We start from the raw sequence: 54,590 nt of genomic DNA on the forward strand, positions 1-54,590 counted from the left end.
TCTCTCTCCTCTTTTTTTTTTTTTTTTTTGGTTTTAGCCATTCTAATGTGTGTATAGTGGTATCTCATTGTGGTTTTAATTTGCCTTTTCCTGATGACTAATGACATAGCATCTTTCCATATGCTTTTTTGCCATCTGATATTTTCTTTGGTGAAAGATCTAAGTCTTTTGCCCATTTATCACGTTGTTTGGTTGTTTTTTTCTTTTTTTTTCTTTTTTTTTTTGTGGTACGCAGGCCTCTCACTGTTGTGGCCTCTCCCGTTGCGGAGCACAGGCTCCGGACGCGCAGGCTCAGCGGCCATGGCTCACAGGCCCAGCCGCTCCGCGGAACGTGGAATCTTCCCGGACTGGGGCACGAACCCGTGTCCCCTGCATCGGCAGGCGGACTCAACCACTGCGCCACCAGGGAAGCCCTGTTTTTTTCTTAATATTCAGTTTTGAGACTTTTAAATATATGCTGGATATAAGTTCATTATCAGATACGTAATTTGCAAATGTTTTCTACCTATTTGTGGTGTATCTTTTCATTCTCTTTATAGTGTCTTTTGAAGAACAGAGGTTCTTAATTTTGATGAAATCCACCCTATTAATTTTTCTTTTATGGATTGTGCTTTTGACATTATATGTAAAAATTTTTTGCCTAATCCAAGATCACAAAGGTTTGCTCTTATTTTTTTTTTTCCTAGAAGCTTTATAGTTTCTGATTTTGGATTTCAGTCTATGATCCATTTTGAGTTGCTTTTAAAATAGGGCACAAGTTATGAATTCACATTAATTTTTATTTTTTGCATATGGATACCTAATTGTCCTGGTGCCATTTGTTGAAAACATTATCCTTTTTACATTGCGTTGCCTTTACAACATTGTGGAAAATTAATTCACCATATATTTGTGGGTCTATTTCTGGACTCTTTATTCCATTGAAGTATGTGTCAGTGCTTTCTCTGATACCACACTGTCTTAATTACTGTCTATTTATAATAAGCCTTTGCCTTAATCTGCTCAGGCTGCCATAACAAAATGCCATAGACTGGGTGGCTTAAACAAGAAATTTATATTCTCATAGTTCTGGAGGCTAGAAGTTTGAGATCAGGATGCTAGCATGATCAGGTCCTGGTGAGAGTTTTCTACCTGGCGTGCAATCAGCCATGTTCTTACTGCACCCTCACATGGCCTTTGTGCTTACACAGAAAGAGATATTTCTCTTTTTTCCTCATTTTGTAAGACCACTAATCCCATCATGAAGACAGCACTCTCATGACCTAATCTAACCCTAACTACTTCACCAAGGCCCCATTTCCAAATACCATCATATTGGAGCTTATGGTTTCAACATATGAATTTTGGAGGGACACAGTCAGTCCATAACAACCTTGAAAACAAGTACTATGAATCTTCCCATCTTGTTGTTCTTTTTCAAAATTGTGTTGACTATGCTAGTTCCTTTGACTCGCCATATAACTTTTAAAATCAGTTTGTCAATTTTTATTTAAATTATTTGGGAAGAATTGACATTTTAACAGTATTGAGTCTTTTAATTCATGAACATGGAATATGTCTCCAATTATTTGTTTTCTTTGATTTCGTTCACCAGGGTTTTATAGTTTTCAGCTTACAGGATGGGGGTGGGGGTGGGAGGGAGGTCCACGAGGGAGGGGATATAGATATACATATAGCTGATTCACTTCATTGTACAGCAGAAACTAACACAACATTGTAAAGCAATTTTACTCCAATAAAAATATAAATAAATAAAGTAAAATAAAATAAAATAAACCTAAGTATTTCATGTTTTTTGGTGCTCTTGTAAATGGTACTCTTTTTAAAATTCAGTTTCCAATTGTTCATTGCTGGAATGTAGAAATACAGTAGATTTTATTTATTGATCTTGTATCGTATAGCCTAATTAAACTCGCTTATAAGTTCTGCTTGTTTTTGTTTTGTTTGTAGATATTTTGAGATTTTCTATGTAGAAAAGCATATTGTCTGTGAATAGAGATAATTTTCTTTCTTCTTTCCAATCCATATGTCTTTTAGGTCTTTTCTTGTCTTATTGTACTCTCTAGACCTCCTTGTTAAATGGGAGTGGTGAGAACATTCTTGTTCCTGATCTTAGGGAGAAAACGTTTATTTTGTTTTTTATGATCAAAAATGATGCTAGTTGTAGGGTTTTTTGTTTACCTTCTTTATCAGATTGAAAAAGTTGCCTCTATTCCTAGTTTGCTATAAGTTTTTTTTTTTTTTTTTTTCTTTTTTTTGCGGTATGTGGGCCTCTCACTGTTGTGGCCTCTCCCGTTGCGGAGCACAGGCTCCGGATGCGCAGGCCCAACGGCCATGGCTCACGGGCCCAGCCGCTCCGCGGCATATGGGATCCTCCCAGACCGGGGCACGAACCCGTATCCCCTGCATCGGCAGGCGGACTCTTAACCACTGCGCCACCAGGGAGGCCCTGCTATAAGTTTTTATAAACAAATATAGAACTTTGTTAAATCCTTTTTCTGCCTCTACAGGGGTAATAATGTGGCTTTTCATTTTTAGTCTGTTGATGTGGTAAATTAGATAGATTTTCAAATGTTGAATAGCCTTTCATTCCTGGGATAAATTCCACTTTGTTATTATACATTATTCTTTTTATGTATTGCTGGATTTGATTTACTAGTGTTTTGTTGAGGATTTTTTTCATGTTAGGTTCATGTGGAATGTTGATCTGTAGGTTTTTTTTATGTTACCATCTGGTTTTTGTATCAGGGTATTGCTGGCCTCCTAAATGAGTCATCAGTGTTCCCTCCTCTTTTACAGTCTGGAAGAGTTTATGAAAACTGGTATTATTTCTTCCTTATGTCCTCTGAAAAAAAATGCACAACCTAAAAGTTGAGAGTTATGTTTTATTCGATGGACATTCTTAGGACTTCAAGCCTAGGAGGGAGGATCTCAATTAACTCTGAGAAACTGCTCAGAGGGTGAGGGGGGAGCTAGGATATGTAGGAGTTTTGCAACAAAGGGCAGGTAGTCGGAAGTCAATAGATTATTGTTAATTAAAGAAAACCAGATATCTCAAGTTAAGGAATTTAGTGCTTTTCTATGGGAATATGCAAGAGTCCTGGCTCTCTGAAATCATTCCTTTGATATGCACCTCAGCTATCTGGGGCCAGTATCCTGTATGTTCTCATCCTGAGTTCCCTCAGGGCTTACCAGCTCAACATTGGAGGTGGCTGCAATCGCTGATGACTGTGCATTCCTTTGTTTACAGATATGGCAGGCAATATTTTATTTCTCACTTAGATATTTGGTAGAATTTTAATATTTGAAGACATCTGGGCCTAAGTTTTCTGTGTTGGAAGGTTTTTAAGTGTACATTCTTTAATAGATATAAGACTATGCTGATAATCTATTTCTTCTGAAGTGAGCTTTGGCAGTTTTGAGTCTCATGGAATTTATTTCATTTAAATTTTTGAATTTGTGAGCATAGAGTTGTTTTTATTATTCCCTTATTATCTTTTTAATGTATGTAGGAACTATAGTGGTGTCCCCTCTTACTCCTGATATTTGTAACTTGTTTCTTCTCTTTTTTTCCTTCACCATTCTAGCTAGATGCTTATCAATTTAATTGATCTTTTCAAAGAATCAAGCTTTTCATTTCATTGATCTTCTTTATATATTTTTTCTCCTGGTCTCACTTTCCTTGTTTTCTGCTCTTAATTATTTCCTTCAGTCTGTGTTGGGTTTGATTTACTCTTCTATTTCCAGTTTCTTAAGGTGATGTTTTAGATAATTGATTTTAGACCTTGTTATGGGTTTGTTTTCTAATATAAGTACTGCTTCAGTTGCATCCCATAGATTTTGATTTAATATTTTTTTTGATGTGGACTATTTTTAAAGTGTTTATTGAATTTGTTACAATATTGCTTCTCTTTTATGTTTTGGTTTTTTGGCTGTGAGGCATGTGGGATCCTAGCTCCCTGACAAGGGATCAAACCTGCACCCCCTGCATTGGAAGGCGAAGTCTTAATCACTGGACTGCCAGGGAAGTCCCCCCCATAGATTTTTATTTATTTATTTATTTGTTTGTTTTTTAAATTATTTATTTATATATTTGGTTGTGCTGGGTCTTAGTTGCGGCAAGTGGGCTCCTTAGTTGTGCCATGAGCATTCCTTAGTTTCATCATGTGAACTCTTAGTTGTGGCATGAATGTGGGATCTCGTTCTCTGACTAGGGATCGAACCGAGGCCCCCTGCATCAGGAGCACGGAGTCTTAATCACTGCCCCACCAGGGAAGTCCTGGATTTTGATATTTTAAAATTTTGATCAATTAAAATGTTTCTAATTTTCCTTGTGACTTCTTCTTTGAGTCATGGGTTATTTACAACTATCTTATCTAATTTCCAAATATTTGGGGACTTTCAAGGTATCTTTTTGTTAAACATTCCTAGTTTAACTCCTTAATTGCCTTAGAACATATTTTATATGATTTCAATTATTTTAAATATTCCAAGTTTTTTTTTTTCCCCCTAGAATATGGTCTGCCTTGGAGAATATTCTGTATACTCCTAAAGTCAATGTATATTCTGCACTTGTCAGGTGAAATGTTTAAATATGTCAGGTCAAGTAAATTGATGATGTTGTTTAGATCTTCTGTTTTCTCATATTTTTTTCTATTTATGCTATCAATTATTGAGAGAAGAGTATTAAATCTCCAGCCATAGTTTTGTACTTGTCTATTTCTCCTTTCAGTTTTATCCATTTTTGCCTTGTATCCTTTGAAGCTACATTGTTTAGTCCATATGAAACAGGAGGGAAGGGGGCAGGGCACAACCTTTAAAAGAATGACATAGCTGTTGAAGATGTGACATAAACTGGTTAGAACCAACTAGGTCCAAGATGGTGGAAGATTCAACTTCCAGTGGACCTTGAGCCTCATTATACACTCATTGTAATATATTAACATGCTAAATGACATACCCACCAGCACCATGACAGTTCCAAGGCTGACCATAAAAGGCTGAAAAGTGGGTGGTGGCTCAATTCCTGGAAATATCCGCCCCTTCCCCAAAATAGTTGGAATAATCCTCCCACTCATTTGCCTATGAAATTACCCGGCCCGTAAAACCTAACCACCCCATATTTTGGGGCCTCTTGCCTTCTGAGATGACCCACACTCTGTCTGTGGAGTGTGTTCCTCCTAAAGCCATTCTTGCCTTTTGAGAGGGACTGTATTCTGTCTATGGAATGTGTATCTCTCTAAATAAATCCACTTCTTACCTACCACTTTGTCTCTCACTGAATTCTTTCTGTGATGAGACATAAAGAACCTGAGCTTCGTTAAGTCCTGAGACCAGGTGTGTGACCTCAATTAAAAGACAGTGTGTTCAAGCCCCAATCTGAGTTGTGTGGTTTCACATACACATTTAGGATTGTGATATAGTCTTGGTGAACTGACTGCTTTCCATTAATGTAATGTTCCTCTTTATCTCTGGCAATATTCTTTGTTCTGAAGTCTACCTTTCTAATATTAATATAGACACTCCAACCTTTTTTTTTTTGATGTTAACATGATATGTCTTTTCCCATCCTTTTACTTTTATTCTGTGTTTTTATATTTAAAATGGGTTCCTATAGACAGCATATGGTTGAGTCTTGCTTTTTTTTTAAAAATCCTATCTGACAATCTCTGTATTTTTTGGTATGTTTAAACTATTTATATAAGTAGTGGCATGTGTTGACTGAAAAAAAAATGCACAACCCAAAAGTTGAAAATTATGTTTATTCGGTAGACTTACTGAGGATATAAGCCCAGGATAATACAGCTTCTCAGATAGCTTTGAGGGATTGCTCCGAAGAGATAAGGGAAGAGTCAGGATGTATAGGAGTTTTTGAAAAAGAAAAAACAGGTAGTCAGAACATCAAAAGATTACTGCTAATTAAAGAAAGCCAGACTTTGAATATAGCGCTTTTCTATGTATGGGAAGATGCAAGGGTCTGGGCTTATTGAAATTATTCCTTTGATATGCACGTCAACTATCTAGAGTCAGTATCCTGTTCTTTCCCATCCTGAATCCCCTCAGGGTGCACCACTGGGGTGGCTGCAGAGGCTGTCTTTTTTTTTTTTTTTTTTTTTTTTTTTTTTTTTTGCGGTACGCGGGCCTCTCACTGTTGTGGCCTCTCCCGTTGCGGAGCACAGGCTCCGGATGTGCAGACTCAGCGGCCATGGCTCACGGGCCCAGCCGCTCTGCGGCATGTGGGATCTTCCCAGACCGGGGCACAAACCCGTGTCCCCTGCATCGGCAGGCAGACTCTCAACCACTGCGCCACCAGGGAAGCCCGAGGCTGATGTCTTGATGGCCTCAACGTCCTTTGTTTACTGAAATGGCAAGCTGAAAGGACTCTGGAGTGAAACCTAGAGGAGTTAAGCTCACAAACAGTACGTTCGCCCACAGCAGGATCTTCACTGGTGATTTTTTCTCAACAGACCAACTTTGGAATGGGGAACAAAGCTTTCAAACCAAAAGAAAAAGGAGCGACAGATTGTCAGCCTCCAACTAACATCCCAACCAGGTTTATGTATGTACAAAACTTATACTTACAAGTACTTACTTAATTGGGAATTAAGGAAATCTCACCCTGAAAATGACTAAGATGGAGCTCTTTATTTTGTTTGCAGTTAAGTTAGAGAAAGCCGGCTTGATAAAACAACTCTTCAGAAACATTTGGCAGTCGGTTGAATAGACTGGGATTCTAAACAGGGAATTCCCAGAACTCTTTTTTTTTTTTTTTTTTTTTTTTTTTTTGCGGTATGCGGGCCTCTCACTGTTGTGGCCTCCCCCGTTGCGGAGCACAGGCTCCGGACGCGCAGGCTCCGGACGCGCAGGCTCAGCCGCTCCGCGGCATATGGGATCCTCCCAGACCGGGGCACGAACCCGTATCCCCTGCATCGGCAGGCGGACTCTCAACCACTTGCGCCACCAGGGAGGCCCTCCCAGAACTCTTAATTTTCAGTTTAGTTGGAGATCATCTCACTGATACAAAAAGGCAAATTAAAGAAAATATAGCTGGGCAAGTCAATCTTTTAATATCATTTAGGTGGCAGACCAGTTTTTTTGAGAATTAAAAGTAACTGTTTTTGTCTTGCAAATCTCTACAAATCAGAAATGTAAATACAGTCCACAGTGACTGAGACTGAGCCTAATTCACTCAATCAGGTAGAACCTGAAACCAAGGGAGAACAAAAAAGGGAAATAAGGGCTTTTTAAACTCAAACCACTGGAAAGGCTCCCTCAGCCCAAATCTGATTCATAGCCTCCTTAATGGTTTATCAAGGACAAATACAAATCTTAAAAGTCTTTTCCACAAATAGTTAAAGCCTTAGTCATCTGAGTAAACAAATTTAACTTATTCCAACTGTTACTTACAAACTAGTAAGTTTATATTGTAATACCTGATTCATAACTAAGTGTTAAAGCGAAGCTATGAGATCTCTAGTTTTGACTGTTTGTATGTCTGTATGTACATTATACATATGAGATGTCTCTACCTCCAGAAAATATTATCAAAACTAAATTTATAAAAGAGTTCTATCTAACTGACATAAAAGTAAGTGCTTACAAGTTAAATGTTTCTAAATATAAAGGAAGCAGGCCAGAATAACTTTCAGGTTCATGTAATCCAGGAAATATTAATATTAAATTAATATCTGGTATTAAAGCTAGCTTAAGCTTGTTGATTTAATCAACATAGACATGTCTTACTTTTATTGTACCTAGGTATACTGAAGGTCAGTAAGTTCATGTTATTTCTATTGCAGAGTTTATCAGCAAAAAAAAGAAAAGAAAAAAGAAAAAAATTAACTTGGTATGATGATATTTTCATAAGTTATAAAATAAAGATAAATGAGGTAAGAATTTTCATGTGCACTCTAGGAATAATTATGTTTTGGGTGTGTCCACCTAAAATAGTTTCTGCACATTTTTTTTTTTTTTTGGCTATGTTGGGTCTTCATTGCTGCACGCGGGCTTTCTCTAGTTGCAGCAAGTGGGGGCTACTCTTCATTGCAGTGAGCAGGCTTCTCATGGTGCCTTCTCTTGTTGCGGAGCATGGGGCTCTAGACGCGTGGGCTTCAGTTGTTCCAGCACATGGGCTCAGTAGTTGCGACACGCAGGCCCTGGAGCATGAGGGCTTCAGTAGTTGTGGTGCGCAGGTTCAGTAGTTGTGGCGCACGGGCTTAGTAGGCTCAGTAGTTGTGACGCACGGGCTTAGTTGCTCCGCGGCATGTGAGATCTTCGAACCTGTATCCCCTGCATTGGCAGGCGGATTCTTAACCACTGCGCCACCAGGGAAGTCCCTCTGATAACTTTTAGATCATACTGTTACTCAAAAAACTGTGTTTGCCTCTTGAGCCAAAAGATACAACCAAGCCAAAGACTGGGAGAAGGAAGGATTTATTACTTGCAGCAAGTTGAGAGAACGCCAGGGATCTTTCCCAAAGCACTGTCTCCCCAAACAGCAAAATTGGGGAAGTTTTAAGCTAAGGGTACATGCCTTGGGTGGGGCTTGGATGGTGTATGCATATTCATGAAGGGGCTTGAGCAGAGGAGAATTCAGCATAGAACTGGGGCAAAGGTCAACAGAGTCCAAGCTTCAGTTGATTGAAGTCAGAAAAGGTCAACATCATCATTCCATCCTCTACCTGGGTGGGGTCCTTAGTTCCTGCAGAACTCAAAGATATGTATCAGATTGTTATGTACATCCCTTGAGAAGGGACCAGGATCTATTTTATCCCTGAACTATTGTTTCTTGACTGTTTTTCCTTTGTTCCTGTATTCTCTCATTTCCCTTAAGATCATTAATTACTGAGACATGTTTAAGGGCAAGCACTGTGGCCAGGTTTAGACCACAAATTGACTTAGGCCCACAATGGCTTCTCTTATGTCAGGAAAGCCATACCTGGTTCTCTTTCTCCGGGGACCCTCTCTCCTATCTGCTTACAATACCACTGAACTAGGTAGGTAATTACAAAACTCTAATGAAAAACATGATGACTTCATCCAGATCAATAGGAAGTAATTACTTGGGGCTGAATGAACTGATAAATATGGTTTATAATGTTATGACTTTTTTCTGAAATATACTGGCTAAACATCTTGAGGCAGTTGATCATATATTTATCTCTACATAGAATAATTATAATAGAGCAACTCTAGATATGGGAAGAAGCAACAAGGGAAAATACTTCCTGGATTATAAGAGACTAGTAAGAAAAGAGAGCCAGAGAATTTCAGATTATCAACAGGGCCTAATCCAAAAAAAACCCCAGCACATTGAGTGGCCTATCAACAGAATCCTCACCTGATCCAGCAATGAGCCTTCCTAGGGTAGTGGGGCAAAATTGGTCATGAAATGCCTACCAATTGTTGGTCAAATTTATGTCCAAGAGGGGGTGCTGTGGACAAAGAATGTCACCAGCCATTTTATTATAGTAAATAAAGGATGTTGAGGCCATCAAGCCATCAACCACTGCAGCTGCTCCTGATGGCTCACCTGGAGGGAATTCAGGATGTAGAAAAAAACAGGTTACTGACCCTAGATTGTTAAGGTTCATATCAAAGGAATAATTTCAATAAACCCAGACTCTTGTCTCTTCCTATTCACAGAAAAAGGCTAAATTCATTAACTTGCAATGCCTGTTTTTCTCTAATTAGCACTAATCTTTTGATGTTCTGACTACCTCTTTGTTTATGTTTGTTTTTTTGCAAAAACTCCTCTATATCCTGGCACCTCCCTTACCTCTTTGCAACAGTCCCTCAGAGTTATCTGAGAGGATGTATCCTGGATTTAAGTCCTCAGTAGGCCCACCAAATAAAACATAATTTTCAACTTTTAGGTTGTGTATTTTTTTTTTTTAGTCAACTTGTCTTTCCTTAGATTTGGGGATAATTGGTTGCCTTGCAACCTCAGGTCACTGATGGGTTAAAGAAAATTGTAAATTTTCAGATTATCTGAATTTTTAAAATTGTTGTTATTAAGATGGGAGCAAGACTTTTCCAGCTTTCTACATCCTAAATGGAAGATAGAAGTTTTTTTCTGCTTTTTTCCCCTAAATTTTTCTCTCTGTGCTGTTCAGATATTTTCTGTTGACCACTCTTTGAGTTCACTCACCCTGTCTTCTGTTTTATCCAGTTCGTTAAACCATTTTAGTTAGTTCTTTTTATTTTATTTTATTTTTTATTTTTGGCTGTGTTTGGTCTTCATTGCTGCATGTGGGCTGTCTCTAGTTGCAGTGAGCGGGGGCTACTCTTCGTTGCGGTGCCCGGGCTTCTCATTGAGCTGGCTTCTCTTTGTTGGGGAGCACAGCCTCTAAGCTCACAGGCTTCAGTAGTTGTGGCACGTGGGCTCAGTAGTTGTGGCTTGTGGGCTCTAGAGCGCAGGCTCAGTAGTGGTGGCACATGGGCTTAGCTGCTCCACGGCATGTGGGATCTTCCCTGACCAGGGCTCAAACTCGTGTCCCCTGCATTGGCAGGCAGATTCTTAACCACTGTGCCACCAGGGAAGTCCATCTGCTCAGATCTTTAAGCACTCCAAATACTGTTTTTCACTGAGTTTCTTGGTGTCTTGTTTTGAACATCTTAAATTTTTGAGTTGGCCAATGACTTTGAAATTTGGTTGCAGGTTTTTAGGCTCCTTCTTCATTATTCTTTTCTTTTTATGATTTTTTTCCTTCAAAAAGACTGCTTGAGCATTATTTCTCTGCATTGTGATTTGAAAAATAAAATGCCTTTAGAAAAAGAGCTAGGATGAATGTGGAACTCAACTGGTATGCTTCCCTTCTCTCAAGAATCAAAAACCTTCAAGTCCTGCTTCCATTGATTGCTCTGCAGTGCTTTCACCTGTTGACTTATATATTTGTCTAGCCTTTTTAGTTGTTCTCAGCAGGAGGGTTAGTTAAGTGTAAGTTACTTCATTAAGACCAAAATTGGAAGTTTCTATATGCTCTCTAGTTCCCCTTGCTTGTACTAGTAATCAAGGAGAGGTCAAAGCAGGAAGGATAAAATCATTTATTATTTATACCCTACTTATTTCCCAGATGGGTTTGTGGCAGACCACCTGGTTTTCCAGGAGCAACCCCTAGACTTTAGGAGAGCTCTAAGGCCAAGCTTCCATGGAAATGACCATAGCTAGCCTCCAGTCCTGACTCTGCCCTAACCAGCTGTATGACTTTAGACAAATTGCTCGTTTTCTTTGAATATAATTTTCTCTGTACCTAAAATAGGATTAGTAGTTGACTTGCTTACAGGAATATTATGAGGATGAGCAGCGAAAGTACAGGAAAATCTTTTGAAAAACTGTAAAAGGCTGCAGAGACAGAAGCACCTCTTATGTTTCACCCTACAGCCCAGAAATAGAACAGAACCAGGAGTGAGGATCCCAGGATATTGGTTTGGCTTAGCCACTAACTAGCTGTTGACTCTGGGTAAATCATTTCATTCTTCCTGATTTGTACTTTGAGAGTTTATCAAACTGTAAATGATAAGAGAAAAAGAAAACATTTAAACAATGAAGCCCAAGCCTGTGAGCCAGCAGTTACTCAAGGGGAGGTATCAGCCGGATTAATTCTCTTCCTCTCCGCAGTTGGGTGTTATCAATTGTACCTGCATTTAAAGGAAACTTGGATCTGCTGGAAAAGTGAGATGAGTGCTGTAGCCTGCATTTAGAAGATGAACATGGATTTTTCGCACCTTCTAGAGGAAAAAGAAAGAGGGAAGAGGAAGGGCAAGAGAAGACAGATGTGATCACTGGCATCATTTCACCTGGACTGAATGCTAGGCTCTGTGCCTATAACTATACCTGGGCTTGACCCCAGAACTGGCGATTTTCTAAGGTGAAAATGAAAACAGAGATAAAGTGTGAGCTAGGATGAGTCAGAGAGACTTCACAGTCATACTGAGATGAGATTGTAATCAGATGTCAGCTTGAAAATATCTTTAATTTTCCTGAGTTTCTATAAGAATGTACAATAGTAGTCTACAACTGCAAGTTTATCTACTGTTTTTCAAACTCTTTTTCTGTATTAAATTACTTAATTTTCCTAATCATCTTGTCAAATGGCGTTGGGCAGTTAGGCAGGGCAGGAATAACAGAAGGGGCCCAGAGAGGCAAAATGAGTTGCTCTAGGTTGCAGAATATAACAGACATTTACTCTGGTAGGGCTTTTATGTTTGTGTGTGTGTGCGTGTGTGTGTGTGTGTGTGTGTGCGTGCGTGCGTGCATGGAGCTAGGGAAATAGAGATATGTTTTCCTATGTTGGTGATTGTTATCATCATCTACATACCCAATAATCTAAGCCAGAAATCTGTGTTTGCTCGTTTCACTTATTTTACAAATCTTTATTGATTGCCTAATATTGTGGCAGGCCTTGAGCCTGGGGATACAGTGGTGAACAAGATAAAGAGCCTGTGCTTGATGAGATCATGGTCTACTGGGAGACAAGTAAACATTTAGAGCACTAAATGCTCTCTAGTCTTCTGCAAGAGCATGTTGCAGTAGGGGTGTGGGGAAAGGGGATCTTAAGTCTCATCTGGAGGGAATCATGGAAAGCTTCATTGAAGAGAGTAGCCTTGCAACAGAGACTTGAAGGTGGTGTAGGAATTTGCCAGGTAAGTAAATAGGAGCAGGGTGTTGGAGGCAGAAGGAACAGCATCCACAAACAGTCACACAGGCACAAGGGAACAGCAAGTGTTTAGGGAACAACATACAGCTCAGTATTACTGGCAGGTAGGAGCAGGAAGAAAATAGATCATTTTGAACAATTTTCAAGAATTAACTTCCCCCTTTCATTTACTCCCTTATGCCCGATTAGTCACCACATCTGTAGATTTGTTTCCTTCTCTCCATCTACTGCTTTGGTTAGAGCCTCACCATGTCTGACCTGGACTGTTGCTTTTGTCTCCTGACTGGTCTCCCTGTCCCCGGTGTGCATCCTTCCAAACCATTCTCCTCTTGCCTCTGCAGTTGGTTCCAAATAAGCCCAAACTTTTAGTCTGGCTTACAGAGCCCATCTCCATCTGGCACTTGACTGCATCTCCAGACTTATTTCTTAATAAACTACCACCGTCTCATTCACATTTTCCCCCTCCATTCCTTAACTAATTTCTTACTTTATTTTGTCCCTCCTTCATTAGTTTCTCAAAAATTTGCCTCTGTTCTTTAGCTATTTTTTAAACATCTTTATTGGAGTATAATTGCTTTACAATGATGTGTTAATTTCTGCTTTATAACAAAGTGAATCAGCTATACATATACATATATCCCCATATCTTTCCCCTCTTGCGTCTCCCTCCCGCCCTCCCTATCCCACCCCTCTAGGTGGTCACAAAGCACCGAGCTGATCTCCCTGTGCTATGCGGCTGCTTCCCACTAGCTATCTATTTTACATTTGGTGGTGTATACATGTACATGCCACTCTCTTACTTTGTCCCAGCTTGCCCTTCCCCCTCCCCATGTCCTCAAGTCCATTCTCTAGTAGGTCTGCATCTTTAGCTATTTTTTACAGCCTCCTTAGTGTGTCAGGGAAGTCTTCACCTCTGTGCCTTTGTTTCACTTTCTCCCTCTGGTGGTATATCTTTCCCCTTCTCCATCAGTGATTCCCTACTTACCTTTCAAAACTTTCCAGACTCAGGGCCAATGTTACCAACTCTGTAAAGCCTTTCTTGACATATGTCTTTCCTCACTGATTTGTAATTCCTTCATGGCAGGGGCAATATCCCATTCATCTTTGTGTCCTCAGCACCCAAAACTGTGCCTGGGTGATGGTGAATACTTAACAAATATTTGTTAAATGGATTAGTAAAAGACTTCCTAGCGGTCATTTAGAATTGAATCATGTACAGTCCTTCATTCTGTTGTTTTCTAGCAAGTGTCTTTCCTGTACAAAATGATGCTAAGTTTTCTGAGTACAGAGATCCTTCTCTTATTTTTCTTCTCCATACTACCCCGTGCCTAGTTCTGTGCTGGGCAATGCTCCTGCTGATGTGCCTGTTAGGAATTCCTGCAGAATTCTTAGACCTGACCCTGCAAAATAGTCTTTAGAACATATAAATATTTAACTTGAGAGTTGCACTCCTCCTCTACAGAGAAGGGCAGGAACAGCAAAGGAGGGCCCAGGGCAAAATGGGCCAATCAGGAAATCCTTCTCTCTCATTTCCAGCCCATCCCTTTAGAGTCAAGGTCTCGTGGAGCTGAATTTTTCTTTCTGTCCTTCACTGAGGCACCAGAAGGAATCCTATAAACTGGAGTAAGTAATGGTCTTGTAGGAGGGCAGGAAGCTGATTTGCCAGATTTCTTAATTGATCATATTTAGACCAAATTCAAGTAGTTCTGTGCCTATACAGGAAAGTCCTGATTTAAAAAACAAAAGTTGTTTGTTTATGTATGTTCAATAAAATTATATTTAAATGGTTGAAGAGATCACAGTAAAAAACAAAAAACAATTCCATAAAATTGAAGGAAAATTTCTACAAAGTAAAAAAAATCTCAGATGAACCTATATTATAACTTTGAATGTTTGTCTATTAAGGTTGCTTATAGTGAGGCTCAAGTGTTTGTTTCTTTATTCTCTCATTTTGTTTTAAAACTTTCTTTCCTGGGGATAATTAACATTCATACTGATTATTCTACGTGTAGGTTTCTTTTATTTATCTCATGAGGTACTCTGTTAGATGCTCCAAAAACAATTCTCATGCTACATTATAGTCAGGAACTGGAAAGTCTGTTAATCTTGGTTTCTCAGTAATATGTTGGGGGCTGTGGTCTTCCCAGCCCTCTGCCTCCTTGTTTTCTTCTTACTCAGCACAGCTCAGTGGGGCCACCTGGAGGCTAACAGGAGTAGTTGCCCTCTAACCCTTTCTTAAGGGGACTGAGGAGGGTCCTTTTTAGTCCGGGTCCTGGAGCCCTGGGTGAGCCACTGATTCATTTCAGTTCCCTTGCCCTTCATTTCTCTTTTCCTATCTTATTTCCCCTTCCTTTGCTATTCACAATAGGAAGTAGAAGTCTATATTTCATTGTTTATTATTTTAGAACTATGTTTCCAATTTCTCAATTCTCAGTTCTTAAAGAAATCAACTAAATCTCTAAATATTTTTAGTTTTGTTTTCCTGTGGGTAACTGGCCCTAAAAGTTCTATCCGGCCCCATATTATAGAACAACTAATCTTTCAGCCTTGGCTCTGAATTTGTTTTTCAGGAGAACAGAAGATGGAGAAAACAAATGGAAGAGAGGGCATTGCTCTGTCCACAGTGGAGACTGGCATAGAGAACCCAGGGCTGGAGCTCACGGTAACTCACCAGTTTAGTTTCTGCACATCTCTGTGGGCTGATACATGGCCTCATGTAGGGTCTTTGGTTGCTTGCAATCCCTATCACCCCTGGCAGGGCCTTATGACTGACCTCAACTCTACCTGTGCTTACAGGAAGAAGGAATAAATCCTGAGGGAACCAGGAAGACTGAAGAGCAAGGACACAGCCTTGGGGATGGATTGGAACCCCCCACTCAACAGAGGTACAGGTGTTCTGGCATTGATTCAGTTAAGGCCTAGGGTTGGCTAGTATGGTTGGTGGACTCAGAAGAGGTCAAACTTGCCCTGTTCTCAGGAGCTTATGATCTTGTTGTCGAAATAAGACTCACAGCCACCTGCTGTTACCAGGTGCACATATACATTTTTATGTAATTAATTGTTACATAAACCTGTGCCATAAGTAATGAGTTCAGTGATATCAGTGTTGGTTGGACCGGCAACAAAAAGAACAAAAATGTGAAAAACAACAACTAACATTTATTGAGTACTTACTATTGTGCAGAATGCTTTATGAAATTAATTCATTTAATTTTCATGCCAACAGGTGGGTACTAATTTTAGTCCCCTTTTTCAATTAGAAAATTGAGCCTTAGATATTAACTTACTCATATAATTTTTTTTAAATAGCTCTTTTGGAATACTCAGATTTGGGGATGAGGAGAAAGAGAAATCAGAAATTTAAAAAGATGGAGAAGGACCCACCAAAAGAGATAACAGAGAAAGGTAAAAAGTACAGTCTTGAAAGTCAAAAGAGAAGAAAGTGTTAAGAATGAAGGTACAATTAATCCACAATATTCTGTGTATCAGGAGACAAGGAAGGAGAAAAATCTCTGAACTTGGTTATGGTCATAGTCGCAGAAGTAATGTCTATAGAAGTTGTTGGGGTAAAATAGGTCAGATGGAAGCTGTGTTCCACGGTGTGGAACAGAGTCTGGGTATTTATAAAAAAGTGCAGAAGTCATATGTTGAGAAGCTTAGAAGAGGATATTGGATAGTTTCTAAAGGGAATATATGGATATATGGATATGTGTTTTTTTTTTCTTTTTTGGCTGTGTGGTGTCTTCATTGCTGCACATGGGCTTTCTCTAGTTGCAGCGAGTGGGGGCTACTCTTCATTGTGGTGCGCAGGCTTCTCATTGTGGTGGCTTTTCTTGTTGTGGAGCATGGGCTCTAGGTGTGTGGGCCTCAGTAGTTGTGGCACGCGGGCTTCAGTAGTTGTGGCACACGGGCTTAGTTGCTCCATGGCACGTAGGATATTCCCGGACCAGGGCTCGAACCCATGTCGCCTGCATGGGTAGGCAGATTCTTAACCACTGCGCCACCAGGGAAGTCCTGGATATGTATTTTCTTCTCTTTATTTTTAGGAATTAACTAAATGACTTCATAGAGAAAACAAGCTTAACTTTTTAAATTCTATTTTCTTCTCCAGAATTTCACGTCTATATACAAATTGATATATATAAATGTGGACATTACTATTTTGTATTTTTGTTTTTCCACCTATTTTATATATCACATTTCTATGAATTGACAGTAAGCTTTCTATAAATTTTCATGCTTACATAATATTTCATACTTTGTTTAGCAATATAGTGGTTAATGTGAATTCTAGAATTAGACTGCTTAGGTCTATATATGAACTCTACCCAGTGATGTGCTGGTATATGTTTAAGAATTGGCTCTCCAAGAGTAGTTTTGCCATGAATATTGGTTCATATTTTTTCTCGCCTTAGTGAGTAAGACCTTGGGTTGGCAAACTTTTTCTATAAAGGGCCTGATAGTAAATATTTTAGGCTTTTCAGGCTATACTGTCTCTGCCACAGCTACTCAACTGTACCATTTTAGTGGGAAAGCAGCCACAGATGATACTAAACAAATGGGCATGGCTGTGTTCTTAAAACTTTATTTATAAAAACAAGGATGGACTGGCCCACAGACCATAGTTTGCCACTTCTTGATCTAGACAAAATAATAAATCAACCTTTGATTTGTAGCATTTGCCTGTAGTATAAATACTCTCAACATGGCTTATTTCAAGCTACCAATGGGATGTCATTGAATGAGGAGTTGGGAAGAGATGGGCAATGGCATATCATTACATAAGATTTCCACCATACACACAGAAGAGAGAACCTTAAGAGCTTAGGTAACAGTAAAATGTAGCAAAATAATTAGGAGGTGTCCTGAGATTTATGACCTGTCTTGTTAAAAACCAGAAGCTTGGTGTCATAGTTATGGCATATTAGTCAGCCTCTGCCTCTTCCAGTAGCATCGGGGCCTCCTGCTTTGCACCTGCCATGCTGCAGCTCAGCGTCCAGTGACGTGTCCTAGTGTGCCCGGTGGTTGTTGAGACAGTGGTCAGGCTACCTATAGATTAAAGCCTATTTAAACACAGGGCTTTGTCTTTCTCTATTAAACTTAAACCTTCTAACTTCTGTGGAGCCTTTAGAAGATTTTTTGATAATTGGTTTATATTTAGCCCAGTGACTGTGCTGGGCATAGAAAAGACAGAGTATAGATCCACCTTAAAGTACCCTGCCCAAGTTAGGGAGTAGGTTCCATGAAGCTGTTGATCAGCTCTTGAGTCTTCTAATACTGGGCTTAACTTTTTTTTAAATTTCATTAAAAAAAGTTGAAGTGTAGTTGATTTACAATGTTGGGCTTGAATTCTTATTCTATTTTATTTTTTTCTGGCTGCATTGCACAGCATGAGGGATCTTAGTTCCCCAACCAGGGATGGAACCCGTGTCCCCTGTAGTGGAAGGGTGGAGTCTTAACCACCGGACCACTAAGTAAGTCTGTGGACCTTCCTACATTTTGTCAGATTGCTGTTGGTGTCTTAAACTGCTCTGATGTATAATTGTGTCCAGTTCCCTCAAATCTCATCAACTTTATATTTTCTCAGATGAAAAATTTGTTACATAGATGTTAAATCATGCTTTAAAGTTATAACTTGCATTTCTTTGAATCCTAGTAAAGCTATACATTTTCCCCGTTTAGTTTACTTTCCGTATTTCTGTGTGTGGTTTGCTTTCCTTCTTTTACCACCTATAGTAGAATTTGGATTTTGAAACTCATTTCATTTCTGCTGAACTATTCAAATAGCACCCATACAGATTCTTGTTTCCAGTCCTTCCCACTTGCTACACACCTATCTTATATAGATTCTACCAGAACTGCCTAAAGCATGACTCTGAACTGCCTTGTTCAAAAACCTCTATCATTCCCCACTGGTTGGCATTCATGTCTTCCCCACTTCTCCTGCTCTTCAACCATGATTTGTACCTAACTTGACTTTCCAAAATTAACTCTTACAATTCCCTTTCTAATGCTCCTCTATGCATTAGAATTAACCCTCAATTGTTCCTTAAATATAACTTTTCATTTCCTACCTCTGTGTCATGTTTTCCATCATTCCCTCTGAGTGAAATGTCTTTTCATTTTACATCTTTCTGCCCAGATACAACATATCTTTTAAGGCCCAACTCACGAGCAATCATGTCCATGATATTATCACAAATGGTCTTCCTCCTCCTCAACCTCACTGGCCCCAGTCCAAAGAGGCCCCTTCTTCCTCAAAACTCCCATAACATTTCTATTTGATCTTCTCTAATAACACTTAAAAGTTTTGACACTGTGTTACAGATTTATATGTATATTGCATCCCCTAAACTGGACTGTAAATACATTGAGGGCAGGATCCATGTCTATTTCATCCTTTTATCTCCTATAGCACCTGGTACAATGCTTTACCCGTAGTATATACTCAAAAATTCAAAAATATTCAGAGTTCAATAGATACACTTTCGAAGTAGAGTTGACAAGATTTGATGACTGATTAAGGCCAGCCATTCTCAGGACACATACTCAGACCCCTGTCTTTATCCTTTCTTCTGTTCTTGGATAAGGATATCCTTAATCTGATCCTTCAGTGTAAACTATTTTAACTTCTCTTTCTTTTCATTACTCTTTTTGAATTTAGCCATTTCTATAAAGCAATTTAGCAAAACATAAACATTTTAAAGAAGGTTCTTTCTGTTGTTAGAATTCAAAAGTGTTTGGTGGTGGTGAGGGGTGTTTGTTTTAAAGAACTAGTGAACTTGAGCACATCTGATGGCTGAAAGAAGGAGCCAGGAGAGTCAAAGAAAGAAAAGGAATGGACAATAGAAGAGGATGGAGATAGTGAGATAAATAATTGTCAGATAAGCCCTTAGGAGTTGCGAGGAGGTGGAATTGAGATCAAGAGTTGGAGGATTTGCTTTGGTAAGTGGGAAGGCCAGTTTTCCCTAAGATTTTAGAAAGGAGGCTCAGAAGCTATTGGATCAGAGATGTGCTAAAGGATCTAGGGCAAGAGAGGCTGAATTTCTGTAAAACAGAGGGTATACCTGCTGAAAGCAAAGGAAACTAGGCTTCATAAGAGCATCCCTCTCCCCCTCAGTCTCACAGACCCTCAGCCATATGCCCTTATGCCCCCCACCCCCACCCCCACAGTGATGCTAGGGTCCTGGGGCTGGCTTAGCAGGGAAGCATCCTGTCCTAAGTTTAGGTCTGGCTGACGGAAGGGCCAGTAGACCTGAGAAGGGCTCTTCTGCCCTAGAGGAAAAGAGTCATGTACTTTTTCCTAGCTTGCCTTCTAAATACTAGCTCTTCTGGTTTTTGATTCCAGAAATGAAGAGTTGGATCATTAAAATTTTACATGTATGGTTTTTCATTCAAGCCAATTACCAGGAAAAAAAGGATAATGATCATGTACCAAATTAATATTGGTTTAAATCTTGCTGAATTTCAGCTATAAATTCTGTACAGACAGGCCTAGTCTTCACATGGAGCCCAGTAAAGTCATCACAACTTAAAACAATTAAGTGGAACTTTGGCACCAAACTGGACTGCCTGAGCCATCTTCAGTGGTTTGGCACTTCACTTTGTTACATGTGGACTCACCTTATTTACCTTTAGTAGTTGTTTTAAAACTTCTATTCTTTTCAAATTCTCAACCCCATTTTTTCTTACCCATCCCCATCTCCACTGCTATATAATAGCTATACAATCTCCACTGTATATAATCCAATATCATTCCTTTCTAAGAAGACTAAGTATTTTTGTTACTAAGACCCCCATTCATTACTTATAATTTTCTTTGTCTTTGTCCTCTTTTTTTTTCCATTCTCTCAGAAAAAAAGCAGTCTCCCTCTTGCTTTTTTTTTTTTTTTTTTTTTTTTTTTTTGCAGTACACGGGCCTCTCACTGTTGTGGCCTCTCCTGTCACAGAGCACAGGCTCCAGACACGCAGGCTCAGCGGCCATGGCTCATGGGCCCAGCCGCTCCGCAGTATGTGGGATCTTCCCAGACCGGGGCACGAACCCATGTTCCCTGCATCGGCAGGTGGACTCCCAACTACTGCGCCACCAGGGAAGCCCTCCCTCTTGCTTTTTAAAGCTAACCTGCCAGTCTCTGCTTTTTAATTGGCATTTTTAGGCCATTTACATTTAATGATTTAAATCTACCATCTTGCTATTTATTTGTGTGTGTGTGTGTGTGTGTGTGTGTGTTTGTTTGTTTCATTTTGTTTTGCTGCACCATGTGGCATGTAGATCTTAGTTCCCTGACCAGGGATCGAACCCACGCCCCCTGCAGTGGAAGCATGGAGTCTTAACCACTGGACTGCCAGGGACGTCCCAGCTATTTATTTGTTTTTATTTGGCTCCACTGCTCTTTTCTTTTCTTAACATATCAAATTTATTTCTTCCACTGTTAATTTTCCCAGTCATCCACTAAGAATAGATTGTCTTTTCACTAGTTACCCAATATTACATTCCTCTCATCAATTAAAGTCACCCCATGCCACTGATTTTATGAAAGTTTTCTTAATGATAAAATTTAGGATTTGGGAAGCATTTATAATTTCATTTGTCACTCTTGGCTCCACAAAACAAAACTAGACAAAATAAAAAGTAAAGGCCCAATTCACAATCAATGAGAATTTAGCTCAGCTATTTACCCAGATCCTTCCTCTCATCTCTGGATTGCAACTAAATGCAATTTTTAAAATTGAAATATGTTTGACATATAACATTGTACAAAGATAAGGTGTACAACATGTTAATTTGATATACTTATATTTGTCATATGATTGCCACTGTAGCAATAGCTAGCACCTTTATCATGTTACATAATGATCATTTCTTTTTAGTAGTTGGAATCAAGTTCTAGTCTCTTAGCAAGTTTGATGATTATAATACAATACTGTTATCTATATTCACTATACTGTGTGTCAGTTCTCTAGGGCTTATTTACTACTTGTTGAAAGTTTGTACCCTTAACACCATCTGTCCTATCCCCTCACCACCCCATTCCTTGGTAACAACCATTTACTTTCTGTTTTTTAATGTTTGGCTTTTTTATTTTTAATTTATTTTATTATTATTATTTTTTTGGCCATGCCACAAGGCTTGCAGGATCTTAGTTCCCCAACCAGGGATTGAACCAGAGCCCCGGCAGTGAAAGTGCCAAATCCTAACCACTGGACCACCAAGGAATTCCCGAGTTTGGCTTTTTATAGATTCCACATATAAGTGAGATTATACAGTACTTGTCTTTCTTTCTCTGACTTACCTCATTTAGCCTGATATTCTCAAGGTCCATCCATGTTGTCGAAAATAGCAGGATGTCTTTTTTTCTCATGGCTGAATAATATTCCATTGCATATATATATACCACATCTTCTTTACATATTCATCCATTGATGGGCACTTAGATTGTTTCCATATCTTGGCTATTGTGAATAATGCTGCAGTAAACATGGGAGTGCATATATCTCTTTGATACCCTGTTTTCTTTTCCTTTGGGCATATACCAGAAGTGGAAATGCTGGGTCATATGGTAGATCTATTTTTAATTTTTTGAGGAAACACCATATTGTTTTCTATAGTGGTTGAACCTATTTATATTACCACCAACAGTGTATAAGTGTTTCCTTTTCTCCACATCCTGGCCTACACTTGTTATCTCTTGTCTCTTGATGATAGCCATTCAAACAGGTGTGAGTTGATATCTCATTGTAGTTTGGGTTTTTATTTCCCTAATGATTAATGATGTTGAGCATCTTTTCGTGTACTCATTGGCCATTTGGATATCTTCTTTGGAAGAAATGTCTTTTCAGTTCCTCTGTCCATTTTTAAATTGTATCTTTTGTTGTCATTGTTGTTATTTAGTTGTATGAGTTCTTTATATATTTTGGATATTAACCCCTTATCCAGTATATGGTTTGCAAAAATTTTCTACCATTACATAGGTCGCCTTGTATTTCATTAATTGTTTCTTTTGTTGTACAGAAGCTTTTAAGTTTTTTTAAAAATTAATTAATTAATTAATTTTATTTTTGGCTGTATTGTGTCTTTGTTGCTGCGCGCAGGCTTTCTCTAGTTGTGGTGAGTGGGGACTAGTCTTCGTTGCGGTACATGGGCTTCTCACTGCAGTGGCTTCTCTTGTTGCAGAGCACAAGCTCTAGGTGCACAGGCTTCAGTAGTTGTGGCACGTGGGCTCAGTAGTTGTGGCTTGTGGGCTCTAGAGCGCAGGCTCAGTAGTTGTGGCGCACGGGCTTAGTTGCTCTGTGGCATGTGGGATCTTCCCAGACCAGGGCTGGAACCTGTGTCCCCTGCATTGGCAGGCAGATTCTTAACCACTGTGCCACCAGGGAAGTCCCACTTTTAGGTGTGATATAGTCCCACCTGTTGACTTTTGCTTTTGTTGTTTCTGCTTTCAGTTTCTTATCCATAGGAGTATTGCCAAGACCAATGTCAAGGAGCTTCCTCCCTGTGTTTTCTTCTAGGAGTTTTATGGTAACAGGTCTTATGTTTAAGTTTTTGATTCATTTTGAGTTAATTTCTGTGATTGGTATAAAATAGGGGTCCAGTTTCATTGCTCTTTATGTGTTTATCCAGTTTTCCCAACACCATTTGTTTAAAGAGACTATCTTTTCCCCATTGGGTGTTCTTGGCTCCCTTGTCAAATATTACCTGACTGTATATGTGGGATTTTAAGTCTGGGCTGTCTATTCTATTCCATTGGTCTATGTGTCTTTTTATGCCTGTACCATACTGTTTTTATTACTATAGCTTTGTAGTATAGTTTGAAATCAGGACATTTGATACCTCTGGATTTGTTCTTTTTCTTCAGGATTGCTTCAGCTATTTGAGGTCTTTTGAGATTCCATACAAATTTTCGGATTGTTTTTTCTATTTCTGTGAAGAATGCCAATGGAGTTTTGATGGGGATTGTATTGAATCTATAGATGGCTTCGGGTTGTATGGACATTTTAACAATATTAATTTTTCTGATCCATAAACACAGATGTCTTCCATTGTTGTTTTTTTTATGCCTTTCCTCTTTAATACCCTTTCCTCTTTTTATGCCTTCTTTCAGATTAATTGAAAAAAAAATTTTTTTGGCTGTGCTGCACAGCTTGCAGGATCTCAGTTCCCCAACCAGGAATTGAACCCGGGCTCTTGGCAGTAAAAGCATGGAGTCCTAACCACTGGACCACCAGGGAACTCCCTGAATATTTTAAAATGATTCCATTTTACCTCCTTTATTGGCTTATTAGGTATAACTCTTTGTTTTGCTATATTAGTGGTTGGTTTAGAGTTTGTAGTATATATTTTTTCTTTCTCTCTCTCTCTCTTTCCTTCCTTCCTTCCTTCCTTCCTTCCTTTCTTTCTTTCCTATGCAGCATGTGGGATCTTAGTTCCCTCACCAGGGATGGAACTGGTGCCCCCTGCAGTGGAACCATGGAGTCTTAACCACTGGAGCACCAGACAAGTCGCCTGTAGTGTATATTTTCAACTTATCAAGTCTACCTTCAAGTGATATTACACCCCTTGGCATATAGTATAAGAAACTTGTAATAGTATACTTGGCATATAGTATAAGAACCTTATAATAGTATACTTCTGTATGTCCTCTTCCAGCCTTTATATTACTCTTGTTTATGTTTATATGTTTTACTTTCACATATGTTATAAACCCCATACTACAATATTATTATTTTTGTTTAAACATTAAGTTATCTTCCCATATGTTCCAACTTAAATATACCTGCACCTGCATGAATCCTTATCTTTTCCCCTCCTTATCAGAAGGCCTCCTCTCCCTGAGTTTGAGGCCAACCTCTTTATCCATCTTCTTAATGCCACCCTTCTCCATCCCCTTCAACAGGGCCTCTTTCCCCTACCTCTTCAATTATTCCTTCCCTCAATCTATAAATATACTCAAGTTTCTTTCCTCAAAAATCAACCTTATCTCAAACTTGTGATATCTTTTTCCTTCATGGCCAAGTTTCTTGGAAACGTGGGATTTCCTTGCTATTTCCATGTTTCTCACCTTCCCATTCAATTTTCAGCCCAGTACAATCTAGTTTTCACCATCACTGCTCTGCTGAAAATCTTTTACTCAAGTGAGCAATGAAAACCTACTTACCAAGTCCAATGTACACACACTTTCACTGGGCATCTGCAGCATGACTTCTGACCCTTTTTTTCTGGAAACTCACTTATTGATTTTAATGGCACTATCCCCTCCTCATTCTTCTACCTCTCTGGATGTTCTTTCTTGTCTGTTGTTTTCCAGAGCCTGTCATTTGTTTTCTCTTCTCACTCCTACACTTAATGTCTTGATTCCTAAAGCCACATCTGAAGCCTGAATCTTTGTTCTAAGCTTCTGACCTATATATCTAACCACTTACCAAACACCTTCATCTAGGTGTGACATATACACTTCAAATTAAACATTAAAACCAAATTTCTGTCAGCATAGGTTTGATACTTTTCTACTCAGTCAGGTCCTAGTCAGGCTGGGCTCTAGGCACACAAAGATAAATAAACTCACATTTCCTCCTCAGGTCTGTTCCTCCTCCTGTCTTTTCTATTTTGGTTCATGTTATCACCCTGACTGAGTCACTCACGGAAGGAACCTCATTTGTCATCCCAGTTTCCTTCCCCTTGATGTTGATCCTCTTTCTCAAACACCTATGCCTTTGTTACAAAGTTTTAAAAGAAGAGGTTTTTTAAATCTTCTAAAGTGGAAATGGAAAATAATTTAAAATAATTCAATGCCTTAATGGAAAACTGATTAATGAATTAAAGTGGCCTAATGGAGATCATTCTGGAAAACAATTTCTTGAGGAAAATTCAGCAAGGTTCATATAATTTTGAATAAAATGTTTATAATAAAAACATGAATTTCCTAATGAATTAAGAGATCCTGGCAACAGTCGTCAATGCTGACATCTCAAAAATAGAGAGAGCCTGTGCCTCCTGATAAAAGCACGCAACGTCTCTGACACAGTCCTGCACACCTGCCTCCCCCCCTGAAAATGGAATCTGATCAGGTCTCTAACTCTACCTACAATTTATAGGAAATACAGGGGAAGGAGTAACAATTGTACCGCAGGGATGCAATCATCAAAATGCAGCCTGGGGGAAACCTACAGAACAAACAACCTACTTTCCTCAACAACTAAAAGATGGCAGGGGCTTCCCTGGTGGCGCAGTGGTTGAAAGTCCGCCTGCTGATGCAGGGGACACGGGTTCGTGCCCCGGTCCGGGAAGATCCCACATGCTGCGGAGCAGCTGGGCCCGTGAGCCATGGCTGCTGAGCCTGCACATCCGGAGCCTGTGCTCCACAATGGGAGAGGCCACAACAGTGAGAGGCCCATGTACCGGAAAAAAAAAAAAAAAAAGATGGCAGAACATTCAGATGGAAAGACACTTGAAAAAAGCTTCGTCCGGGCCTCCCTGGTGGCGCAGTGGTTGAGAGTCCGCCTGCCGATGCAGGGGATACGGGTTCGTGCCCCGGTCTGGGAGGATCCCATATGCCGCGGAGCGGCTGGGCCCGTGAGCCATGGCCGCTGAGCCTGCGCGTCCGGAGCCTGTGCTCCGCAATGGGAGAGGCCACAACAGTGAGAGGCCCGCATACCGCAAAAAAAAAAAAAAAAAAAAAAAAAAGCTTCGTCCAACTGCAACATATGCACCTTAAAAAGATCCAGATTCAAAACCCACACTGTAATAACAAAACTAACAAAGAACACTTATGAGAAAATCAGGGAAATCTGAACTCTGACTAGATAACTGATATTAAGGAATTAGTGTCGTACTGTGATTAAATTGAAAATTAAAAAACAAACAAACAGGGCATCCCTGGTGGCGCAAGTGGTTGAGAGTCCGCCTGCCGATGCAGGGGATGCGGGTTCGTGCCCCGGTCTGGGAGGATCCCATATGCCGCGGAGCGGCTGGGCCCGTGAGCCATGGCCGCTGAGCCTGCGCGTCCGGAGCCTGCGCGTCCGGAGCCTGTGCTCCGCAACGGGGGAGGCCACAACAGTGAGAGGCCCGCATACCGCAAAAAAAAAAAAAAAAAAAAAAAAAAAACAAATACCTATGCCATTCACCTCCTATCAGTCCTCCCCTGCACCTTCAGTTACTTCCATACTGGCCCCTAGCCCATCCCTCACCACCCGCCTCCAGAGTGATCTTTCTAAAAAATACATATATACTTATGTTATTACCTTGCTTAAATTCTTCAATGGGCCTCTGCTTTCTACAAGATAAAACTGAAATTCCTAAGCATGCTATATAGTCTAAATGACCTGGCTTCTGTCTTCTTTGCATGCTTTCTTCTCACCATCCATCCACATGCTCCCTGCTTCTCAGCGACAGTAAATCATACTGTTCTTTCTTTCTTTTTTTTTAAAGAAGATGTTGGGGGTAGGAGTTTATTAATTAATTTATTTTTTTTTTGCTATGTTGGGTCTTCGTTTCTGTGCAAGGGCTTTCTCTACTTGCGGCAAGCGGGGGCCACTCTTCATCGTGGTGCGCGGGCCTCTCACTATCGTGGCCTCTCTTGTTGCGGAGCACAGGCTCCAGACGCACAGGCTCAGCAGTTGTGGCTCACGGGCCCAGTTGCTCCACGGCATGTGGGATCCTCCCAGACCAGGGCTCGAACCCGTGTCCCCTGCATTAGCAGGCAGACTCTCAACCACTGCGCCACCAGGGAAGCTCCATACTGTTCTTTCAAAATGCTTGGCTCACTCAAGTATGCTTTTCCTCCTCTAGAGGTAGCCCAGCCCTCTCTTCTAACTCCCTGAAACACATCCCCTTGGCAAGCGCCTTCCCCTTTACCTTTAGGATCAGTTCATCTGTCCTCTTCTTTGTGAAAGCTTCTTTGACATCACAGGCGCGGTTACCTGCTCCTTCTCCTCTACTCTCTTCGCAATTATAACTTTGGAATTCTGGAATGTTCCCTCTGGAATTCCAGTCTTTCATGTCTAATTAGAAGCCACATGGAGTAATGGAAAGATCTGGGGTTTAAATCCTAACTTTGCCAGCAGGCTCACCTTCCTTGCCTGTGAATATAATATTAACCTTGTGGTTTTAGGGGAGGATGATTGATGAGGTCTTGCAGTACCTGGCAAAAAGTGCTTACTAAATAGTATCGGGTTTTTCTTTCCTTTAGAGGCAATTTTTTGAAAAAGTAGTCCCTATATACTCACACTTCACTCAATCCCCTGCAATTCCATTTTCATCCAGTCACTCTCCTGTAAATGGCTCTTTCAAACAGAACCAGTCACCTGTTCACGGCCATCTTCTCATTTGCTATGCTACCTGATCTTACACATCACTGAATGTTGTTGACCTTTCCTCCTTTTTCTAAAAAAAATTATTATTTTTTTAAAAAATTTATTTATTTTTGGCTGCATTGGGTCTTCGTTGCTGCACACAGGCTTTCTCTAGTTATGGCGAGCAGGGGCTACTCTTCATTGCGGTGCGCGGTCTTCTCATTGTGGTGGCTTCTCTTGCTGTAGAGCATGGGATCTAGGCACGCAGGCTTCAGTAGTTGTGGCACACCAGCTTAGTTGCTCCGCGGCATGTGGGATCTTCCTCGAACCCGTGTCCCCTGCATTGGCAGGCGGATTCTTAACCACTGCGCCACCAGAGAAGCCCTCTCCTTCTTAAAGATCATTTCTCTTTTTCGCTTTTCCTCCTAGCTCTCCAACTGCTCCTACTAAGTCTGTTGTTTCTTCTGGCTGCCCTATCAGAGCAACTGTTCTAACTTCCTGGGAGGATGATAGTAAGCCTGGCAGGGATGGATGGGGATGGCAAGATAGGTGGGTGGGTGTGAACTGCACAAGTTACTGGGAGGGAGGTCTGGAAGGGCATCTTGGGCTGGACTAAGTTGCATGTCAATGCACATCTTGAGTGAAGAACTTTAGGCAAGCCCATCCTTGCTGGGAACTCCTCCCCACAACCCCTCCAGTTTTTGTTTTTGTTTTTTTTTCTCTCTTTAGGGCCTCAGCCTGAATTCAACAGCTAAATGAGCCAGAGCTCCTTTGTCCTCAAATTCCTATTGAAATCGTTAAAAGAAGATGTAAATAGGGACAAATTGTATCAGCATAGGAACTACGTGATGAGCATTAATCATATACTAGAAACTAGAGAGAGTTTTGCTAGAAATGGAACTAAAGGACCGGCCTGCAAAGGCCATTGGGGAAAGAGTCATGACTCTCCCTAATGAGAGAGAGCCTAACTTGGGGAGACTCTACTGTTTTTCAGAATCCCTGCTACCTCTAACCTGGAGGGATAAGAGTTCTGGAAGGAAGAAGTTGAGGCTGGGTAGAAGGGCCGGTTGGAAAACCCACTAACTAGGTCCCTCTTGTTTTTGTGGATCTTTGAATCTCTACTTTTAGTGTGAAGAAGATCTGACTTTTTATTGCACATCAAGCAGAGATTTGGCTCCTGTGTGGAGAGAGGGTTCTTTTCCAAGGCAACACATCCATCACAACTCAGCAGTTAAGCACCCGGCTGTGTTCTGGTTTAGGTTCCCTTCTTACTCTGCCTGGGCTGATGGTTCTCAGAACTGGTCATCCCCTGGTGCACAGAGCCTCTGACTCCAATGTAGGTTTGCTGGCCTCCATCTGATAGACTTTTCTCTTGCCTTCCCTGGTTTTCCAACTCCTTTTTGGCTTTCCACTTTGGTTTATTAATAAGCTTTTTGCTTCTCAGTCACCATTCTCCCTTGGACACTTTTTGTAACTGTTCTTGAGCTCCTCTACTACACTATCCAGCAACCCTTGCCCATGCAGTTTTAAACCAGTTTTATACACACCTTTGAATCTGGCAAAGTGGTACCCAGTACAGTACCCACTGACCAGTTCTTCCTATGCTATCATCAACTGAAAACTTTGGACACCTTGAAAAGATTCTGGTCACTTCTCCTGGAGGCCCTTGCCCTTTACCCAGACTGTCATTTTGTACTGGGTTGACTCGTTGTCTTTCTTCTAATTCTTACTTCAAGCCAGGGCGAGCAAGGATTCACCCAGGGCCCCACTGTCAACAGTCACAGGAGATGGATTTTTTGAAAGCTACCTACGCCTTCCATTCTAACTGCTAAAAGATAGTACCCCAGACCCTGGGAATTTCCATAGCTTTGTCTCCCTTAGTTGGGGGAGTTTACACAACTTGTGGAAAGGGTCACTGAGAAAATGCATGAACACCCTTGCTGCTAGGCCTGACCTATAGTGACCACTAATGCTGTGTTCAGCTAGCACAACCTATCATCCTTACCCTACTCTTTCCCATGCTGTCACTAGAGGCTGCAGGCAGTAAGCATGTAAGTGAGAGCATTATTATTAGTCCATATCTGGAAAGCCTTCCACATACATACCTGGAGAATTTATGAGTGGGTACAGACATCACAGCAAGTTATGGACAAGATATCAAGTGTCACCATCTACCAGACAGATTTTTTTTCCTCAATTCAGCTTCTGAGTATAACACAGTTACTAACTCTCAAACTGAACCATTATGTAAAGAGCTTGGTTGTATTAGCAAGATCCTAGGCCAAGCAGGATGCCAGGACCATGAACACCCGTGCACATACCTCTGTGCACTGCTTCTCAGTTGGTTTAAAAGGGTCTGAGAACATATATTCTCTTTTCTTTGGAATGTCCTGTATGATTTTTTTTTATTTTAATTTTTTAAAGCAGAGGTCCAGTTGTAAATTGATATGCTAGGATCAGGTTGTTCGTGGGTTTTGCAGAAATGAGTGTTCTTCACTGACTTCTGGTAGTACCCACTGATCTTTAGTTCTCAGGGAACGTTTGAATGTGGTCATGAGGTAATGGCAGGAATCTTTTCTAGGTATGTGGTTTATATTTATCCTGGACTTGTGAGTGTCCCCTCTAATTTTGCAATGGCTTTGCTGAACTGGCATTTGATTAGGTATGATTTTAAATCAGCTTCACCTAATAGGTCAGTTTGGGTCCTAACAGGAACAGATGGAATACTTAAATTAGGATAATTAGAGAAGGGTTTTTTTACAGAGGGAGTTTATTTACAGAGAGACCATTACAGGGATGTGTGCAAGATGTAGTGGAATCACAAGAAACAATAGTGCAAGAACCTGAGGCTAGAAGCAATGAACAGTTACTATTCCTAGGCAAGGGACAAGATATAAGAGAACCCAGAAGGAGAGTCAGATAAAGAAGACTTCAGTATGCTGACCTCAGTCTTTTCATACACTCTGATCTCCTTTTGGATCCTCTTGGTAGAACCCAACTAAATCCAGAGGGTTATGTAATCCCACTGATGCAGTCCACATGGGTTAGAATCCCAGGGCATGGAGCAAGATGGAGGGTGGATCTGGAGGAGCAAACCAAAGATATCTGGCACACATGGGAAGTATAGGATTGAAATTACATTAGTTCCTTGATATACTTTGCAAATGATATTCCAAAGATATTGACATCCTTCAGGTACACTGACACCTCTAAGCAATGGTTTTTACTCACTACTTTCTCTATTAAGCATGGAAAGGTAGCAGAGTTCTTGAGATCCTAAAGCGTCCTCTTGAATTGATAAGTCAGGTGGTGATAAAGAATGTTTTCTCCTTTCTCAGATCACCTATATCTGATAATACACACTCTACTCAACTCACACAGGGTTGGACTCCCTGAAAAAAGAAGAAATAAGGAGAAGGAGAGAGGAGTGAAAAGGAAGGCTTTGTATAAAGAAGAGGAGGGAGTGTGTTAGATGGGAGAGGTAGCAATGGAGAAAGAGCCATGGAAATCTGTGAGCTAAGTCCCCAGGGCATTTGGAGCTAGTGGTTGGTCCCAGCCCTGGCTAAGCTGTCCTGCCTCAGCATGATGGCCAGCTTGGACCTTCTTGCTGGGCTCATCTTCTTTGGAGCTTCTAAGAGTTTGAAAATTAGAGCTTTTTGTTCATATGACTTCAGTGTGCTGAGGACATTTAAAAGGGGCAGAGACAGGTGAGCCTGGGGCCTGGGTAAGATGCAGCAAAGGAAGATGGTTAAGAGCTCAGATTCTGAAGCCAGACTGCCTGAGTTTACATTCTGTCTATGCTCCTTACAACTTCCATGACCTTGGGAAAGGTACTTCTCTGTTTTCCAGTTTCCACATCTGTAAAATGGGAATGATAATAGTAGCCACCTCAAGAGTTCTTATTAGGAGTCAATGAGTTAGTACTATTAAACTTCTTAGAAAGAGTTCAGCACATAGAAAGCACTATATAAATGTTTGATAAATTAAACTTGAAAAGTTCTACTTGCTGGGCACCTTCTCTCAGGCCCTCTCACCCAGGGATTCTTGAGGGTGGTAGTGTTTTCCATCCAGTCTGTCAATGCATATCTGATTGACTGTTCAGGGTTATGGGTTTATGTGATTTTTATTTTCTCTCAGAAGAATAGGCCCTTTTCTGAATCTGGAAGCTGAGCAATCCCTCGTCCCTAGGGAACAGGAAGGAGTAGGTCCCAGTAGTCTCTCCCTGGTGTGACCAGTGTTCCCTTCTGTGGTAGGAAATTACTGAGGATATTGCTAGTCCAGGTTGGGTAGGAGTGTTCTGACCTGCTGCCCATTGGCAAGGTTGACCTGGCCTTTTTGGCATCGCTACAACACTACCAAACTTTCCCAGGATGAACTTCATTAAGAGAAAACTCTTCCTCAGGCCAGGCAATCTAAGTTCTGGGAATTGATATAAATGGGATGGAATAATTTTCAGATCTTAATTTTTGGATTCTCATCAGGAGGAACCTACAGCCTTTCACCAGGGCAAGAAGTTTCTGTAAGACACATGCTGCCTTGTTCAAGAAGATCCTGCTGAGCCTGTTGTGTTTGGGTAAGGTAATGAGGATCCACGGAAGTGAGAGACACAATTGTTTTAGAAATGTGACCTTGTGTCAAGACTATTACTAGATGGAAAGCAAATTTATTCACAAGTTGATCTAAAGGGCTATATGATGTATAGATCTTAATTACTTGTAGATGAGCTGTAATTTATAGAGTTACACTTCTAGGAATAAGTAAATAAGTTGGACTTCTGAGAATAAGCTATTTTTCAAAATGTACTATTTAATAGACTTAAATATGTCAGAGAATCTGGGCTTGTCTCTTTTTTAGTATCTTGATTAGATGAGGGGCATGGTTCTTGATGTCTGTGAAAGAAGCCTGTAGTATATTACTTATTTGCTGGTTTACTGGTAAGATCAATGATATAAAATATTTTTAAAAGATAGCAAACCTCTTGGGAACTCCCTGGCGGTCCAGTGGTTAGGACTTAGTGCTTTCAATGTTGGGGCCCGGATTCGACCCCTGATTGGGGAACTAAGATCCTGCAAGCCGCGGGGCATGACCAAAAAAAAAAAAAAATAGATAACAAACCTTTATTTAAAATATATCGTCAGTGACGTATGGAACTTTGATGTGAATATTAGAGGCAGCTGGGGTAGTGAGAACAAAAATTATATTTTGGGGTGAGTCAAGGGGCCATGGAATGAGAACCATATGGCTGTACCTCCTAGTAGTAGCCTTGTTTACATGGCTCTGCTGAAGAGGAAAGGTTAAAATGACTGGGGTTGTAAAGTTTTGAAAAAAGATGACTTTTTTTTTTTAAATAATTTTTTGCGGTATGCGGGCCTCTCACTGTTGTGGCCTCTCCTGTTGCGGAGCCCAGGCTCCGGACACACAGGCTCAGCAGCCATGGCTCACGGGCCCAGCCACTCCGCGGCATGCGGGATCCTCCTGGACCGGGGCACGAACCCGTGTCCCCTGCATCGGCAGGCGGACTTTCAACCTCTGAGCCACCAGGGAAGCCCAAAGATGACTTTTTAAGAATATAAAGGTGGGTGCTTAAAGTGGGTGCTGATCAAATCCACTTCCAGGGATAGAAAGAGAATATCAGATAAAATAGAAGGGAATGAGATTTTATCAGGGACAAGTGAAAATATGCAGCATTCAAACTAAGTTGGTTTCTCCTTGGGATACCCCAAGAAAACAGTTAGCCATCTATCCTGGCCTTGAGAATTGCATCTCAGTCTGACAGGGCTGGGTGGTAAGGTCGCTGGAGGGTTTTACCTGCCTTTAGTCCCAGACATTCATGACTAAATCTTCACTTGATCCTAAGGGGCTCTGCCTTGCTGATCCTTACTCTGTACTCTCTCTTTTTAGTTTATGCTGCCTACTTCCTGGCAGCTTGCATCTTGAATTTCCATAGGGCACTGGCCTTGTTCGTCCTTACCTGTTTGGTGCTTTTAGTCCTGGTTCACCGCTTTCTGAAAAGGTTCTTTGGTGAAAAATTAATGAGATGTCTGAAGCCCCTTGAAAACTCCTGCCTGAAGCTTTGGCTGAAATGGTAAGATAAGAATCTCAATATCCCTCATCCCACAACTTGTCTTAAACCCCAATCCATTACCCTTTTCCTCCTTTGACGGTTCCTGAGCTGTCTCTCAGACCCTCCCCTATACTTTACAAAACCAAGGCTCATACGGTATTTGTTTTTCTCTTTCTGACTTACTTCACTCTGTATGACAGACTCTAGGTCCATCCACCTCACTACAAATAACTCAATTTCATTTCTTTTTATGACTGAGTAATATTCCATTGTATATATGTGCCACATCTTCTTTATCCATTCATCTGATGATGGACACTTAGGTTGCTTCCATGTCCTGGCTATTGTAAATAGAGCTGGAATCTAAAAAATAAAAATAGTGGTCATAAAGAACCTAGGGGCAAGACGGGAATAAAGATGCAGACCTACTAGAAAATGGACTTGATTAAACGGGGAGGGGGAAGGGTAAGCTGGGACAAAGTGAGAGAGTGGCATGGACCTATATACACTACCAAATGTAAAATAGATAACTAGTGGGAAGCAGCCGCATAGCACAGGGAGATCAACTCTGTGCTCTGTGACCACCTAGAGGGGTGGGATAGGGAGGGTGAGAGGGAGAGAGATGCAAGAGGGAAGAGATACAGGGATATATGTATATGTATAACTGATTCACTTTGTTATACAGCAGAAACTAACACACCATTGTAAAGCAATTATACTCCAATAAAGATGTTAAAAAAAAACACAAAAAAACCAAGGCTCAGCGAGCAAATAGCAACGGGCCTCTGAACACTGAACTTAGTCCAGTTTCTTATAGCCTCACGTCTCAATATTGCTAGGGGGCAGGAGGGGTTCCAGTTCAGAGAAGAGTTTCAGTCTGTTTATTGTCAGAGCTGGTATCAGAAATGAGAAAAACCATACTTCTCTTCAATTGCTATCAAAAGAATTGCTATCTTTTAAAAATATTTCTTCAATGAAGAAATCAAGGCAAAGAGGCTTATAGCAGCATTAAACTATCAAATTGATTCGGTGGTCATGTGTTTCTCCCTTAGTTCCTGGATACTTTTTTTTTTTTTTTTTTTTTGCTGTACGCGGGCCTCTCACTGCTGTGGCCTCTCCCGTTGCGGAGCACAGGCTCCGGACACACAGGCTCCGCGGCCATGGCTCGCGGGCCCAGCCGCTCCGCGGCATGTGGGATCTTCCGGGACCGGGGCACGAACCCGTGTCCCCTGCATCGGCAGGCGGACTCTCAACCACTGCGCCACCAGGGAAGCCCCCTGGATACTTTTTGTGCTTTTTTTCCCTCTAGTCCTCCAGACTTCCTGCACCCACTGGTGTCTTATAACCCCCTAGAGTTTAAAGAGCAAACTCACTGTTCAGTGTATACTGAGCTGGATGCTACAGCAGCCGCACCTCATCTAACTAACTGTGGCATGCAAGTGTCCTTTGATCACACGCCTGGGGTGAGAGGATAACTTTCAGACTCTCTATATGTTCCACTTTTATGCCTTTTGTCCAATGGATGCACAGAAAATAGCTGTTCAGGATGTTTGCAACAGTGATCATTTGGAGAAACACACCAGACAACAGCCTAAATTTTGGATCATTGATTTATTTGACACTGGAGTGAAAGGACTTTCTTCATTAACAGGATGGATTCTGGAAGCCAGATTTATTTATTTTTTTGTGTTACTTTATTTTAAAAATTTTATTTTTAAATTTTTTATACAGCACATTCTTATTAGTTATCCATGGAAGCCAGATTTAATTCACTTTGAGTTCACAGTGAGAACAGCTCCAAAATTCAACCCTGACCTGTAATCCCTTCTGTCATCGTCATCGTTGTTCCTATGGCATCTCAATGGACAATGTGCTCTTTTTGTTTTCTTTTCTTTTCATATGTGATTCACCTTCTACTTCTTTTCCCTTGAACTGAAATGACTCCAACACTCAGGCATGAGACTAGTTTATGTATTGATCAAGCATGTTTGGTACATCAAGGGACCACAGGGCATTAAGTAGTTGATATGTGCTTAGCCTTTACTCTTACCCTTGGAGTGGTTGGAAAGTGGGTGGAGATCCATGGGAGGACTTTTCCCCCTTCTTTTAAAAATATTTTGGTTATGCATTAGAACATTCTTAAAGAATAAGTCTTTATATCACATCTTACTGATATGATAACTTGAAGAAAAAGAGGTCATGAGATTTATGTCCTCAGATTGGACTCTTTCAGCTTCATTCTGTGAGTAAAAGAGTTGAGGGGAGGGGAGAGGTGTTAACTGGGAAACCACCAGATGAATGATTCTAAAGATATGTCTCTGTGTCTAATCTATTGAGTTGTTTCATTTATCCTTGTGGTGAATTTCAATTTTTTAGAGGTAAAGTTAATGATTTCTTATTCACTCACTGATTTGATGACATGGTCTTGAAATTCCCTCTCCAGTGTGTTCGTGGGAGTCTCCTTGGTTGGCCTTATCCTGTGGCTGGCTCTAGACACAGCCCAAAGGCCAGAGCAGCTGATCTCCTTCGCAGGAATCTGCATGTTCACCCTCATCCTCTTTGCCTGCTCCAAACACCACAGTGCAGTGAGTTTTGGGTATTGCAGGGTGGGCATAGTAATACCTAGCCAAGGACCATGTGTTACTAATTACAAAGTGCATGAGCCAAGTATTGATTACAAAGGCATAGAACTAAGTTCTTAACAATCTCTGGAATTGGCCCCTTTGACAATTTTGCTCCTAAGTGAAGTTTAAAGTTCTCACGGGCCCTAGACCATTTATTTTCAAACTGTAGGTTGTGATCTGTTAGTGAGCCTTGATATCAATTTTGTGGATCCAGGCCAGTGTTAAAGAAAAAACAAACAAAACAAAAAATAAAGAAGGAAAGAAAGAAAACAGAATACGATAGAGAATGAGCTTGCATTGCACATAGTAATATTAAAGTAGTGGTTTATGATGCTTTTATATATGTGTGCGTGTATCTGTGTGTGAGGTCTAACCTGTAGACATAGTTTTGAAAACCACATAGACGTATGTGGCTCTTTATATACTACTGTCCTATTTCCCTCTGCTCCCTATTCCATCTTACCCCAGATTTACTGTTAACATGCTAGGTTGGTTCCAGAGTACACGTACCCATGTTGAAAACCCCAGCCAGGTAATGAACAAATCGGGTTTAGAGCTCACATTAGAATAACATTCTTATTGCTCCCAGGTGTCCTGGAGGGCAGTGCTTTGGGGCCTAGGTCTTCAGTTTGTCTTTGGGATCTTGGTCATCAGAACTGATCCTGGATTTAATGCATTTCAATGGCTGGGAAACCAGATTCAGGTATGAGAAATTGAATATGAGAGCTCTTTTAGAACCCTAGGGAAAGGAGACTGGGGGAAAGCATGAGGAGATCAGGCTGTGTCTTGTTAGTGATGGTGGTGGGTGATCTGGTGGGAAAGGAGAGAGTATACTGGGGTACAACTAAGCATACAAATAAAGAGAATGGAACTGCTGAGTCCCCTGTCATTCAATGGGTAGCTCACAGTGACTGAGGCTGCTTCCCATGCTGTCAAAGGGAGACCAACCTCAGTAGCAGCAGTAGGTCCTCATCATACATGAGGCTGATCTTATCTTCCCTGTCCTTTTCTGGCTTCACTCTTGTTCTGTCTCTCTTTTTTTCTTGCAGATTTTTCTCAACTATACTGTGGCTGGCTCCAGTTTTGTTTTTGGGGATATGCTGGTCAAGGATATCTTCGCTTTTCAGGTCATATGTTTCATGAGCAAGAATGAGGGTCAGTGGCAGTGAGGGTGAGGGGGATAAAGCGAGATGATGAAGATGTGTGTCCAAGAGATCAGCCAGTCTATATACCAATTTGACCCTAAGAAGAGGATTTGATCTTATCCATATAGGAAGCAGCATTAACCTCTTGCCCTTTGATCATTGTCATACTGAAATTGGAATGAAATAGGGGTGGGAGAAGAAGGCTCAGAAAACATCTCCTTGTGGCTTAGTATTGATGGCATAATAGATTTGCAATATATTTAAAATATATTCTTAGACTAGCTTGTGTTTAAACATCCAGAGTATCTATACTGTATCAGCTATGCTTGGGATGCTAACAACTTAACTTAGAGACCTGAAACACAGTCTTCTTATGGCACACAGTTGTACATTCAGTGTAGTATCTCACTGGTTGCCCCATCATTCTCATTATAGGCCTTACCAATCATCCTTTTCTTTGGATGTGTGATGTCCACTTTTTACTACCTGGGCTTTGTGCAGTGGGTAGTTCAGAAGGTGAGTCATTCTCCTGCACAGTCAGGAGGTGGGCCTTTGTCTTGTGATCTGTCAAGAGGCATGAAGATGGCACTTACTTTGGGAAAAAATGATCATATGTCAGATCTAGAACATTAGAACCAATGTGAAAAGCAAACCCTTTCAAGTGTGCCTGATATCAAGTGGCAGGCTGAGGGGCAGAGGAGGGAGAAAAAATGGGCTGAACTGCCATTTCACACTGAGTTTTAATCTACTTTTTCTGGAAGCCAAGAGTCCTGAGTTCTGGTCCAGGCTCTGTTTGTAACTTGGTTTGTGGTCTCAGCCTTGTCCCTCTTCTTCTCTAGGCCTTAGTTTCCTTACCAACATAATGGAGGAGGAGTTTTGATGGATACACCCCAAGATTTCTGCTAATGTTAATGGTTTGGATCTTTGCATCCCTTTAGATTGCCTGGTTTTTGCAAATCACCATGGGCACCACTGCCACAGAGACCCTGGCTGTGGCAGGAAACATCTTTGTGGGTATGGTAAGCACCCTGAGGCCTTCTGATCTCTTCTCTGGGGAACAGAGAGTATGGCAGAAAACAGTTTGAGAAATGTATGCTTTCCTTTTGAAAAGTCAAATAGATGAAGACTGTATGGGCAGCCAGTCACTCTGATGAAAGAAAACTTGGAACTCAGCTCATTGCTTTTACTTTTCATACCTAATAATACTTATATGGGTGTATGTAATGGGGACATACTTAACCACAGATCCAACTTCTTACACAGGAATTTAGGGAAATGCCCTGGTCCAAGTCATCCCCCTTCAGGGGCTATGAAAGATGTTTCCTCCATATTCTGGTTTCTTCCTGTGACCTTTGTTTTCCAGGGTCTCTAAGGAGACAATAGCTTGCCTTGCTCAGGGCTAACACCAAAGCTTGTCCCCATAATACTTGTTTGATACATTTGTCTGTATGGAGTAGGTGTTCAATGTATGCTACTGACTGATCAGCTCAGTGTTAGGGACAATGGCCTGTCAAACTGACAAGGAATTAGTATTGAGGTCTTTCTCTCCTAAGGCCCTAGGCTGATTAATGGTATTTGAAATGTTCTCAGAATACTTCTGTACACTTCTACCATAGCATGCTGCATTTTGCTGAAATTCTCCATAATCAGCTTAGTTTCCTCTGCTACACTATAAAGTCCTAAGAGTAGGAACTTTGCCTTATTCATAGGAATGTCCCTAGCATATCATATAGCACTAGGCACATAGTTGTCACTCATTAAATAATAAGTATTTCTTAGGTCAATGCTAGATATATTTTACATAGTTGGGTCTTCATAATTTCATACCATTTTCACAAACATTATTTCTTTTGATTCTTTCATCAACATTGGGCTTCAGTCATCTATTTGCAATTCATTTAATGAGTACCTTTTAAGCAATTAATATGTACTCAGTAAGTACACTATACTAAAGTCATTCACTAAGTATATAGTTCTTGTTCATTTGTTTGTTTGGGCCACGCCACGTGGCTTGTGGGATCCTAGTTCCCCAACCAAGGATCGAATCCCGGACCTTGGCAGTGAAAGTGCGGAGTCCCAACCACTGGACCACCGGGGAATTCCCGAGTATATAGTTTTAGACGTTGAGAACATAAAAAAGAAATATACTGTTTTTCTTCTATAGCATTCTAAATTTTAAATAGATGAGACAAACTGATATGAAAACACATGAGAAGAGTGCTAGCCAGAATATGATTAGGTACCAGAGGGGGTGAGCCAGACACTGGGAGAGCCTAAGAGCAGAGCTTAGTTTTGGAAGAGCACCCACACTGGAAGGATGTGTGCCCGGAGCTGGGGAGGGCACTCTGTGATAGGGAGCTGCACCTTTCTGAATCTGACTCTCTTCTTCTTTTTTATAGACAGAGGCACCTCTGCTCATCCGTCCATACCTTGCAGACATGACGCTTTCAGAACTCCATGCAGTGATGACTGGAGGGTTTGCCACCATCTCAGGCACTGTCTTGGGAGCCTTCATATCCTTTGGGGTAAGCATAGTCTGTTTGATCACTCCTGGGTGAGCCCAAGTCTGGGTTCTGTAGATGCTCATTCCTAAGTCTGGCCTTACAGATTGACGCGTCATCCTTGATTTCTGCCTCTGTGATGGCTGCCCCTTCTGCTCTTGCTTTGTCAAAGCTGGTATATCCAGAAGTGGAGGAGTCCAAGTTCAAGAATAAGGAGGGGGTAAAATTGCCCCATGGGTGAGTCCAATGAGGCATATAATTTGGGAGATGGTGAGGTCAGGTGCAGAGTCAAGAGTGGTGCTATGGTGGCAGAGGCTTCAAGTCTCCTGGAGAAGAAATAATATGATTCCATATCCCCTCTTGTCTACCTCTGCCTTTAGCTAATCATGTTGATTTTTTTCTTTTGTTTAACCCTCCCACCTGCCTCTCTCTTCTGCATGCCATTATCCTCTGTCCTTTGTGTCAGTACCATTTCATGGTGATTAAATCTGATACTGCTTCAGTGTAATTTCCACAAAAAGGGTCACTAGGAACCCCCATCACCTCTCAAGCTGTTCTTGCACTCTCCTGTTGCACTCCTGCACTGCTAGGACACTGGGACAGCTCTTCTCTGAGGAGCTGAGATTACTCTAGACACCGTATTCTTCCCCTATGCCCAATAACCACAGGAAGGAGAAGAATGTTCTGGAAGCTGCCAGCAATGGAGCCACAGATGCCATAGGCCTTGCTGCTAACGTAGCAGCCAACCTGATTGCTTTTTTGGCCGTGTTGGCCTTCATCAATGCTGCCCTCTCCTGGCTAGGGGAACTTGTAGACATACAGGGACTCACTTTTCAGGTAAAGGATTCCATTTATTGGGCTGTCTCTCTAGGGTGTGTTTAAGTAGTCCTTGAATTGTGCATGTCCTCCTGACCCACAGTGCACTGAGGGAGCTTGGAGAGGAGAAGGGTGGAGGATACTGAGTCAAGGTTCCAGAGAAGTCTTTGTCTCCTGACTGTCTCTTTCTCTCACCCAGGTCATCTGCTCCTATATCCTAAGGCCCGTGGTTTTCATGATGGGTGTCGAGTGGGCAGACTGTCCGATGGTGGCTGAGATGGTGGGGATCAAGTTCTTCACAAATGAGTTTGTGGCCTATCAGCAACTGTCTCAGTACAAAAACAAACGTCTCTCTGGAGTGGAAGAGTGGATTGGAGGCGAGAAACAGTGGATTTCTGTAAGTGACAATCTAGAAAAGCATAAACAGTTCAGGCACACAAAAAGTGTTACACTAAAGTTTAACACCCACAGATCCCTTTCCAGGGTCCCAGGCCTGACCACAAAGCAAGAGTAACAGTACGCTTAGCTTCGGTGCCTGAGCTGCCCTGAGGTCTGTGTGCTAGTCCCCTACACTCTGACCCAGCTTCTCTCTAGAATGTAATTACTGAGCCTTTACAGTTGGGGCAGTCCAAGGAGGATACTATTTCTGATAGTCTAAGGTCTCCTTCTTCATTTATAAGTTTAAATTGCTATAAACTGAGCTCCTTTTTTCTCTCCCTCTATCTCTTTTCTCTCAATCATCCTCATTCCTAGACCTTCTCCTAATTCATAGGCTTCAACAAGAAGAGCATTGGGTAAAAAGGCCATGGTGGTTCCATATCATTATCCCTATAATAACTCATGAAACGATTATTTTCTGAGCATCCTTTCCATATTCCTTAGAGTAGCACACACAAGATTGGGGGTTCTAAGTACTCTGGAACGTCTATCATGATTATACGACTGTGCACATAGGACTGAATTTACTTATTTATTTTTGTTTTCCCTAGGTGAGAGCCGAAATCATTACAACATTTTCACTCTGTGGATTTGCCAATCTTAGTTCCATAGGAATCACACTGGGAGGCTTGAGTGAGTTAATTCATTTTCCCAGCTACCCAATATGCCAGCCAGTTCCCAGCATCTGTAGTGGACAGTCAGTATGAGTTGAGATCAGATAGAGAAGCTGATGTGAAATGGGCCTCTCAGGTGGAAGTTAATTTGGAGTTAAGGTAATCATGCTACCTGGCTATGCATGAAGCCCAGGCTGGGTTTGCAATCTCAACTTCTGTCATTTTTTTCCCTTTCAAATGGAGGCCCAAAAGACCAAGTTTATTTTTATTTTCCCTATGAGGAAGACTATAATGATATTATTTTTATTTTGCCATTAAATGGACATAGTGCATATGTAAGTAAAGGTATTTTGTTTTTTATTCAGTAGTGAAGGTACTTTCTGAAATTATGCTGCTCACCAGTTGACTTCACAGAATTAGGCATTGCACAAGGAATCAAAGGACAAATAAAAGCAGCAGACACATAAGGCAGATAGATAATTAGAGCAAGTGGTGTGAAGTGTTGGATTAAAAGCTACAAGTCACCAGGTGTGGGAGGAGTGAGTATGTGAAGCATACATAGATACAATTAGGTTGCTGAAAATCTTGCTGAATGGTGATGGCTGGAGGAAATAATATGAGGAAAGTGGGATTGTCCTTGAAGGCAGGGGATTCCAAGAGTTTGGAAGATCCAAGTGAGAAATAAAGTGTAAGAAAAATACAGCTCAGTGTGTCCATTTTTTGTGGCACTCATATTCTGGGCTAGAATCATTAAGTTGATTTACTTGGTAGCTGATCGAACAATTTAAAGGTAAAACAATTTCCTTTCAGTTTATCTTTTTCCCTTCTGTTAAACACTTGTCTGTATTCTAATTCTTTTTTTAAAAATATTTATTTATTTATTTTTGGCTGTGTTGGGTCTTCATTGCCATGCACGGGCTTTCTCTAGTTGCAGTGAGCGGGGGCTACTCTTCGTTGTGGTGCGCGGGCTTCTCCTTTTGGTGGCTTCTCTTTGTTGCTGAGCATGGGCTCTATGTGTGCAGGCTTCAGTAGTTGTGGTGCACAGGCTAAGTTGCTCCGCGGCATGTGGGATCTTCCTGGACCAGGGCTCGAACCTGTGTCCCCTGCATTGGCAGGCAGATTCTTAACCACTGCACCCCCAGGGAAGTCCCTGTATTCTAATTCTGATGCCCAATTACAATCTGATTGTGAGCTTGTCATCCAGTAGTGGGATATGCATCATGTGACTAAGGCTTAGGTGAATGTTAACCTCCTTATTTCTCTGGCTCAAAATAGTCCATCTAATTCTGTCCAGGTTAAGAATGCAGATTTCAACTAGTGAACACCCAAGGCATTTGCACCTGTCTGGAGCAACCCAGGGCTTTGCTTAATTCAGATATATATTGGGAATGTTCACAGAACCACTAAATAGTTAGGGTCAGACACAATCCTTGACCTGGGGAATGTCTAAGTTAGTGACCCCTTAGGACTAATGAATATACACACTTCTTAGGGTACCACTGTCCAGCCTCTGGTGGTTGGTGGTAAGAATGCTATTCATCTGCTGCATTTTGATCCTCAGCATTCTTCTAATGGGGTTTCATGGGGTATGCCTAATTGCCTTGTGGGAAAGAGATTGAATTATTTTGTTTTGTTGTCCGCAGCATCAGTGGTACCCCACCGGAAGAGTGACTTGTCCAAGGTTGTGGTCAGTGCCCTCTTCACAGGGGCCTGTGTATCCCTTATCAGCGCCTGTGTGGCAGGTAAGTGTCTCAGCTTAGTCTCAGAAAATTGTTTTAACTCTCCATCTCACATATGCATAGAAAAGGCACCAAATCTACAGTGTTCTCAATTTATACCCAAAGAATTAAGAGCCTTAAGGAACATGTGTAAAAGCTTCCCCTTAGCATCTCTGTCTCCTTTACCCAGGAATCCTCTATGTCCCCAGGGGAGCTGAAACTGACTGTGTCTCCTTCCTAAACACAAGTTTCACCAATCGAACCTATGAGACCTATGTGTGCTGCAGAGAGCTCTTTCGGAGGTGAGTGAGCACTGGGATCCCTGCCCCCTCCTCCTTTATGCTCTCCTCCACTCAGGAATCTTCTGGGAGTGGGGAGAAGTAAGGTCTTGAGGGTAATCACATGGATGCTGAATAGAGTGTATAAGAAGGGAGGCAGGTATTTGTGGTGGTCTAGATCTCCGTTTTTTTCTCTTATTAGATGCATACTCACTATTAACTCTAGCATGGACAAGTGACAGATTTTACCTGTATTGATGGGGCACTGAGAAGTGGAGGGTGAGGGGAAGTAAGGGAGGGTGGTTTCCCTGATCAGAAGTGATGTATTTATTGTGATTATAGATAAGTTGTAGGTGAAGACTTGGCAATGGTCCTAAGTGGCTAAAAACTTATAGCCTTCTTCAGACAGAAGTGAAGACTGAAAGAGGATAAAGTTGAATTGATAAAATCATGATGCATTCGGATAGTGTAAAAATGAACTTGTTTACCAATTTCTGGGATATTATTAGAATAGTTTTCTGGTTCAGCATGTAAGGAGCTCTGAAGTCACCACTACATCCTAACAACAAGAAAAAAACTGAACAGTCTGAAAAATCAATAACTCTTCTTGGATCTGTAAGAGACACAGGGCAAACTGCTGACCTGAAGATTGGAGAGACAGACAGGCAAACACATGGCTTACTGGAGCAGACTCATGAGCGGAAACTGCCACAGAATCCTGTGCTGGGACAGGAAAACCTGAAATGAATTGCTGGAGCCTCAGTGAGGACAGGTCTGGATGTTAAAAACTCTGGGGGGACCCAGTTATAGGGGGCAACCCTACACTTTGGGGAGCTTTACCTCTGGGAGCTAGACCAAGTTCTCACAGTAAATATCAGACAAAAACCCCCTCATTCTTCTGGCAGGGGGAGGGGAAAAGGAGCCATTTTGAAATACACCGGAGCACTCTTTTTTTTTAAACAAGGCCTGCCCTCAGGAGAAACTAGTTAACCAGAGCCTAACCAGCTGGGGTATTATCAGAGCCTACCTGACCTGGAAGAAGGGAAATACCCAACTAAAGCCCACTCTAGTCATCCTATCCCACTTAAAGGGGGAGAAAAAACTGAGAAACCCTTGTGAAGTTCACAGTGCAGAGGCACAGGCTCGCTAAAAGCCTGAGACCTAATTATAGGACTACAGAATGCTTCCCCTCCCCCACACCTCACCACCACATTACTAAGGCCTACTTACAGCAGTTCCTTTTTTGGGTACATCATGTCCAGTTATCAAGAAGAAAGTACAAGGCCTGCTAAAAGGCAAAAAACACAATTTGAGGAGATAGAGCAAGCATCAAAACCAGACATGGCAGAGATTTCAATTTATCAGAGTGGGAATTTCAAACAACTATGATTTATGTGCTAAGGGCTCTAATGGATAAAGTAGACAGCAAGCAAGAACAGATGGGCAATGTAAGTACAGAGATATAGGAATCCCAAGAAAGAACAAAAAAGAAATGCTACAGATCAAAAAACACTGTAACAGAAATGAAGAATGTCTTTGATGGCTTACTAGTAGACTAAACACATCTGAGGAAAGAACTCCTAGCTTGAAGATATATCAATAGAAGTCTTCAAAACTGAAAAGAAAAGAGAACAAAGACTGAAAAAAAACCCAACAGAATGGAGTATCCAAGGATTGTGGGACAAATACAAAAGGTGTAACATACACATAATGTGAATACCAAGAGAAGAACAGAAGATATATTTGAAACAATTATGACTGAGAATTTCTCCAAATTAATGTCAGACACCAAACCACAGATCCAGGAAGCTCAGAAAACACCAAGCAGCATAAATACCAAGAAAACTATACTTAAGCATATTTTGAAATTATAGAAAATCAAAGATAAAAAATACTGAAAGAAGTCAGTTGAAAAAAAAGAGAGTATATCATTAAGCTGAAAGAACTAGTTACAGGACACACAAAATGAAAGATTTGAAGAACTAGAATGTTTGGTTCTTCAAAAGCAAAAGATGTATGTATTAGTAGTGATATATGGGTGAATGAAGAGAGTTCTGAGAGATGAGGCTGAAAGATCTTATAAGGCCTTGTATGAAATGATAAGGAATTTAGACTTTGACTTACAGAATTCTTAACACTGGTATGTTTTTTCAAAAGATCATGCTGGTAGCCATTTGGATGTCAGGGAGATCAATAAACACATTGCTGTAATACTCCCAAGTAAGAGATGATGAGAGCTAATACTAAGTAGTTGTGAGGATGAAGATGCACTAGAACAAGGAGAATCAATAGGATTGGTTATTGAAGTGAAGGGCAGGATAAGGATGACTGTACCCTTTCCAGCTTGGGCAAGTGGGTCTGAGGGATGCCATTCATTCACTGACAGGAAGAGGACTAGTTCCAGGAATGAGACTAAAGGGGAGAGATTATGGCTTAATTCAGGTGGATATGTTGACTTGGAGGTACCTGTGGGACCATCATGTTAAGCAACTCACAAACCAACTTGGGTCTGAAGTTCAGGAGAGAAAAAAGAACTGGAGATAGATTTGGAAGTTGTCATTAAGTAAATGATCTGTTCAGTATATAGGTAGATGTTTGGGTACTAGCTCCTTAACAGGTTACTATGGCAAGTTAACAGACATTACCCTCCCATGTTTGGAGGTTTTCACCAGAGAAAGCAACCAACATCCTCTGAAAAAATAATCCTTTTGCTGTACTATTAAAGATGAATTATAAACTGGATAGATCACTGGTCTGGCATAGTTATGACTCCTATGTTCTTGGGGAAGTTCAGTGGATGTCATTGTAAGCATAGTCAAAGGAAATGAATGAAGTGAAAATCGCTAATTTGTGTTTAATGATGAGTTGTCTTTACATCACTGAACTTCATGAAAAAATTAGTAGAATACTCTTTCCTGGTCATTTCTGCCTTCAAAACAGAAACTGACTTTTTGCCTAAAGTCACATACTAAGCATCATTAGTGTCTAAAATCTGAAAGAGATAATGTTTTTGTCCAATTCATTCATGCTAAATATATTTGGAGTGACTCCAGACCAAGATAACAACAAAGGAGGCTTAAATTTCCCTCTTCCTATGGATGCACCAAATGTACAGCTACACATGGAGTAATTCCCTCTAAGAAAAATCCAGAAACTAGCTGAATGACTCCTACAACTGAGAAAATACCCACATTGAATTGGGTAGGAAAGGCTGAGAAACAGTCTCATCATAAAACCCACCCCTGGCACAGCACCATATAATGGAAGGGAATTCCCAACTCTAAGCTTATCCTTAAGCAGTGAAGGGTTTAGACTGAACATCTAGTGCCCCAATTTTTAAGACTGTACTGTGCCTACTTCCCCACCACCCCCTGCCTGCCCCACAAGGCTCAGTGTAGAGGAAGCAGTCAAAAATGTCCATCTCCCACTCTTTCCCTGGAAGGGATTTGACTGCATACTTTCCAGCTGGTGCCTGAGGGTCCACCTTCTAATCAACCTGCATCTAGGTGCTGGCTGCAATTCTTCTCTTTGGGACACTAAAGAGACCCACACTGAGACACATTATAATTGAACTGTCAAAACTAAGACAAAGAAAGTATAGATAAAGGCAGCAAGAGAAAAGCAACTTGTTATGTACAAGGGAGCTCCCATAAGACTATCAGCAGATTTTTCTGCAGAAACCTTACAGTCCAGAAAAAAAGTGGGATGATATATTAAAAAGAAAAAAAATACCAACCAATGCTTGGTAATGCTTTACCTGGCAAAGTTGTCCTTCAGAATTGAAGGAGAGAGAGTTTTTCAGACAAGCAAAGGTAGCTATACTTATATCAGACAAAATAGACTTTAAGCCAAAACAGTAATGAGAAACAAAGAAGGTCATTATATAGTGATAAAGGGGTCAATTCATCAAGAGGATGTAACAACTGTAAATTTTTATGCACCCAACATGGAGCACCTAAATATATAAAGCAAGTATTAACAGATCTGAAGAGACAATAATAGTAGAGGACTTCAGCATTCCACTTTCAACAACAGATAGATCATCCAGGCAGAAAATCAACAAGGAAACATTGGACTTAAACTACATGTTAGACCAGATGAACCTGACAACATTTACAGAACAGTCCATCCAACAACAGCAGAGTACACATTCTTCTCAAGTACACTTGGGAATTATCTGATAGATTATATGTTAGGCTACAAAATGAGAAACATTTTGTAGAAATGAGTAACAAGAAAAAACCTGGTAAATTCACATATACGTGGACATTAAACAACATGCTCCTGAACAATGGGTCAAAAATGAAATCAAAAGAGAAATAAAATATCTTTACTCACCACAAGGAAAAATCTGTAACTGTGTGAGTTGATGGATGTTAACTAAACTTATTGTGGTAATCATCTCACAATATATACCTATATCAAATCATTATATTGCACACCTTATACAATGTTATATGTCAATAATATCTCAATAAAACTGGGGGAAAAACTTGAAGAAATATCTTGAGACAAATGAAAATGGAAACACAACATACCAAAACTTATGAGATGCAGCAAAAGCAGTTCAAAGAGGGGAGTTTATAGTGATAAACACCTATGTTAAGAAAAAAAGATCTCAAACAACCTAATTTAACACCTCAAGAAAAAGAAAAACAAAGTCCAAAGTTATAGAAGAAGGGAAATAACAAAGGTCAGAGCAGAAACTAGTGAAATAGAGACAAAAACAGACACCAGAAAAGTGCAATGAAACTAAGAGCCATTTGTCTTAAAAGACAGACAAAATAGACACATGTTTAGCTAAGCTAAGAAAAAGAGAAGACTCCAAGTCAGAAATGAAAAAGGAGGTATTACAATTAATAACACAGAAATACTAAGGATTTTGAGAAACTACTATGGAAAATTATATCCCAACAAATTAGATAACATAGAAGAAATGGATAAATTCCTAGAAATATACAACTGACTGAGACTGAATCATGAAAAAATAGAAAATCTGAACAGAATGATTACTAGTAAGGAGATTGAATCAGTAATCAAAAACCTTCCAACAAAAAAAGCCCAGGACTAGACAGGTTCACTAGTGAATTCTTCCAAACAGTTAAAGAATAATTAATACCAATCTTCTCAAACTTTTCAAAAAAACATAAAAGGAGTGAACACTTCCAAATTCATTTTATGAGGCCAGAATTACCTGTTGCCAAAGCCAGACAGGGACACCATAAGAAAAACTTACAGGCCAGTATTGCTGATGAACATAGATGCAAAAATCCTCAACAAAAATTAGCAAACCAAATTCAACAGTACATTTAAAAGGTCATACACCATGATCAAGTGAGATTTATTCCTGGGATGCAAGGATGGCTCAACATACACAAATCAATAAATGTGATATACCACTGTAACAAAATGAAAGATAAAAACCATATAATCATTTCAATAGATGCAGAAAAAGCATTTGACAAAATTCAACATCCTTACATGATAAAACTCTCAACAAATTGGATGTAGAAGGAATGTATCTCAACATAATAAAGGCCATATATGACAAGCCCACAGCTAACATCATACTGAATTGTGAAAAGCTGAACACTTTTCCTCTAAGATCAGGAATAAGACAAGAATTACCACACTCACCACTTTTAATCAACATAGTATCGGAAATCATAGCCAGAGCAATTAGTCAAGAAAAAGAAATAAAAGGCACCCAAATCAGAAAAGAAGTAAAACTGTCTCTGTCTGCAGATGACATAATCTTATACATAGAAAATCCTAAAGACTCCACCAAGAAACTGTTAACACTGATAAACAAATTCAGTAAGTTGCAGGATACAAAATAAACATACAAAAATCATTTGTGTTTCTATACAATAACAATGAACTATTGGAAGGAGAAATTAATGAAACAATCCCATTTACAATAGCATCAAAAAGAATAAAATACTTAGGAATAAATGTAATCAAGGAGAGGAAAGATCTGTACACTGAAAACTATAAAAATATTGATGAAAAATGGAAGGGATAAATAAATGGAAATATACTCCATTTTTATGGATTAGAAGAATGAATATTATTAAACTGTTCATACTACCTAAGGTGATCTACAGATTCAATGCAATCCCTATTAAAATTCCAATGGCATTTTTCATAGAAATAGAAAAAACAATTCTAAAATTCATATGGAACCACAAAAGATCCTGAATAGCCAAAGCAATCTTGAGAAAGAAGAACAAAGCTAAAGGCATCACACTTCTTGATTTTAAACTATATTACAAAGCTGTAGTAATCAAAACAGTATGGTACTGACTTCAAAATAAGCACACAGATCAATCAAACAGAATAGAGAGCCCAGAAATAAACCCATGTTTTCAACAAAGGAGCCAAGAATATACAGTGGGGGAAAGGGTAGTCTTTTCAATAAATGGCGTTAGCAAAACTGTATATCCACCTGTAGGAGAATGAAACTGGACTCCTATCTTACACCATAAACAAAAATCAACTCAAAACAGATTAAAGACTTTAACATAAGACCTGAAACCTTGAAAATCCTTGAAGAAAATGTAGGGAGTAAGCTCCTTGACATTGGTCTTGGCAATGATTTTTTGGACTTGAAACCAAAAGCAAAGGCAACAAAACCAAAAATAAACAATTGGGGGACTTCTCTGGTGGCACAGTGGTTAAGAATCCTCCTGCCAATGCAGGGGACATGGGTTCGATCCCTGGTCCAGGAAAATCCCACATGCTGTGGAGCAACTAAGCCTGTGAGCCACAACTACTGAGCCTGCACTCTAGAGCCCTCGAGCCACAACTACTGAGCCCACACGTTGCAACTACTGAAGCCCGCGTACCTAGAGCCCATGCTCTGTGGCAGGAGAAGCCACTGCAGTGAGAAGCCCATGTGCCACAACAAAGAGTAGCCCCTGCTTGCTGCAGCTAGAGAAAGCCTGCGCACAGCAATGAAGAACGAACACAGCCAAAAAATAATAAAAATTTTAAAAAGCGAAAAAAAAAAAAAACAATTGGGACTTCGTCAAACTAAAAAGCTTCTGCACAGCAAAAGAAACCATCAACAAAATGAAAAGTCAACCTACAGAATGGGAGAAAATATTTGTAAACCATATATCCAGTAAGGAATTAATATCCAAAATATACAAAGAACTTATACAGCTCAATAGCAAAAAATCCAAGTAATCCAATTTAAAAATGAGCAGAGGGTTTGAATAGACATTTTTCCAAAGAACTCAACCAAATGGCCACAGGTACATGAAAAGGTGCTCAATATCACTAACTAGCAAGGAAATACAAATAAAACCCTCAATGAGATATCACCTTACACCTGTTAGGATGGCTGTCATAAAAAAGACAAGTTATAGCAAATGCTGGCAATGATGTGCAGAAAAGAAAACCTTTATAAACTCTTAGTGGAAATGGGAAATGGTACAGTCACTCTGCAGGTTCCTGAAGAAATTAAAAGTAGAACTACTACCATATGATCCAGCAATCTTACTTCTGGGTATATATCCAAAGGAACCAAAGTCACTATCTGTACTCCCATGTTCACTGCAGCATTATTAACAGTAGCCATGGTATTCAAACAACCTATGTGTCCACTAGCAGATGAATGGATAAAGAAAATGTGTATGTATACAATGGAATGTTAGTCATCCTTACAAAAGAAGGAAATCCTGCTATTTGCAACAATGTGGATGAACAATTACACTAAGTGAAATAAGCCAGACAAAGGCAAATACTGCATGGTCTCACTTATATGCAGAATCCAAAAAAAAAACAAACAACAAAAAAGAACTCATAGAATGGTGGTTGCCTAGGGCTGGGGCATAGGGGACTAGGGAGAAGCTGGTATAATAGTACAAACTTTCAGATATAAGATCAATAGGTTTGAGGGTCTAATGTATAACATGGTGGCTATAGTTGATAATACTGTATTATATAATTGAGATTTGCTAAGAGAATAGAACTTCAGTGTTCTCACCAAAAAAAAAAAAAAAGGTAAAATATGTGAGGTGATGGATGTGTTAACTTCATGTTGGGAATCCTTTCACAGTATATGCATATGTCAAATCATCACATTGTACACTCTCTATATATTACAATTTTATTTGTCAATTATACCTCCATAAAACTGAAACACACATACATATATACATACACACCAAGCCTGAGCTGTTTTCCTTTCTCAAGAGGAAAGTGGCTTTGGAGTACCATCTCACTATTTAGAATAAATTCAATTCTAAATCATTACAAGGCATAAATGTTGCTTCAGTGATGTTTGGACAGGAAATTCCCCAAAAGACTATGGTTATGAACTGGACAGAGAAGCAGGCACATTGTATAGGATTTCTTGCTAGTACTATCTTGGGCATGAATGAGAAAATACGCTTAATTCTGTCCTATTTATTGGTTGGCCAAAAAGCTCCTTCAGTTTTGAAGTAAAAATAAAAGACACATTTTCCATTTTCACCAAGAACTTTATTTGAACAACGTATTCACTGTTTTGTTCCACTGCCTTCTGCCATTTTTCAGGCAGCTTCATAATTCCGTCTTCCCAAAACTTTTTATCTTTTTGAGCAAAGAACTGTCCCAGGTGCCTTTTATAGTCTTCCAGGGAATTGAAATTTTTTCCATTAAGCGAATTTTGTAAAGATTGAAATGAATGGAAATCCAAAGGTGCAGTTGTCTGGTGAATACAGTGGATGAATCAGAACTTCCCAGCCAAGGTGTAACAGTTTTTGCCTGGTCATCAAAGAAACATGTGGTCTTGCTGTACCCTAATGGAAGATTATGCATTTTCTGCTGACTAATTCTGGACGCTTTTCTTTGAGTGCTGCTTTCAATTGGTCTAATTGGGAGCAGTACTTTTTGCAATTAATTGTTTGGTTTTCCGGAAGGAGCTCATAATAGAGGACTCCCTTCCAATCCCACCATATACACAACATCACCTTCTTTGGATGAAGACCAGCCTTTGATGTGGTTGGTGGTGGTTCATTTCGCTTGCCCCACAATCTCTTCCATTCCACGTTACTGTACAGTATCCACTTTTCATCACCCGTCACAATTTGTTTTAAAAACAGAATGTTTTCGTTACATTTAATTAGAGAATCGCATGCAGAAATAAGGTAAAGAAGGTTTTTTTTGCTTAACTTATGTGGAACCCAAACATCAAAGCAATTAACATAACCAAGCTGGGGCAAATGATTTTCAACGCTTGATTTGGATATTTTGAGTATGTCAGCTATCTACCGCGTGGTATAACGTTGATTGTTCTCAATATCTCGATTTCATCACTATCAACTTCAACTGGTCTACCCAACCGTGGCGCATCGGCCAGCGAGAAATCTCCAGCATGGAACTTCGCAAACCACTTTTGACACGTTTCATCAGTCACAGCACCTTCTCCATACACTGCACAAATCGTTTTTCTTTTTGCATTTCATTTGCATTTACCTTTCTTGAAATAATAAAGCATAATATGCTGAAATGTTGCTTTTTTCTTCCACCTTCAATATTAAAATGGCTACACAAAAATTCACCAATTTTGATAAGTTCTTTTTTTTAATTGCATGCTGATATGACAGCTGTCACAATACAATCTAATACAATTGTTTCAAATGAAGTTAAAGACAACTAAGTGCTACTAGAGCCATCTTATGGAAAAAAACGAATGAACATTTCAGCCAGCCCAATATTTGGTCATTGTGATTGGATTCATTAATAAGTTTCTGTTTTTGTTTTCACCTGCTTGGTAGAACTTATTGCTACATCTTGTTGCATTGTTTTTATCTGACCCACTATGTATCTCTCTGGCTTTTCATTTCAGTACCTCTCTGAATGGCACCAACCCTCCTTCTTTTCCTGGTCCCTGGGAAGATAAAGAGTTCAGTGCCATAGCCCTTGCTAAATGCTGTGACCTCTACACCAATGCTGTCTGTGCCTAAAGCTGGTCCACTTCCGTAACAGTCCTGATCTGGATGGCTTTTTGATGGCAAAGTTATTTTTGTATTCAGAGTTCTCATTCTACAGCTAACTCACCTTGATCTTTAATAGTAAATGTAAAATATTCACTTTGGTTCACTGTATGTCAGTAATGAAAATTAGCACTCGTTTTTCCATTATTTGGCTGAACCAAATAAGAAATTCCTTATGGGCTCTGTCTGAGCTTAGAGTTGAAATAATAAATATTACAATGTCAAAAAATGTCTTTCAAACCTTGCTTCTAGTTGCCATCTTAAAAATTATGTGATGTGTGCCAGAACTCCTCTGTATATGTTCTGGTAAAACAAATATAGGAGGCAGGCACAGTCTGCCTTGGAGTTTGATGAGTGTCATGCCTCTCTGCCCCTTACTGAAAGAAGACGTATGCAGGCAAGTTATTCAAAATCTTGTACCAGTTTTCTTATTGTAAACTGGGAAGAATGATGTTTGCC

The 54,590-nt window shown here is 40.3% G+C and overlaps 1 protein-coding gene across 1 annotated transcript; it reads left to right on the top strand.

The window, feature by feature from the left end:
- Positions 1 to 11,798: 11,798 nt before the first annotated feature.
- Positions 11,799 to 54,101, top strand: SLC28A2 (solute carrier family 28 member 2). The gene is made up of 18 exons (XM_060098350.1): positions 11,799 to 11,870; positions 15,230 to 15,321; positions 15,456 to 15,544; positions 32,429 to 32,520; positions 33,849 to 34,032; positions 36,455 to 36,596; positions 37,225 to 37,338; positions 37,685 to 37,762; positions 38,216 to 38,296; positions 38,719 to 38,799; positions 40,180 to 40,305; positions 40,388 to 40,518; positions 40,950 to 41,118; positions 41,297 to 41,494; positions 42,087 to 42,168; positions 43,793 to 43,891; positions 44,058 to 44,169; positions 53,984 to 54,101. Exons 2-18 carry the CDS (start codon positions 15,241 to 15,243, stop codon positions 54,099 to 54,101), a joined length of 1,977 nt encoding a protein of 658 aa, XP_059954333.1. The 5' UTR covers positions 11,799 to 11,870; positions 15,230 to 15,240.
- Positions 54,102 to 54,590: the final 489 nt, after the last annotated feature.

This window comes from Mesoplodon densirostris, chromosome 4 (genome assembly GCF_025265405.1).
Source record: "Mesoplodon densirostris isolate mMesDen1 chromosome 4, mMesDen1 primary haplotype, whole genome shotgun sequence".
Taxonomy (NCBI): Eukaryota; Metazoa; Chordata; class Mammalia; order Artiodactyla; family Ziphiidae; genus Mesoplodon; species Mesoplodon densirostris.

Bases quoted from the DNA above. Each gene is read 5' to 3' on its own strand.
- SLC28A2 (XM_060098350.1), top strand. From the start codon at position 15,241: ATGGAGAAAACAAATGGAAGAGAGGGCATTGCTCTGTCCACAGTGGAG. The intron at 37,763-38,215 runs GTCATATGTTTC...TTCTCATTATAG, and splicing joins AGGATATCTTCGCTTTTCAG to GCCTTACCAATCATCCTTTT. The intron at 40,519-40,949 runs GTGAGTCCAATG...CAATAACCACAG, and splicing joins GGGGTAAAATTGCCCCATGG to GAAGGAGAAGAATGTTCTGG.